This window comes from Budorcas taxicolor, chromosome 2, assembly GCF_023091745.1.
Source record: "Budorcas taxicolor isolate Tak-1 chromosome 2, Takin1.1, whole genome shotgun sequence".
NCBI classification, from domain to species: Eukaryota; Metazoa; Chordata; class Mammalia; order Artiodactyla; family Bovidae; genus Budorcas; species Budorcas taxicolor.
In genome coordinates, this window is record NC_068911.1 from 159,202,440 (window position 1) to 159,274,528 (window position 72,089).

The following is a 72,089-nucleotide window of genomic DNA, read 5'->3' on the forward strand; positions in this document are numbered from 1 at the left end:
CAGGTAAGATGAGGTCAGGAGTATCAAGGAAAAGAGATGAAAGAGTTGCATTTAAGTAGGGTGGTTCAGGTTACCTTAGGAAGATGAAATTTAAGTAAGACTTGAAAGATTAGCTAGAAAATCCAAGGAAGTGTACCCTAGGCAGGAGGAACAGCCAGTTTAAAAGCACTAAAGTTGAGCATGGCTTCTGTGTCCAAAGAAGCCAACGGTGGACTTCCTTGGCTGTCCAGTAGTTAAGAATCTGCCTGCCAATGCAGGGGACATGGGTCTGGTCTCTGGTCTGGAAAGATTCCGTATGCAGCCCATGTGCCACAACTACAGAGTCCGCATGCCAGAATTACTGAAGCCTTTATACCCTAGAGCCCATGCTCTGCCACAGAAGAAGACACCACAATGGGAAGCCTGTGCCTTGCAACTGGAAAAGGCTGTGCACAAAAATGAAAACCCAGTGCAGCCAAAAATAAATTTTAAAAATTAATTAATTAATTTCCCAAAAAGAAGAACCCAAGGATGCCACCATAGCCGGTACAAAAAGCAAGAAGGGGAGACTAGTGAAAAAGGAGTTCGGAGAGTAAAGAGGTCTGTGTAAATATACTTCACAGAACTCTTTTTTTCAGTGAAGAAAATTCTTGGTCAGAGGGAACTTCAGCAAGCTAGCAGAAGAAAGGAATAAACACACCACGAAGCAATCAAGTCTTTCATCTCACAGATCTGCTGCAGATGTTTAATAGAACTTCATTCCTTTTGTAACATTGCCTTGAAAAAATATGTTATTTCTATGGGGAAAACTTCTGGCATGAAATGATTGGAATGACTACAGGATTTTATGCCATCTTGAAAAAATAACTGAAACCAAGAGTATTTGGAAGTTAGCAATAATACCCAGTCGCCCTGAGGATATCTGTTTCCTTAATCTTCTACCTTCAAAAACGTGACCTTTGATGGTCTGCATTTTATATATGGGTGTGTGTTCCTTTGATATGAGTGTTTAATCAGATTCAGGGACGTATTTCAGTCAGAAGTCTGGAATTTTGCTCTCTTGATGCTTTTAGGAATTTTACTAAAAACTTTTCCAGAAGGTTTAGGCTTAGCAAAATATCATTACAATAATTTGGCAGTAAAATTTAAGCATTTCATAAAGGGAACTAATCTTTATTTTGTTAATGAGCAGAAATGTATGTACCACTTTTTTCTTAATGAATGAATTTGGAGACTCCTGAAGATTTCATTGGCTATAAATTATCTTTTTTGTTCTCAATATGTTAGCCCCAGGTCGAAGGTTAGATTTTTTTTTTTTAATTTCATTGGTTTTTGGTGTGTGTGTGTGTGTGTGTGTGTGTGTGTGCGCGTGTGTGTGTGTGCATGTGTAGAAAAAGTAAAGAATGAGAAAAGAAAAATAAAGTTAAAAAAGAAATGTTAGCTGCCAATAAGTCTTCCCTGGTAGCTCAGCTGGTAAAGAATCCTCCTGCAATACAGGAAACCCTGGTTCAATTCCTGGGTCAGGAAGATCCCCTGGATAAAGAATAGGCTATCAACTCCAGTATTCTTAGGCTTACTTGGTGGCTCAGATGGTAAAGAATCCACATACAATGTGGGAGACTTAAATTTGATTCCTGGTTGGGAAGATCCCCCAAAGGAGGGCATAGCAACACACTCCAGTATTCTTGCCTGGAGAATTCCCACAGACAGGGGAACCTGGTGGGCTATCGTCCGTGGGGTCACAAAGAGTCAGACACGACTGAGTGACTAAACACAGCACAGCATAGCAGCAAGCTGCCAATCAGAGTAGAATAATCATTCTCCTAAAAGTGGTACAGCAGGTTCTGAGCAAGGTTTCTATTCCTCTTTCAGCTGGATCCTGATGTCCACAGAACTTTGTTCCATCATTTTCCCTATTTCCTGCCTCTTCTTCCTCACAGGATCACTGACCTTGCCCTACCAGCTTCCTATTCTTTCTCTTTGCCATGACTTATGAATTAAATCTGTACCCAAACATTTGCATTTGGCCTAGAGACCCACATTCTCTTTAACAACTTTCCAAGAGGGACAGCTGTTTATTCATTCTTTGTTCAACAAAAAGTTTTTCAACCTCCAACTATGTGCCAGGCATTGCACTGAGTATTCTGTATCTGATGGTGAACAAAGCAGGCATGGTCCTCATTTTCACAGGATTTACATTGGAATAAATAAGAAAACTTTTCAGTAAAACAATACATTAGTAATTGCTTATGTATCAGTAGCTTCTATGAAGGAAAATAACAGGGTAAAGGAACAGAGGAAGGAAAGGTGACATAACAGAGAAAGACTAATTTATGTTGAGGATGAATGAGGGCCTTTCAGTTCAGTTCAGTTCAGTTCAGTCACTCAGTCATGTCCTACTCTTTGCGAGCCCATGAATTGCATCATGCCAGGCCTCCCTGTCCATCACCAACTCCCGGAGTTCACTCAAACTCATGTCCTTCGACTCAGTGATGCCATCCAGCCATCTCATCCTCTGTCGTCCCTTTCTCCTCCTGCCCCCAATCCCTCGCAGCATCAGAGTCTTTTCCAATGAGTCAACTCTTCACATGAGGTGGTCAAAGTACTGGAGCTTCAGCTTTAGCATCATTCCTTCCAAAGTAATCCCAAGGCTGATCTCCTTCAGAATGGACTGGTTGGATCTCCTTGCAGTTCAAGGGACCCTCAAGAGTCTTCTCCAACACCACAGTTCAAAAGCATCAATTCTTCGGCATTCAGCTTTCTTCACAGTCCAACTCTCACATCCATACATGACCACAGGAAAAACCATAGCCTTGACTAGACGGACCTTTGTTGGCAAAGTAATATCTCTGCTTTTCAATATGCTATCTAGGTTGTCATAATTTTCATTCCAAGGAGTAAGCTTTTTTTAATTTCATGGCTGCAGTCACCATCTGCAGTGATTTTGGAGCCCCAGGAAATAAAGTCTGACACTGTTTCCCCATCTATTTCCCATGAAGTGATGGGACCAGATGCCATGATCTTCATTTTCTGAATGTTGATCTTTAAGCCAACTTTGTCACTCTCCTCTTTCACTTTCATCAAGAGGCTTTTTATAGTTCCTCTTCACTTTCTGCCATAAGGGTAGTGTCATCTGCATATCTGAGATTATTGATATTTCTCCTGGCCATCTTGATTCCAGCTGTGCTTCTTCCAGCCCAGCGTTTCTCATGATGTACTCTGCATAGAAGTTAAATAAGCAGGGTGACAATATACAGCCTTGATGTACTCCTTTTCCTATTTGGAACCAGTCTGTTGTTCCATGTCCAGTTCTAACTGTTGCTTCCTGACCTGCATACAAATTTCTCAAGAGGCAGGTCAGGTGGTCTGGTATTCCCATCTCTTTCAGAATTTTCCACAGTTTATTGTGATCCACACAGTCAAAGGCTTTGGCATAGTCAATAAAGCAGAAATAGATGTTTTTCTGGAATTCTCTTTCTTTTTCCATGATCCAGCAGTTGGCAATTTGATCTCTGGTTCCTCTGCCTTTTCTAAAACCAGCTTGAACATCTGGACACTCACTGTTCACGTATTGCTGAAGCCGGGCTTGGAGAATTTTGAGCATTACTTTACTAGCGTGTGAGATGAGTACAATTGTGCGGTAGATTGAGCATTCTTTGGCATTGCCTTTCTTTGGGATTGGAATGAAAACTGACTTTTTCCCTATCAGAGGAGGTCAAACCTAAACTAAAATCTAAAAGATGAGGAAGAACCAGCCATGTTAAAAGTTAGCAGAGGTGAAGTCTGTACAAAGCCAAGAATTAGATGCTTGGGAATTAAAATAAAGTGCGTGGCTGGAGCAGCCAAAGAAAGAGTAGTCTAAGCTGAAGCTCTAGAACAAAGCTAGGAGTATAAAATAATCCAAAGAATAATAAGCTACAGAAGGAGTTTGAGCTTGCAAGTGCTATTTTCTAATTCATGTTTAAAGACTACTTATAATGTGGAGAATATTGTAAGAAGAGCTGGTTTATTTATGAACTCAGAATTTAGTGAAGTGGAGAGGATTTCTCTCCCTTCACTGTCTGTTCCTCATAGCCCAGTTAGTAAAGAATCCGCTTGCAATGCAGGAGACCCCTGTTCGATTCCTGGGTCAGGAAGATCCACTGGAGAAGGGATAGACTACCCACTCCAGTATTCTTGGGCTTCCCTTGTGGTTCATCTGGTAAAGAATGTGCCCACAATGTGGAAGACCTGGTTCAATCCCTGGGTTGGAAACATCCCCTGGAGAAAGGAAAAGTTATCCACTCCCATATTCTGGCCTGGAGAATTCCATTAACTGTATAGTCCATGGAGTTGCAAAGAGTCAAACACGACTGAGTGACCTTCACTTTCACAATCCCTCAGTGACTACCCATGCAAGAGGTGCCAGTATATCTTGTACAGTCAACATTAGCTAGACTCTTTTTCTCTATACTATCATTTGGTCATAAGACACTGCTCCTGAGATTGTAGTAGTACTTTGGGAGAGAAGTAGCAGTGTGAAATAAGCAGGTATTATAGGGATGTTAGTCAGCTGTACCATCAGGACATGCTTCCATTAGATGAGGGAGTGCCCGAAGGGACACTTGACTCCATGACTCAGTCCATCAGATGACTGTGAATTGATGATGGACAGCACCACAACCCTGTTTTTCATCTCTATGAGGTCCCAGTAACAAGCTAGGGTCTCCTTTTTTAAATTTAAAAAAATTAAAAAAAAAAAAAAAACATCACTTGCCGAGACATTTTGTCTTTGCTCCAAAACTCAATGGAGCTTGTCACAGGCTCAGTGCAACAAAGATACCCTGCACAGATACTGCATCACATAGGCAAGGTCATTCTTATAAATAATCTCCAGTTCTCATTTTATGACTCAGCTGGTAAAGAATCTGCCTGCAGATTCTGAGACCTGGGTTGGGAAGGTCTCCTGGAGAAGGGAAAGGCTACCCACTGCAGTATTCTGACCTGGAGAGTTCCATGGACTGTATAGTACATGGGGTCACAAAGAGTCAGAGAAGATAGAGTGATTTCCACTCACTGGGCTTCCCTGGTGGCTCAGATGATGAAGAATCCACCTGCAATGCAGGAGACCGGACTTCCATCCCTGGGTCGGGAAGATCCCCTCGAGGAGGACATGGCAACCCACTCCAGTATTCTTGCCTGGAGAATCCCCAGGGACGGAGGAGCCTGGTGGGCTCCAGTCCATGGGGTCGCAAGGAGTCGGACACAACTGAGCAGCCAAGCACACAAACACACTCTCACTTCTGTGTCTCGTTTCAGTGCTGGTCATTTGGGAGCAGTGAGGGAAGCAACCTTTACTCTAAGCTCCTCCCATCTTGTGATTCCCCAAGTCCTCAGAAATCTCCCCATTCATCAGACATTAGGGAAAGGAGCGTTTTAGAGGATTTTGTCAGATATGCCCATAAGTGATAAATACCATTTCCACTGATGCCATTTGGTAGAACTCGGTTACATGAGTTTGCTATGAATCAAGCCACAGGGAAGATTGAAAAATATGACCTAGATGTGAGACCAGGAGGAAGAGAACATGAACATGGATGAGTATTTAGTAGCTATTTGACAAGTATGTGGGCCCATTAGATCCCATGGATCATAAGGGTAAAGCTAAACTTCCAACCCTCCTTCTCTATAGGATGTTATCTCAGGTGGCTCAGGTGGTAAAGAATCCACCTGCCAATGCAAGAGATGCAAGCAGGAGATTCAGGTTTGGTTTCTGGGTGGGAAAGATCTCCTGGAAGAGGAAATGGCAACCGCTCCAGTATTCTTGCCTGGGAAATCCCATGGATAGAGAGCCTGGTGGGTTACAGTCCATGGGGTAGCAAAGAGTAGGACATGACTTAGAGACTGGGCACAGATAATTTTATATATAGGCAAAGGTTTACAAGCAAACATTTGTGCAATCTTTAAGATGTGCCAGGTGCTATTCTGAGTGCTTTATGTATATCAGCTCCTTTATCCCTCACAAGAAGACTGTGAGAAAGTGTAACTACTCTCCTTATTTTACAGATGAAGAAACTGAGGCACAAGATTGCTAAATGATGAGTCCAAAATTACTCATCCAACAGAGTTAGCATTGGAAATTTCTTCTATGTTTAAAAAAAAATTGACCCTTAATTCACATTTCCTTCTATTGCTTCTCTCTCCTCTTTCTTTTACAAAATAATAAATGTTTTCAAAATAAAAATCTATATTCATACTACCATAGCTCTTATTTATTAACATACTACTATTCACTTTTACCCTCCCACTCCAGTAAAACCAGCCCTGCTAAGGTCACTAATAACACCCATAGCATCAGATAATTGAAAAGACTGTCCTCTTCCTTGCTTTTTCTTTGGTAATTGGCACTGCTGACTGTGCCTTCCTTCTGAATTCTTTCCTGTCTAATGGTCTCTGTGTCACTTCTTCCAATCACTCCTATCATTTTATTAATATTTACTCTTTCTTGGTTGCCCTTGTGAATTCCTCTTTCTCCACTTGCATTTATGCTCATTTTCCACAGGGACCAGCTATTATCTTTCATCCCCTTCATTCAACAGTCTATCCTTCAGAAACTTCGACAGTTGCCACCTTCAAGAATTTGTCTGACCATTTGCTTAAAATTTTCTCAAAACTATAACTGTAGCTGTATCTTGCTCCTCTTGCATTAGCAAGTGGATTCTTTACCACTGAAGCACCAGGGAAGCCCAGGTCAGTCTTACAGAACTGCTAAATTGCTGTCTTGATTGTCAGCTTCCTTCATTTCATCCTCAAGGAATAATACAGCTGATATTAAATGCTCTAGAGAGATCAGAAATGTGATTCAAGGCAAATGTCTGCTGGAGGCTAACTGTTAAGAGAGACATATCTAGTGTTTCAGGGGACCTCTTCTCCTTGTCTAGCTGAAGGTTAATCAAACATGCCAGAAAATGGTCTCTAACTACTGTATCTAAATCCCAAAATACAACCTTGAATTCTAGACATAGACATCATCCAAATCTTCCTGAAGATGTCCACTTTTTACCTTGTGTGTCCCCTACCCTAATTAACGGTCCCACCATCCATTTCCAGCTATCTAGACTAGAAACAAAGGAAAATGAACCAGTCCAGACTATATCCTTTCAAAATCCTCCCCATCTTTAATCAAGCAGTCACCAAATCCTCTTTCACCTCTTTCCATCTTCCTCTCAAACTCTTACCGTAATTCACTTGGATTAGCATAGAAGAGTTCCCTCTATTCCTACCTCCAGAATGCCTGCTTTTCTTTTACTGGACCATCAGGGTGATATTCCCAAATTGAAAATGTGGTGCTATAACAGTTATAACTCCTTCTACTATCAATGAGAACAAAATCAACAAAGACAAGCACATTTTATGTGCAGCAGAAGCAGGATGAAAATGCCTTATGTTTGTGGTCATTTTTGTTTTCACAAAAATTTCTTTGCAGACTTAACCTTAAGTTAGTTTACTTAACCTTAAGTTAGTTTACGGAATCTTAAAAATCACCTGGCTAAAAGTATATCTTTATTCCTATTTTATAGATGAAGAAACAAAAGATATCAGACCCACACAAAGTGACATGACAGTCAAGTGTTTTATGTGTTCTTCTTCATGCCTTTCGCCTTCGTTTTTTTATTGATCATGATTCTATCATAATTTCCTGACATGCATTAGCTGTTCCTCAAATAAGCAGCTAACTTTAGCACAAACTGCAGAGAGCTGAGGCTGGAAGTTCCTCTCTAGGTATGTATCCTGGACCTTAACCACTGTGTGACCAGTTTCCTTAACTACTGAACAGGGATGAGCCTTAGTACCTTCCCCAAAGGACAGTTCGGATTATCAAATACATAGGTAAACATAAAACACTTAGAATGGCGCCTACACAAAGTAATTTAACTATCATCATGTGATATCAGAAATTAATGATTCTGTGGAATAACAACCCTTGAGATCAAGTTGCACCCCACAAAAATTGTGTTTACAGGATAATTTAAAATTTTTCTGACTAAACAATACCTGTTAATGTCAATGTCACTGTGTATCCCTAACAGACTCTCACTTAATCATGTTTAAATATAGATACAAATAGAGATTACACAAATCCCTCACCTAAATTTTATTGCTATCCATTAGTTTTAGAAGCATAAAGGCTTTTTAAAAACCTTTGTTTATGTTTTGAGAAAATTGTATCATTCCTTTTTTGTTTAAATGGGTAATTAATATGCTTGATGCACTCTGTCTCATATATTTTCATATATTTTAAGCATGTGTAAGAAAAGTGAAAATATAAATGTCTCATTTATGGAAATTAATGCTTATGGATTAACTATATCTTATGGATTATATATTAATTAATACTTATGGATTAGTTATTATATGACAATAATTATCATAATTTATGTTTAGATGTGACAAATATCATCAACTGAAAAATAAAATATTCTCTGCAATAGTGTTTTTATTCTTCTCATCATCTATGGATATGGATACACTTATGAGATATATGTAAAAACTAATATTCTATTTTATTACATATTTTTCACACAGTATAGCAATTTATAAAGACTAATCAATTCAAATTTAATATTATCATAACATAATAGAACATATTGTATCATCAAATAGAAACCATTGCTAATACTTCCACACAAAAAAATATTGGGTTGGCCAATCCAATACTTCTATTACAACCTTAAAACTCAAATAATTATACTTTTACTTAAAGCAAGAATAGTCCAATCTGGAATTGTTATTTAATTTTATAGCATATACAATATTGAGTAAATGATAAGGACGAAGAAAAATGAATAGGAAGAGAGCTTGGGCATGTCTTAACTCGTTGTGAGGAGACCAAAAGAAGGTGATGGGAAAAAGGTGAAGGCAGCAAAGAAAGGAGGCAAGAGGTCAAAAGGAGTCAAGGGAGCAAACAAACATCTGTTTCAAAAGAAAGTATGGCTGTCCTAACTGTACGAATATTTCTACCAAGCAACCGCTGAATTCCCATGAAGTCATGGCCAAAACACCCAGGAGGTAGAATGAAGAAAAGTGAGAGATATTAATCAAGACATTCCATCACCGGCAATAGGGAAACAGCAGCACTTTACCCACAAGAGGACCAATCATTATGAATAGCTATCCTGGAAATGCTTGCAGAACATTAGGCTATTTAACTGGCCAGTCAGTGAACACATTTCTTCCCCACAGTGATTTAAACAAATGATTCCCATTAAAAATACATCTCCCTGACACTCTGGTTTTAGTCATCTACATTTGGTCATTGGAGACTTTGTTCAGCTAGACGTGAAAAGCAGGTATATAATTGTTAAAAATAAAAGTAATATTAGCATTCAGGAAAATGACTTAACAAGCCTTCTTGTGAAACAGACTTAGACAATTTTTATTTGCTCTCTTTCATACTGACTGCTTTGAAAAGGCCATTTCCTTTTGTTCAATATGTTCCTTCCATGTTGTCTTGATGAAAAAATCCTCTTTATGCTTTAAAACGTGGTTTAAACATCACTCTCTGACAAAAGCTTTGTCTAAATTCTGCAGGGAGAGTTAACTAAATCCTTCTCTGCGCATTGTTCACATTTTTATTAGGACATTTGTCATACCACTGTAATTATTTCCAGGTTGCTCTGTCTAGAAGACAATGGGCCTCAGGAATGAATGAATGAATGAGAAATTGAACAGATAGGATGCTTTTCAGAAGGGAAAATGATCTTTTCCCTTTTGGCTCATTTAACTCCAAAAAATATCTTTCTGTAATCTGGAATTTCTCACACGTTGAGTTTACATTTTGAAAAATAGAATAATTGGTAACAACAGGTGGTTTCAGTTTAACTAACCTAAAATTCACTCTTCCCAGTCCATGTATTCATTTTTCTTTCTTGTTCTTGTCAATAGCATGCTTTGGATCAGTGACCCTTTCCTCTAAGAAGGAAAGGTCATTCAGATTTTTATTAAGTCCTGGCAATTTGCTATTTAGTTCTCTTTGTTGTTCGGCTTGCTAGAGTCTTATGAATAGCGGATGCCTGCTCTTCTGGGAAAAAAACACTTCACAGAGCTCCCCCACCCTGTTTGAAATGTTGAACAGCCCTTAATTTGATTTACTGGAAGAAAAAACTATTCTGCTCAACAATTTTTCCCTCCTGAGATTAATCTAGTTAAGTATGAGAAAGGGAAGGGGTGCATGGCACTCAGAAAGGTCAAATTATCTTGAAAAACATGAAATTTATTGAAAATGTAACTCATGTAAAAAAAAATCTTTTCCTCCTACTTCATTGTCTAGCAACAAAGAATACAGAAAATCTCTCTCTTCCTCCTTAATAAAGGTTTAAAAAATAGGAAGCATTTTGTATGAGATCACGAAACTATACACCCATGGAAGCTTAAAAAAAATACTGCTTTTTTCCTATTCATCAGAATCTCATAAGGTTGACTTTTTGCATGCAAATTAATTTGGATATCTTCTTATGGATTTTTTTCTCGATTCCCATTCCAAAGGAGAAATTGTAGTATTTAACACATACAGTATGCACTGAACAATGACAAAATTAAATTCCAAAATAGTGACGATTTTTTTAATGAAAAATCATACGTAAATATTGGTCCTGCTTCTCTGGTAATGAATGAAGTAAAAGGAAAAAAAAAACTGTCTAGAAATTATACATGTAAGTATTCACCTAATCATTCAACAAATATTTATTGTATTTCTACTATGTGACACACTATAAACACACAGGGAGCAAAATAGGCAGAAACAGAAAAATTTTCTCATGTGGAGCTTTCAATCTACTGAATTAAACCAAAATGAAGATAAATAAATAAAATGTATGTTTATCTTGATGTTAGATGGTGATAAATTTATAAGTACCATGGAGAAAATTAACATGAGAAAGAATTAAGAAGGATCAGATTCTTATCTTATTTTAAATAGGGTTATTAAAATATATTGTAAGAATATATGGTATGATCAAAATATAGGAGGTGAAAAAAGACCAGTTGTCATCTATTTGTCTTAGTTGCTTGAAATCTGGGCTTTGACTTATAGGGAAAAAAATGAAGATAGATATTAACAAGTCCTTTCAAAAACCACTGACCACTCAGAGTGAAATGGTGATTCAATACCATCTCTCAAGTCAACTCCTGACAAAGTCCAGCCAGAGATATGTGTCCTTTTAAATAGTGACTTTTTTTCTTTCATACGATGATGTCAAGTCAATATTAAAACAGAAAGGAAGTATCAGAAAACAGAAGTATTAAAACAGAAAGGCAGAATTTTTCCCTTCCTTTATAAATCATAAAAATAATGTATAATTGAGAAAAAGATAAATTTTAAAATTTATATTTTAAATATAAATCATAAAAATAATTTTATAAATATAAAAATATATTTACAAATATATTTTAATGTTTATAAATTATAAATATAACTTATATTTATAAATATAAATTGAGAAAATTTTAAATTTAAATTAAAAATTAAAATTAAAAATTTTCCCAGTTAAAAAAAATATAAATTGAGACAATTTCCTCTCAAAATCCAAGGAAAACCACAACTTTACCAAAACATAATTACAAATATCTGCTAATAGAGTAACTCAGTACAATAGGCCTTCTTGACATTAAACAATACCAATTAAGTGGAATTTTCAAAGTTAAAGCTATTGTATTTTTCAATCTTAAGGCAACCATTAAAATTATTTTATAAAGAAAGAAATAAGATGAATGGGGTTAAATAATGTACTCAAGATTATACACATAGTAAACTGTAGGGGAAAAATCTCTTGCTAACTCTACTTGATTTGTTGATTGAATTTATTCAATTGTTTATTGAGTATCTATTAATATGCTGAGTCCCAAACTAAGGATACAGCTGAAAACAAAAAAGGCAAGATGTCGGTCCTCACAGAGTTTTCCTCCTGCTAAAAGGATACAGACAATAAAAAAGGAAACAGGTAAGATGATTTCAGATATTGACATAAAATAAGGTAATGTGATAGAGAGTAATGGCAGGGGACCACTTAAGAAAGCATTAGAGCTTTAGAAATCATTTCCTACTTGAGGAAAGACATTTGATGTGAACTTTGAATGACAGGAAGGAACCTAGCAAGTAAAGATTTAAGGGCAAAGCATTCTGAGGGAAATTTATAAAAGAAGAGTGACAGTAACCTGTAACTTAAAGCAATACTTAGTATGCTAATTTTTTAACTACCCAGAGTATGAGATAATGAACTACTTATGGTCAGGATTTCAAGAAATAGCAATTTTTGAGTAGGTGACTCCAATTCAAAATGAAACCAAAAAGAGTTTGGAAAAAAAAGAGATGTCAAATGCCATAAATTTGAAGCTCACCTGTCTTCCAGTAACCCTTATATTAAACAATATTTCTGGGCTATATTACTTTTAAGAAAAATAATATGCATTACAGCATAACACTAAGATTTCCTAATAAGGAAACAGAAAGAATACAAAAAAATTCAAAAAACGTAAAGGTTAGCAGGTCTGTAGTCTTTGGTATTCACACATGATTTATGTTACAAACAAAAGCAGTAAGTCTGGGCCACAATACAGAAGTGAAACCCTGATGAACTCGGAGCATTGTAACTTGCCCCTATAAATCACAATTACCAAACACCAATGATAAATAGCTTGAATCTCAGAGTATTTACTAGCTCTCACCATTTGTTGGTTTGTTAACTGTTTGACTCTCCTCCAGAAATTGGTGTTCGGTAGCTCAACTTCAATGCATTAATATTTAATTGGGAACACTTGGAAACATTAGTTATGAAATGTCTAAAGAGCTTACTATTACAAACAAGACAAGAGTACTGGAGAAAATTCTTCTCCATGAATCTACCTTACATTCAAGAAGAAATAAAAGGCTCAATAAAAGCTTTAGATTCAAAAGAGAAGTTTAAAAATAGAAAGAATTTTTATGTACATAAACAAAAAAAATGGTTCAATTTTTCAGCAGAATATCTCCAAAAAGAGCTCCCAAGTAAACTACTAATGTATTAAAGGAACATAACCCAAAAGAAAAGGTAAAAATATGAGTTATCAATAAGCCCATTGAACAATATATTTTCATTAATACAAATAATTTTTCTAAAATGTTAATATTTCATTCTTGAAGAATGACTGCTATGACATTTCTTTTTTTCTTCATCTTATTGAGATATAATTGACAGACAAGTCTGTATAACTTTAGAGTATACAGCATTATTATTTGACTTACACACATCATGAAATGATTACTGCAATAAGTTTACTGAACACTCATCATCTCATATAGATACAAAATAAAAGAAGAAAATATATATTTTACTTATAAGAAGAACTCAGGATTATTCTTTGAACAACTTTAACACAACTGAGTTAATTATATTACTCAGGTTGTTCATTAAATCTGTATTCCTTATTTATCTTTTCACTATAAGTTAGTTCCTTTTGAACACTTTCATCCAATTCCCCCTCTCCCCACCCCTGCCTCTGGCAATCACAAATCTGATCTCCTTTACTATTTCTTGTTTCTTTTTGAAATATAATTGACCTACAACACTATGTTAGTTCAAACACAAAGCAAGCCAATATTTCTATGTATTTCAAAATGATCACCAGGATAAATTTAGTTACCCTTTATCACCATACAAAGATACTACATTATTATTGACTATATTCCCCACACTTTACATTTCATATCTGTTACTCATTTGTTTCTGAAAATGGTACTTCTTAATCTTTCACATCTATTTCTTAAGTTTTCTGTCTAGTATCCTCCTGAAGTAGCATCGATCTCCTCGTTTCTGAGGTGATAAGAACTGAGGCACTCAGATTGCAAAGAAGGAAAATAAAATGAGGAAATTCCAGAAACAGGATTAAGCCTAAGAATTTTTGTTTTTAACATTTTCTTTATAATTACTTAACTAAATTATCTCTTTGCACACTGTTAAAACATTTTGGTTGACCATAACTTAAAAGGATGTCCTTGACATGGTAACACCTGAATATAAATCTATTATCCCACAAGATTTCTAGATTCTCCAGAAGTTGAATCTAGAGTCAATGTTGCATCCATAACTTGAAAAAAAACAAGTCTTCAGTCATCCTGAATGGGATTTCCCTCACAGTAAGAACCTGCACACAATCACTCTAACATTGCTTTCCATTTTTGTCCCCACTGACCCCAGTGGAAGTTCCAAGCAGGAGAAAGGCTTTTAATAACCCATGGATTGGTATTGTAAGCTTCTCTGTGACTTAACAGAAAAATGTTTCGGGGAAAAGTAGTCCTGAGCACAACTTTGAAATGCAAGTGTTTCACTTCATCACCAACATCTCTGTCTCTTTTCTGGCTTGTTTTTCTGGATTTGGTGCAGTTAGGGAGTTAATTGTTGGTGTTTTAAAAAACAAAATGTTGCTGACATCAATTAGAAAAGACAAACAAACAAACAAATGCTTGCAAATAGGAAGAATTCTGTTGTTCAGTTACTCAGTCATCTCCTACTCTTTGTGACCCCATGGACTGCAGCAGGCCAGGCTTCCCTGTTCTTCACCATCTCCTGGAGCTTGCTCAAAGTTGTGTCCATTAAGTCAGTGAAACCATCCAACTATCTCATCCTCTGTCATCTCCTTCTCCTCCTGCCTTCAATCCTTCCCAGCATCAGGGTCTTTTCCAGTCAGTCAATTCTTTGCATCAGGTAGCCAAAGTATTGGAATTACAGCTTCAGCATCAGTCCTTCCAATGAATATTCAGGACTGATTTCCTTTAGGATTGACTGGATTGATCTCCTTGCAGTACAGGGGACTCTCAAGACACCACCGTTCAAAAGCATCAATTTTTTGGCACTCAACTTTCTTTATACTCCAAATCTCACATCCATACATAACTACTGGAAAAAACATGGCTTTAACTAGACGGATCTTTGCTGGCAAAGTAATGTCTCTGCTTTTTAATATGTTCTCTAGGTTGGCCATAGCTTTTCTTCCAAGGAGCAAGCATCTTCTAATTTCATGGCTGCAGTCACCATCTGCAGTGTTTTTGGAGTCCAAGAAAATAAAGTCTGTTACTCTTTCCATTATTTCCCCATCTATTTGCCATGAAGTGATGGGACCAGATGTCATGATCTTAGTTTTCTGAATGTTGAGTCTTAAGCCAACTTTTTCACTCTCCTGTTTCACTTTCATCAAGAGGCTCTTTAGTTCTTCTTCACTTTCTGTCAGAAGTGTGGTGTCATCTGCATATCTGAGTTTATTGATATTTCTCCCAGAAATCTTGATTCCAGCTTGTGCTTCATCCAGTCCAGCATTTTGCATGATGTATTCTGCATATTACTGACTTTCCCATACATGTTTTCCTAACATGTACATGCTATCCCTGGAGGGCATTTTCCATGGCCTGTTGTAAGCACTTTACTTGTATTACACACATTCTGATTAGGTTGAGAGTAGCTGGACTAGTGATGTTTGTCATATAATCCACAGAAGCTATGGTAAAAGATAAATAAGAGTCATGGATGAATTCATGGAAGATGGAGTTTCCAAGTTGGGAAAGCTGAGGAGAAAGGGAAATGAGAAGAATCTCAAATCTTCTGAGGCTGAGTCTCCAAGATGGCGGAGTAAAAGGATATGAGCTCATCTTCTCCTGTGAGAACTCCAAAATAACAACTCACTGCTGAACATGCATTGACAGGAGAATGTTGGATGCCACCCAAAAAAAGATACTCCACATCCAAGGGCAAATGAAAACCCACAGCAAGATGATAAGAGAGGCGAAATCATTTTTAGAATCAAACCCCATACCCACCAGAGACACTCAGACGACTCAAACAAACCCTGTGCACACCAGGACTCAGAGACCCTGCAGAGGCTGAGCCAGAACTGTGTATGAGTGTCTCCTGTGGAAGTACGAATCAGCAGTGGCCTGCCAGAGGGGCAGGGGCTCTGGGTGCAGCACACCTGGGTATGGCATAAGCCCTCTTGGAGGAAGTTGCCATTAGCCCCACCACAGAGACACCAGAACTCACACAGGACTGGGGAAACAGAATCTTGGAGGGCACAAACAAAACCTTCTGTGCACCAGGACACCGGAAAAAGGAGCAGTGACCCCACAAGAGACTGGCCCAGACTTGCCCATGAGTGTCCAGGAGTCTCTGGCATGGGTCGGTGGTGAGCAGCTACAGGGGGAATTGATGCAGCAGTGAGTGCACTTTTGAAAGAGGTTGCCATTATCTTCATTACCTCCACCATAGTTTGGCCTCAGGTCAAACAACAGGGAGGGAACATAGCCCCTCCCTTCAACAGAAAGTTAGATCAAAGATTTTTACTGAGCATTCCCTGCCCATTCAGAAGAAGACCCAGTTTCCACCTCAGGTCTCCCATCAGAGAGCTTCCATAAGTCTCTTATCCTTATCCATCAGAAGGCAGACAGAATGAAAACCACAATCACAGAAAACTAAGCAAACTGATCACATGGACCACAGCCTTGTTTAATTCAATGAAACTATGACTGGAATGCAAAAGTAGGAAGTCAAGAAACACCTGGAGTAACAGGCAAATTTGCCCTTGGAATGCGGAATGAAGCAGGGCAAAGACTAATAGAGTTTTGCCAAGAAATGCACTGGTCATAGCAAACACCCTCTTCCAACAACACAAGAGAAGACTCTACACATGGACATCACCAGATGGTCAACACCAAAATCAGATTGATTATATTCTATGCAGCCAAAGATGGAGAAGCTCTATACAGTCAACAAAAACAAGACCAGGAGCTGACTGTGGCTTAGATCATGAACTCCTTATTACCAAATTCAGACTGAAATTGAAGAAAATAGGGAAAACTGCTAGACCATTCAGGTATGACCTAAATCAAATCCCTTATGATTATACAGTGGAAGTGAGAAATAGAGTTAAGGGCCTAGATCTGATAGATACAGTGCCTGATGAACTATGGAATGAGGTTCGTGACATTGTACAGGAGACAGGGATCAAGACCATCCCCATGGAAAAGAAATGCAAAAAAGCAAAATGGCTGTCTGGGGAGGCCTTACAAATAGCTGTGAAAAGAAGAGAGGTGAAAAGCAAAGGAGAAAAGGAAAGATACAAGCATCTGAATGCAGAGTTCCAAAGAATAGCAGTAAGAGATAAGAAAGCCTTCTTCAGCGATCAGTGCAAAGAAATAGAGGAAAAGAACAGAATGGGAAAGACTAGAGATCTCTTCAAGAAAATTAGAGATACCAAGGGAACATTTCATGCAAAGATGGTCTCGATAAAGGACAGAAATGGTATGCACCTGACAGAAGCAGAAGATATTAAGAAGATGTGGCAAGAATACACGGAAGAACTGTACAAAAAAGATCTTCAAGACCCGGATAATCATGATGATGTGATCATTAATCTAGAGCCAGACATCTTGGAAAGTGAAGTAGGTGGGCCTTGAAAAGCATCACTACGAACAAAGCTAGTGGAGGTGATGGAATTCCAGTTGAACTATTTGAAATCCTGAAAGATGATGCTGTGAAAGTGCTGCACTCAATATGCCAGCAAATTTGGAAAACTCAGCAGTAGCCACAGGACTGGAAAAGGTCAGTTTTCATTCCAATCCCAAAGAAAGGCAATGCCAAAGAATGCTCAAACTCCCGCACAATTGCACTCATCTCACAGGCTAGTAAAGTAATGCTCAAAATTCTCCAAGCCAGGCATCAGCAATACATGAACCATGAACTCCCTGATTTTCAAGCTGGTTTTAGAAAAGGCAGAGGAACCAGAGATCAAATTGCCAACATCTGCTGGATCACGGAAAAAGCAAGAGAGTTGCAGAAAAACATCTATTTCTGCTTTATTGACTATGCCAAAGCCTAAGACTGTGTGGATCACAATAAAGTGTGGAAAATACTGAAAGAGATGGGAATACCAGACCACCTGACCTGCCTCTTGAGAAACGCTGGACTGGAAGAAACACAATCTGGAATCAAGATTGAGGGGAGAAATATCAATAACCTCAGATGGAGCAAAGCAAAAAAAAAAACAAAAAAACCCAGATGTGGATGTGTATGGTGATAAAAGAAAAGTCTGAGGCTGTAAAGAGCAATATAACAAAAGAACCTGGATTGTTAGGTCCATGAATCAAAGCAAACTCGATGTGGCCAACAGGATATGGCAAGAGTGAACATCAACATTTTAGGAATCAGTGAACTAAAACGGACTTCAATGGGTGAATTTAACTCAGATGACCCTTATATCTACTATTGTGGGCAAGAATCAGAAGAAATGGAGTAATCATCATAGTCAACAAAAAAAGTCTGAAATGTAGTTTTAGTTTAGTTCAGTCACTCAGTCATGTCTGACTCTTTGTGACCCCATGATTCGCAGCATGCTAGGCCTCCCTGTCCATCACCAACTCCCGGAGTTCACTCAGACTCACATCCATCAAGTCAGTGATCCCATCCAGCCATCTCATCCCCTGTCGTCCCCTTCTCCTCCTGCCCCCAATCCCTCCCAGCATCAGAGTCTTTACCATTGAGTCAACTCTTCGCATGAGGTGGCCAAAGTACTGGAGTTTCAGCTTTAGCATCAGCCCTTCCAAAGAAATCCCAGGGCTGATCTCCTTCAGAATGGACTGGTTGGATCTCCTTGCAGTCGAAGGGACTCTCAAGAGGCTTCTCCAACACCACAGTTCAAACAAATCAATTCTTTGGTACTCAGCTTTCTTCACAGTCCAACTCTCACATCCATACATGACCACTGGAAAAACCATAGCCTTGACTAGACGGACCTTAGTCAGCAGTGTAATGTCTCTGCTTTTGAATATGCTATCTAGGTTGCCCATAACTTTTCTTCCAAGGAGTAAGTGCCTTTTAATTTCATGGCTGCAGTCACTATCAACAGTGATTTTGGAGCCCAAAATGTAAAGTCTGCCACTGTTTCCACTGTTTCCCAATCTATTTCCCATGAAATGATGGGACCAGATGCCATGATCTTCGTTTTCTGAATGTTGAGCTTTAAGGCAACTTTTTCACTCTCCTCTTTCACTTTCATCAAGAGGCTTTTTAGTTCCTCTTCACTTTCTGCCATAAGGGTGGTGTCATCTGCTTATCTGAGGTTCTTGATATTTCTCCCGGCAATCTTGATTCCAGCTTGTGTTTCTTCCAGTCCAGCATTTCTCATGATGTACTCTGCATAGAAGTTAAATAAGCAGGGTGACAATATACAGCCTTGACGTACTCCTTTTCCTATTTGGAATCAGTCTGTTGTTCCACGTCCAGTTCTAACTGTTGCTTCCTGACCTGCATACAGATATCTCAAGAGGCAGGTCAGGTGGTCTGGTATTCCCATCTCTTTCAGAATTGTCCACAGTTTATTGTGATCCACACAGTCAAAGGCTTTGGCATAGTCAATAAAGCAGAAATAGATGTTTTTCTGGAATTCTGTTTCTTTTTCCATGATCCAGCAGATGTTGGCAATTTGATCTCTGGTTCCTCTGCCTTTTCTAAAACCAGCTTGAACATCAGGAAGTTCACGGTTCATGTATTGCTGAAGCCGGGCTTGGAGAATTTTGAGCATTACTTTACTAGCCTGTGAGATGAGTGCAATTGTGCGGGAGTTTGAGCATTCTTTGACATTGCCTTTCTTTGGGATTGGGATGAAAACTGACCTTTTCCAGTCCTGTGGCTACTGCTGAGTTTTCCAAATTTGCTGGCATATTGAGTGCAGCACTTTCACAGCATCATCTTTCAGGATTTCAAATAGTTCAACTGGAATTCCATCACCTCCACTAGCTTTGTTCATAGTGATGCTTTCTAAGGCCCACTTGACTTCACATTCCAGGATGTCTGGCTCTAGATGAGTGATCACAGCATCGGGATTATCCGGGTCATGAAGAACTTTTTTGTACAGTTTTTCTGTGTATTCTTGCTACCTCTTCTTAATATCTTCTGCTTCTGTCAGGTGCATACCATTTCTGTCCTTTATCGAGACCATCTTTGCATGAAATGTTCCCTTGGTATCTCTAATTTTCTTGAAGAGATCTCTAGTCTTTCCCATTCTGTTCTTTTCCTCTATTTCTTTGCACTGATCGCTGATGAAGGCTTTCTTATCTCTTACTGCTATTCTTTGGAACTCTGCATTCAGATGCTTGTATCTTTCCTTTTCCTCTTTGCTTTTCACCTCTCTTCTTTTCACAGCTATTTGTAAGGCCTCCCCAGACAGCCATTTTGCTTTTTTGCATTTCTTTTCCATGGGGATGGTCTTGATCCTTGTCTCCTGTACAATGTCATGAACCTCATTCCTCATTCCACTGTATAATCATAAGGGATTTGATTTAGGTCATACCTGAATGGTCTAGCGGTTTTCCCTACTTTCTTCAATTTCAGTCTCAATTTGGTAATAAGGAGTTCATGATCTGAGCCACAGTGAGCTCCTGGTCTTGTTTTTGTTGACTGTATAGAGCTTCTCCATCTTTGGCTGCAAAGAATATAATCAGTCTGATTTCGGTGTTGCCATCTGATGATGTCCATGTGTAGAGTCTTCTCTTGTGTTGTTGAAAGAGGGTGTTTGCTGTGACCAGTGCATTTTCTTGGCAAAACTCTATTAGTCTTTGCCCTGCTTCATTCCGCATTCCAAGGGCAAATTTGCCTGTTACTCCAGGTGTTTCTTGACTTCCTACTTTTGCATTCCAGTCCCCTATAATGAAAAGGACATCTTTTTTGGGTGTTCGTTCTAAAAGGTCTTGAAGGTCTTCATAAAACCGTTCTTCAGTGTTACTGGTTGGGGCTTAGACTTGGATTACCATGACATTGAATGGTTTGCCTTGGAGACAACAGAGATCATTCTGTCGTTTTTGATACTGCATCCAAGTACTGCATTTCAAACTCTTTTGTTGAACATTTTGGCTACTCCATTTCTTCTGAGGGATTCCTGCCTGCAGTAGTAGATATAATGGTCACCTGAGCTAAATTCACCCATTCATCCATTTTAGTTCACTGATACCTAGAATGTCGACATTCACCTTTGCCATCTCTTGATTGACCACTTCCAATTTGCCTTGATTAATGGACCTGACATTCCAGGTTCCTATGCAATATTGCTCTTTACAGCATTGGACCTTGCTTCTATTACCAGTTATAGCCACAGCTGGGTATTGTTTTTGCCTTGGCTCCCTCCCTTCATTCTTTCTGGAGTTCTTTCTCCACTGATCTCCAGTAGCATATTGGGCACCTACTGACCTGGGGAGTTCCTCTTTCAGTATCCTATCATTTTGCCTTTTCATACTGTTCATGGGTTTCTCAAGGCAAGAATACTAAAGTGGTTTGCCATTCCCTTCTCCAGTGGACCACATTCTGTCAGACCTCTCCAACACACCTGCCCGTCTTGGGTTGTCCCTTGGGCATGGCTTTGTTTCATTGAGTTAAACAAGTCTGTGGTCCTAGTGTGATTGGACTGACTTGGATGCAATCTCAAAAACAACAAAATGTCTCTGTTTGTTTCCAAGGTAAACCATTCAATATCACAGCAATCCAAGTCTATGCCGTAACAAGAAATGTTGAAGAAGCTGAAGTTGAACGGTTCTAAGCAGGCTTACAAGACCTTCTAGAGCTCACATTCATAAAAGATGTCTTTTTCTTTATAGGGGACTGGAATGCAAGAGTAAGAAGTCAAGAGATAATTGGAGTAACAGGAAAATTTGCCCTTGGAGTTCAAAACGAACAGAGCAAAGGCTAACAGAGTTTTGTGAAGAGAATGCACTGGTTATAGCCAAAACCCTCTTCCAATAGCACAAGAGAAAACTCTACACGTGGATATCATCAGATGGCCAATACCAAAATCAAATTGATTATATTCTTTGCAGCCGAAGATGGTGAAGCTCTATACCATCAGCAAAAACAAGTCCAGGAGCTGGCTGTGGTTACAATCATGAACACCTTACTGCCAAATTCAAACTTAAATTGAAGAAAGTAGGGAAAACCACTAAACCATTCTGGTATGACCTAAATCATATCCCTTACGATTATACAGTAAAAGTGACTAATAGATTCAAGGGTTTAGATCTGATAGAGTGCCTGAAGAACTATGGGTGGAAATTCATGACATGGTATAGGAGGCAGCAAACAAGACCTTTTCCAAGAAAAAGAAATGCAAATATGCAAAATGGCTGTCTGAGGAGGCCTTACCAATAGCTGAGGAAAGAAGAGAGGCAAAAGGCAAAGGAGAAAAGGAAAGATATACCTATTTGAATGCAGAGTTCCAAAGAATAGCAAGGAGAAATAAGAAAGCCTTCCTCAGTGATCAGTGCAAAGAAATAAAGGAAAACAATAGAATGGTAAAGACTAGAGATCTCTTTAAGAAAATTAGAGATACCAAGGGAACATTTCATGCAAAGATGTGCTCGATAAAGGACAGAAATGGTATGCACCTGACAGAAGCAGAAGATATTAAGAAGAAGTGGCAAGTATACACAGAAGAACTATACAAAAAAGAACTTCATGACCCAGATAAACACGATGGTGTGATCACTCACCTAGAGCTAGACATCCTGGAATGCCAAATCAAGTGTGCCTTAGAAAGCATCACTATGTATAAAGCTAGTGGAGGTAATGGAAGTCCAATTTAGCTATTTCAAATCCTAAAAGATGATGCCATTAAAGTGTTGCACTCAATATGCCAGCAAATTTGGAAAACTATAACCTTCATGGATCAACCTAGACAGCATATTAAAAAGCAGATAGATTACTTTGCCAGCAAAGGTCCATCTAGTCAAGGCTATAGTTTTTCCAGTAGTCACGTATGGATGTGAGAGTTGGATGATAAAGCAACCTGAGCACTGAAGAATTGATGCTTTTGAACTGTGGTTTGGAGAAGACTCTTGAGAATCCCTTGGACTGCAAGGAGATCCAACCAGTGTATCTTAAAGGAAATCAGTCCTGAATATTCATTGAAAGGACTGATGCTGAAGCTGAAACTCCTATACTTTGGCCACCTGATGCGAGGAGCTGACCCGTTGAAAAGACCCTGGTGCTGGGAAATATTGAAGAAGGGATGAAAACTGGATGAGAGATAATGAGATGGTTGAATAGCATCACTGACACTATGGACATGACTTTGAGTAAGCTCTGGGAGTTGGTGATGGAAAGGGAAGCCTGGCGTCCTGCAGTCAGTGGGGTCACAAAGAGTCGGACACGACTGAGAGACTGAACTGAACTGAACTCTGCATATAAGGTAAATAACCAAAGTTGACAATATACGGCTTGACATACTCCCTTCCCAAGTTGGAACCAGTCTATTGTTCCATGTCCAGTTCTAACTGTTGCTTCTTGACCTGCATACAGATTTTGCAGGAGGGAGGTAAGGTGTTCTGGTAATCCCATATCTTGAAGAATTTTCCACATTTTGTTGTGATCCACACAGCTAAGGGCTTTAGAATAGCTGACTGAAGCAGAAGTAGACGTTTTTCTGGAATTCTCTTACTTTTTCAATGATCCACCGGATGTTGTTGGCAATTTGATCTCTGGTTCCTCTGCCTTTTCTAAATCCAGCTTTAACATCTGGAAGTTCTCAGTTCATGTACTGTTGAAGCCTCATTTGGAGAATTTTAACATTACTTTGCTAACGTGTGAGATGAGTGCAATTGTGAGGTAGTTTGAACATTCTTTGACATTGCCTTTCTTTGGGATTGGAGTGAAAAACTGACCTTTTCCAGCCCTTTGGCCACTGCTGAGTTATCCAAACTTGCTGGCATATTTAGTGCAGCACTTTAATAGCATGATCTTTTAGGATTTGAAATAGCTCATCTGGAATTCCATCACCTCTACTAGCTTTGTTTGTAGTGATGCTTCTTAAGACTTCCTAAGTAGTGCTTCTTAAGTGATGCTTCTTGGCTTCACACTCCAAGATGTCTGGCTCTAGCTGAGTGTCACAGCATCGTGGTTATCTGGGTTTCTAGAGGCTGAGACAGAATTGCCTATGAGCATCCAGGAGTCTCCTGCAGAGGTGTGGGTCAACAGTCAAGAGCGCTCAGTACAAGAGTTCTGGGAGCCCTGATGTGCTGGCATAATTCCTTTCAAAGGTAGTCACTTATAGCCATTATCCCTACCACAGTTAAACCTCAGGCCAAACTAATAGGGAGGGAACACAGCTCCACCCATCAGCAGTAAATGGGATTAAAGATTACTGAACCTGACTCAGCCCACCCAAGCAAGACCCAGTTTACCCCACTGACAGTCCTTCCCTTCAGGAAGCTTCCACAGGCCTCTTATCCTCATACATCAGAGGGCAGACAGAATTAAAACCACAATCACAGAAAACTAACCAAACTGAAATCTGGATCACAGCCTTATCTAACTCAGTGAAACCATGAGCCATGCCGTGTAGGGCCACCCAAGATGGATGGGTCATGGTGGAGAGCTCTGACAAAACGTCTTCCATTGGAAAAGAGAACGCAAACCATTTCAGTATTCTTGCCTTGAGAACCCCACGAACAGTATAAAAAGGCTAAAAGTTAGGACGCTGACAGATGAATTCCCCAGGTCAGTAGGTGACAACTATGCTCCTGGATAAGAGTGGGGAAAACTTTCCAGAAGGAATGAAGAGGCTGAGCCGAAGTGGAAACAATGCCCAAGTGTGGATATGCCTGGTGGTGAAATTAAAGTGTGATGCTAGAAAGAAGAATATTGCATAGGAATCTGGAATGTTAGGTCCATGAATCAAAGTAAATCAGAAGTTGTCAAACAGGAGATGGCAAGAGTGAACATCGGCATTTTAAGAATCAGTCAGTCAGTTCATCAGTTCAGTCACTCAGTCGTGTCCAACTCTTTGCGACCCCATGGATCGCAGCACGCCAGCCCCCCCTGTCCATCACCAACTCCCGGAGTTCACTCAGATTCATGTACATCGAGTCAGTGATGCCATCCAGCCATCTCATCCTCTGTCGTCCCCTTCTCCTCCTGCCCCCAATCCCTCCCAGCATCAGAGTCTTTTCCAATGAGTCAACTCTTCACATGAGGTGGCCAAAGTACTGGAGTTTCAGCTTCAGCATCATTCCCTCCAAAGAAATCCCAGGGCTGATCTCCTTCAGAATGGACTGGTTGGATCTCCTTGCAGTCCAAGGGACTCTCAAGAGTCTTCTCCAACACCACAGTTCAAAAGCATCAATTCTTTGGTGCTCAGCTTTCTTCACAGTCCAAATCTCACATCCATACATGACCACTGGAAAAACCATAGCCTTGACTAGATGGACCTTTGTTAGCCAAGTAATGTCTCTGCTTTTCAATATGCTAAATGAACTAAAATATATCAAAGTGGGTGAATTTAATTCAGATGACCATTATAACTACTGCTGTGGGCAAGAACCCCTTTGAAGAAATGGAGTAGCCTTTATAGTCAACGAAAGAGTCTAAAATTCAGGACTTGGGTCCAGGAAAAGTTCTATCATCTATTGCCACATGGAATTTACTTCACAATTTCACATATTAATCATTTGTTCATCCCTTAGGTTTGCCTCTGATTTCTAACTATACTGCTGATAATACCAAGAAAGACTTAGAGATCCAAGAAGCCCTGAACATAAGTGATTTTGATTGACTTCTATTCTCCAAGGAAATTTGTCTTTAATCTGGACTCACATTTTTGTGAGTTAGTCTTTAACTTATACATTAAACACATAAAATTATGGATGATAAAGTTTTTTATGATTTTATTTATTTATTAATTTTAGCTGTGCTGGGTCTTTGCTGCTTGGAGGTCTTTTCTCTAGTTGCTTCTCTCTACTTGTAGTGCTTGGGCTTCTCATTGAGGTGGCTTCTCTTGTTGTGGACTGCAGGCTTCAGTAGTTGCAGCTCCCGGGCTCTAGGGCACAGGCTTAATAGTTATGGCTCATGGGCTTAGTTGCTCCTCAGCATGGAGGATCTTCCCACGTCAGGAATCAAACCTGCCTCTCCTGCATTGGCAGGTAGATTCTTTACCACTGAGCCAGGTAAATCCTAGTGATAAATATTAGCAACAACTTATTAAAACAGAAAATTTCTCTCCATGGTGTGAGGTGAGTGCCACCTCATTTCTACCCTTCCCCACACATATAACCCCAAGCAGCACTTAGTATGAGTTGAAGTCTTCTTTCCATTCCCTTTTTTTCTTTTTCTCAGTTCTCCATTACCTCTTACCAAGAAATAATTATTACATCCTTGTGGATCCTTCCAGAAGTTCTGAGATAAATTAGCTATATATAGCCATGCACCTTCTATTTTACTCAATTGTGAGCATACTATACCAAGCACTCTGTATTTCTTTTGTTTTATTCTGTGGGATCATGCTATACAGATATGTGAAGAGCTTACTCATTCTTTTATAAGGACTCAAGACAACCCATCTTGAGAAGTGACTCTTGTACTAGTAAGAACCCAGATGAAAACTCATTTATGAAAGCTTTTCTTCCTACTTCTACACTGGGTTCTTACAATTTTCTTCAGCCACCAACCAAAGTTTCAGCGCTACTATTACCCTTGCCTCTGTGGCTCAAATTGCCATCTTGGACATTGTGCATTCTTGCCTCTGATGAATGCACGTCTGCAGCTCTTGGGCCTTCCAATCTGTGTCTAGCATTGGTCCTCATTAACTATGTGCCTTTTGTGCTCCATCACTCAGTTGTGTCCAACTCTTAATGATCCCATTGTAGTCTGCCAGGCTCCTCTGTCCATGAGATTCTCCAGGCAAGAGTACTGGTGTGGGTTGCCATTTTCTTCTTCACTGATTAATTATAGTGTTCTCTTAAATTACATGATTTTTTAGCAAGTCACTGAATCTGAGTCCCTTTTCTGCCATAAGTTTTTCTCTTGTCTTACCAAATATTAGCCTTGAGTATCAATTACATTTCAGCACATCTTGTCTCAGTTGTCTATAGTTGTCTATCCTCACCCACCATCAGTTCCCTTTAGTAAGTCTAAGGCAAGTGCTCAGATATATATACATATATTTCTTTATGAGCCCAGAATCATCATCTTGCTGCTGCCCTTCTTTTTAAAATACCATTGTTGGCTTTAAAAAGGAGTTTCTTCTTTTCTTTCATATACCTAAACAACTCCAAAAGCAAAGATTCTGTTCAACTATGAAAACATTGCCTAGAGAATAACTTCTTTGACTGCCTTCTTTCTTATTTTTTTTTACATAATCCTTCCAAAAGCTTTCAGCATCTCTTAGATGTTTTCTGAGATCCTCTGAGACACAAAAAGCATGTCAAACAAGCAGCCATTTTTTCCAGGACCCTGAGCTTACTTGCCTCTTGAAGAAACCTACCTTCCTATTTCTTATTCTCTAGAAAAAGAGTAAAGGTAGTTTCATCCTTCCCTTTCTCTAAATATTGTAATATTAACTGTTAATTAACTTGTAGCCCTTCTTAGCCTTCAGGGTACAGCATTTATGTTCTAAGACTACAGTAAAATTGCAAAATAAGAGAAATATCATGACCTCTTCATTGCTTATTTCATTTAATGTAGTAACACCATCCTCTCAGTCACAAGAGATGGGAAAATGATCATCATCTTCAATGTATCTCTCATCCCAACATATGATCAGATTCTTCGATGTCTTTGAAATTAAACTCTTTTCTCATAGCATTGACCTCACTCAAACCTTCTGTCTCTAACAGCTCTCTATAAGCCATCTTTCAGGTAGGACTCTGAAAATATAAACATTTGCTTTCCCCTTAACCTTTTTTTTCCTCTAGGAGGAAGGACACATATTTAATGAGTCAGATTCTAGGCATGTGCCCAGGCTGCATTTACTAATGAGTAGCTCACTGTGGATTAATGATCACACCCGTTGCCATGGCACGTTCTTACACTTTCTCCTTTTATGGACCAGGAGAGGCAAAATAGCCCAGGACTTCTCCCACATAGAGGGGACTGAATCATCCAGTTGCCTTGATCATCAGTTCTCTTTCATATAAATTTCAGTCCACTAATCCCAAAAGTTTCTGTCCTCCCCTGAGATTGGCAAGAACACAGTTCCCAAGTTAGAGTCTAGGCTTAGGGAAAGCAAAGATGCTTCTTAGGATTCTGTTCTATATGCCATTTTCCAAGCCCATCTTACTGGAGTTCTTGAGAGTTGAGGACAAAAAGTCCAACTAATAATTTTTGGCCAATAACATGGGCAAACTTATGAGAGGAGTGGCTGTGGTCTTGTTAATATTGGATATATAATCACTATCCTAACATTCCTCAAAATCATAAAACGCATGGTCTTATAGTTCATATCCAATTACCAGATCCTTCTTGGAACTATCTGAGGTTCTGCTTGTCTCCATTGGTATCAAATAAAATTTTAAACTGTAGAATGTCATTCAAGATGATCTAATATCTCAGACTAAATCTGTCTTGATAATTGCTTTATCATTGACTGTCAAAACATGAATCCACTAGCACAGACTTCCTCAGTTCAGTTCAGTCACTAGGTCATGTCTGACTTTTTGTAACCCCATGGACTGCAGCAGGCCAGACTTCCCTGTCCATCACCAACACCCGGAGCTTACTTAAACTCATCTCCATAGAGCCAGTGATGCCATCCAAACTTCTCATCCTCTATTGTCCCCTTCTCCTCCTGCCTTCAATCTTTCCCAGCATCAGGGTCTTTTCCATTGAGTCAGTTCTTCACATCATGTGGCCAAAGCATTGGAGTTTCAGTTTCAGCATCATTCCTTCCAATGATTATTCAGGACTGATTTCCTTTAAGATGGACTGGTTGGATCTCCTTGCAGTCCAAAGGATTCTCAAGAGTCTTCTCTGAAACCACAGTTGGAAAGCATCAATTATTCAATGCCCAGCTTGCTTTATAGCCTAACTCTCACATCCATATATGACTACTGGAAAAACTATAGCTTTGACCAGATGGACCTTGGCTGACAAAGTAATGTCTCTGCTTTTTAGTATGCTCTCTAGGTTGGTCATAGCTTTTATTCCAAGGAGAAATTTTTAATCTTTTAATTTCATGCCTGCAGTGACCATCTGCAATAATTTTGGAGCCCATAAAAATGAAGTCTGTACTGTTTCCATTCTTTCCCCATCTATTTGCCATGAAGTGATGGGACCAGATGCCATGATCTTAGTTTTCCGAATGTTGAGTTTTAAGCCAACTTTGCGCTCTCCTCTTTCACTTTCACCAAGAGGCTCTTTAGTTCTTTAGTTTCTGCCATAAGGATGATGTCATCTGCATATCTGAGGTTATTGATATTTCTCCTGGCAATCTTGATTCCAGCTTGTGTTTCATCCAGTCCAGCATTTCACATGATGTACTCTGCATATAAGTTAAATAAACAGGGTGACAATATACAGCCTTCATAAGCTCCTTTCCCAATTTACAACCCATCTGTTGTTCCATGTCCAGTTCTAACAGTTGCTTCTTGACCTGCATACACATTTCTCAGGAGGCAGGTAAGGTGGTCTGGTATTCCCATGTCTTTCAGAATTTTCCACAGTCTGCTGAGATCCACAGAGTCAAAGCCTTTGGTGTGGTCACTAAAGCAGAAGTAGATGTTTTTCTGGAACTCTCTTGCTTTGTCCATGATCCAGCAGATGTTGGCAATTTGATCTCTGGTTCCTCTACCTTTTCTAAAACCAGCTTGAACATCTGCAAGTTCTCATTTCACGTACTGTTGAAGCCTGGCTTGGAGAATTTTGAGCATTACATTGCTAGCGTGTGAGATAAGTGCAGTTGTGAGGTAGTTTGAACATTCTTTGGCATTGCCTTTCTTTGGGATTGGAATGAAAACTGACCTTTTTCAGTCTTGTGGCAACTACTGAGTCTTCCAAATTTGTTGGCATATTGAGTACAGCAGTTTCACAGCATCATCTTTTAGGATTTGAAATAGCTCAACTGGAATTTCATCACTTCCACTAGCTTTGTTCATAGTGATGCTTCCTAAGGTCCACTTGACTAACCATCACGGTTATCTGGGTCATTAAGATATTTTTTGCATAGTTCTTCTGTGTATACTTGCCACCTCTTCTTAATATCTTCTGCTTCTATTAGGTGCATACCATTTCTATCCTTTATGAAGCCCATCTTTTATGAAATAGCCCCTTGATATCTCTAAATTTTTTGAAAAGATCTCTAGTCTTTCCCATTCTGTTGTTTTCCTCTATTTCTTTGTATTGATTGCTGAGGAAGGCTTTCTTATCTTTGCTTGCTATTCTTTGGAACTCTGCATCCAAATGGATATATATTTCCCTTTCTCCTTTGCCTTTAACTTCTCTTCTTTCTCAGCTCTTTGTAAGGCCTCCTCAGGCAGCCATTTTGCATGTTTGCTTTTCCTTTGCTTGGGGATGGTCTTTATCACTGCCTCCTGTACAATGTCACGAACCTCCATCCATAGTTCTTCAGGCATTCTATCAGATCTAATCCCTTGAATCTATTTGTCACTTTCCCTGTATAATCATACGAGATTTGATTTAGGTCATACTGAATGGTCTAGTGGTTTTCTCTACCTCTTAAATTTAAGTTTGAATTTGGCAATAAAGAGTTCATGATTTGAGCCACAGTCATCTCCCAGTCTTGTTTTTGCTGACTGTATAGAGCTTCTCTATCCCTGGCTGCGAAGAATATAATCAATCTGATTTTGGCACTGACCATCTGGTGATGTCCATGTGTGGAGTCTTCTCTTGTATTGTTGAAAGACGGTGCTTACTATGACCAGCATGTTCTCTTGGCAAAACTCTGTTAGCCTTTGACTTGCTTCATTTTTATACTCCAAGGCCAAATTTGCCTGTTACTCCAGGTATCTCTTGACTTGCTACTTTTGCATTCCAGTCACCTATAATGAAAAGGACATCTTTTTTGGCTGTTAGTTCTAGAACTTCCTAAATGGATCCTTTTCATACTTCTGTGGTTGGTTTATACTCTTTCCCCTCTAAAGAAGCTTTCCCCAAATCCTTGACTTCCACCTCCCATACTTAGTCACTCCACATATAGCCACTGATCACCTTCTATGTGATCAGTGAGCCACTGATCCAAATCCTGTGGAGATTCAAGGTAAATATAATATTCAAACCTTGCCGTACTTAGAGATATTATCAGATCCTTCCAGTTGTTAAGAATGTCTACTCCCTTTGTGCTCTAGTCTTACATTACTTATTGTGCCTTGGGCTATAGAAATGTGTATATATTCCATATCTCCACCACTGAATGACAAACCTCTTGCAGGCAAATACTACTTTTTATTCATTCATTCATTTTTCAGAAACTTAAAAAAGGCATATTTATAGAAAATTTTTCTAAAACTATTTATCTTGACACATGTTTGGAAGCCAACTTTGGCATCTCACATTGATAGCAAACTTGTGGTATTAAGCAACATTTTCACTCCACATATTCCAAACTCAGTTTTATCCAAACACCTTGCAGGTGTTAACTTCAGTTCAGTTCAGTTGCTCAGTCATGTCCGACTCTTTGTGACCCCATGAACTGCGGCACACCATGTCTCCCTGTCCATCGCCAACTCCCAGAGTTCACTCAGACTCATGTTCATCGAGTCAGTGATGCCATCCAGCCATCTCATCCTCTGTCGTCACCTTCTCCTCCTGCCCCCAATCCCTCCCAGCATCAGAGTCTTTACCAATGAGTCAGCTCTTCACATGAGGTGCCCAAAGTACTGGAGCTTCAGCTTTAACATCATTCCTTCCAAAGAAATCCCAGGGCTGATCTCCTTCAGAATGGACTGGTTGGATCTCCTTGTAGTCCAAGGAACTCTTAAGCGTCTTCTCCAACACCACAGTTCAAAAGCATCAATTCTTCAGCATTCAGCTTTCTTCACAGTCCAACTATCACATCTGTACATGACTACTGGAAAAGCCATAGCCTTGACTAGACAGATCTTAGTTGGCAAAGTAATGTCTCTGCTTTTGAATATGCTATCTAGGTTGGTCATAACTTTTCTTCCAAGGAGTAAGTGTCTTTTACTTTCATGGCTGAAGTCACCATCTGCAGTGATTTTGGAGCCCCCAAAAATAAAGTCTGACACTGTTTCCACTGTTTCCCCAGCTATTTTCCATGAAGTGATGGGCCAGATGCCATGGTCTTCATTTTCTGAATGTTGAGCTTTAAGCCAACTTTTTCACTCTCCTCTCTCACTTTCATCAAGAGGCTTTTAACTCCTCTTCACTTTCTTCCATAAGGGTGGTGTCATCTGCATATCAGAGGTTATTGAGATTTCTCCCAGCAATCTTGATTCCAGCTTGTGTTTCTTCCAGTCCAGCGTTTCTCATGATGTACTCTGCATAGAAGTTAAATAAGCAGGGTGACAATATACAGCCTTGATGTACTCTTTTTCCTATTTGGAATCAGTCTGTTGTCCATGTCCAGTTCTAACTGTTGCTTCCTGACCTGCATACAGATTTCTCAAGAGACAGGTCAGGTGAACAGTTATTGCCATCTCTCTCAGAATTTTCCACAGTTTATTGTGATCCACACAGTCAAAGTCTTTGGAATAGTCAATAAAGCAGAAACAGATGTTTTTCTGGAACTCTCTTGCTTTTTCCATGATCCAGCAGATGTTGGCAATTTGATCTCTGGTTCCTCTGCCTTTCCTAAAACCGGCTTGAACATCAGTACGTTCACAGTTCACGGATTGCTGAAGCCTGGCTTGGAGAATTTTGAGCATTACTTTACTAGCCTGTGAGATGAGTGCAACTGTGAGATAGTTTGAGCATTCTTTGGCATTGCCTTTCTTTGGAATTGGAATGAAAACTGACTTTTCCCAGTCCAGCAGCCACTGCTGAGTTTTCCAAATTTGCTGGCATATTGAGTGCAGCACTTTCACAGCATCATCTTTTAGGATTTGAAAGAGCTCAACTGGAATTCCATCACCTCCACTAGCTTTGTTCGTAGTGATGCTTTCTAAAGCCCACTTGACTTCACATTCCAGGATGTCTGGCTCTAGATTAGTGATCACATCATCATGATTATCCGGGTCTTGAAGATCTTTTTTGACAGATCTTCTATGTATTCTTGCCACCTCTTCTTAATATCTTCTGCTTCTGTTAGGTCCAGACCATTTCTGTCCTTTATCGAGCCCATCTTTGCATGAAATGTTCCCTTGGTATCTCTAATTTTCTTGATGAGATTTCTAGTCTTTCCCATTCTGTTCTTTTCCTCTATTTCTTTGCATTGATTGCTGAAGAAGGCTTTCTTATCTCTTCTTGCTGTTCTTTGGAACTCTGCATTCAGATGCTTTTATCTTTCCTTTTCTCCTTTGCTTTTCGCTTCTCTTGTTTTCATAGCTATTTTTAAGGCCTCCCCAGACAGCCATTTTGCTTTTTGGCATTTCTTTTCCATGGGGATGGTCTTGATCCCTGTCTCCTGTACAATGTCACAAATCTCATTCCATAGTTCATCAGGCACTCTATCTATCAGATCTAGGCCCTTAAGTCTATTTCTCACTTCCACTGTATAATCATAAGGGATTTGATTTAGGTCATACCTGAATGGTCTAGCAGTTTTCCCTACTTTCTTCAATTTAATTCTGAATTTGGCAATAAGGAGTTCATGATCTGAGCCACAGTCAGCTCCTGGTCTTGTTTTTGTTGACTGTATAGAGCTTCTCCATCTTTGGCTGCATAGAATATAATCAATCTGATTTTGGTGTTGACCATCTGGTGATGTCCATGTGTAGAGTCTTCTCTTGTGTTGTTGGAAGAGGGTGTTTGCTATGACCAGTGCATTTTCTTGGCAAAACTCTTTTAGTCTTTGCCCTGCTTCATTCTGCATTCCAAGACCAAATTTGCCCGTTACTCCAGGTGTTTCTTGACTTCCTACTTTTGCATTCCAGTCCCCTATAATGAAAAGGACATCTTTTTTGGGTGTTAGTTACTTAGTGTCCTTCAAAACAGACCTTTGAAATAGATGCTATTTTTGTTATTTCCATTTACACAGATGAGAAAACTGAGACATATATATACATATATATATTAAATAACTTGCCACAGAAGCAATGAGTGGAAAAATGAGGCTGTCAGTGCTTGTAGTAAAAGGATAAATAGGAATATTCTGCATCAGGAATGCTTTCTGGAAAGCTCCAATCTGAGAACTTTCCTTGCAGTTTCTTATAAGAGTGGTTATGCTGTGTCATACCAAAGAAATCAGCCACATTGTCACAAGGTGGAGCACCCTTTGAAGAAAATGATGAGTGCGTCAAAACTGCTGAAATATAATACCAGAGCCCTTAACTAGGATTGAAACTTAATTTTACCCTTGGCTTTGCTACTTACAAATAGATAATTTTGCACTGGTCACCCCATGATTCTCACTTTTCTTATCGGGGAATAGAGAAGATTATGCCTGCTTTGTAGGGTTGTTTGGAAAGATTAAATGAGACACTAAACAAGAAAGCATTCAATATCAGAAGGCTACTGTACGAATTGAAGGAACCACTGTTACTTCAGGCTTACTGCAGTCTTACTCACTCTGGTGTCAAGGTAACAGACAGAGAGTTTATTGAGAAGTTCAGTGAGAAAGTTGTGATGGTAGAGGCTTGGTACAAAGCCTGAAGTCACTTCTGTGATCTGAGAGGATTCACTTTTTGCTACATTGAGACAGAGACAGAGAGGGTGAACAGGTTCTATTTTAACGCTAGAAATTTTAAGTGGAAATTTTCCTCCTTACTTTCAGTATTGCTTGAGAACTTGTTTCAGTAAATACAATAATTTTCACCTAAGTTTAAAATCCAAGCTGATATTTTTGTTCTTTTTTTAACTTGCACAACTTGGAAATCAAGGCCAGCATTGACAACATTCCACATTCTGAATAAGAATCTTCATAGGGCATTCAAAAATCTCCCCAGAAACTTCTTTCACTTTCTTATATTGAACTTGACTCCCTCTAGCTACAATGCCTGTTCCTCTGGCTTATTTTAAGAGGGAACATCTGGCCTCCAACCTCCATATAATATCCATTCATGGATTTATTAAATTGTAATGCATATTAGCTGGGTTACATACTCTGAAAGTAGCAGGCTCTTAGCTTTACCAGCAGTCATATTTCAGTTCTGTGCAAAATATACCCCTGGGAGCTCTTAGCAGATGTTTGCTAAAATTATTGAAAGAAACAAGAACTAAGAATTTCCCTAGTTTTGAATCCACAGTGAGTAAACCATTTTAAAACAGCCACAAGGCATTTCCAAGTCTGAAAATTAGAATGGCACTCTTTTTATGAATATCCTTGTCCAAGTGAAGACTATGCCATCTTATATAAGAAAACATGTTCCTATCACAGCTGTTATGGCTTATGCATGTTAAAATAATGTTTTTTAAAAGATTTCATATAGTCTTACTTCAAAAGTGACAAGTGGGATCAGATTTGACGTAACAACCTAAATCAGGAAGCATAAAAAGAAAGAGCAAGAGGATAAGAGACTGAGAACAGGAGTGAGAATGAGAGCAAGTGAGAAGGGAGGGATGGATGCACAAAGGGAAAGCTGAAAGGAAAAAATATTCTTTCCTCTATTCCTAGAAAACATATGGTGATTTTACAGCATTTTATTTGTTTCCTTTGTTTTCTATATAATACTTTGTAAAATCAGTGCTGGGAGAAATTTTGGCAGGAGTAAATCCAAATTAAAGGGTGATATACCTAAATATATATAAAGCAGATATTAACAGACATAACAGGAGAAACTGACAATAATATGATGATAGTAGGGAATTTTAACACACCCTTACATTAAAGGACAGATCCTCTAGACAGAAAATCAACAAGGCAACAGTGGTCTAAAATGACACCATAAACTGGTTTGACTCAGTAGATATCTCAAGAACATTCCATCCAAAAACAGGAGAATACACATTCTTTTCAGGTGTGTATGGAGTTTTCTCAAGGATAGATCACATGCTAAGAAACAAAACAAACCTCAACAAATTTGAGAGGATAGAAACTACATCAACCTGTTTTTCTGACCTCAAGGACATGAGTTATAACTCAATCAGAAACAAAAATGGGAAAAAGACAAACACATGAGGGTTAAACATGCTGCTAGAAAACCAAAAGATCAATTAAGAAATCCAAGAGAAAATCAGAAAATACCTCAAGACAAATGAAAATGGAAACATAACTTAGCAAAACATATGGAATGCAGTAAAAGCAAAAGGAAGCTTATAGTAATATAGGTCTTCCTCAAGATTAGAAAAATCTCAAATAAAGGAACCATCTAGAAGAATTAGAGAAAGAAGAACAAAGAAATCCCCAAGTCAGCAGAAGAAAGGAAATAATATAGTTTAGAGAGAAAATAAATAAAGTAAGCCAAAAAGAAAAGAAGAAAAAGGAGAAAAGAAAAATAATAAAAACAAGATCTGGGTTTTTTAAAAGGTAAACCTTTAACCAGGCTTATCAAAAAGAAAAGAGAGAGGAACAAATAAACAAAATAAAAGATTAAAAAGGAGAAAAATTTTTAAATACCACAGAGACACAAAATATAAGAGAATACTACAAATAATTACATGACAACAAATAGGTTAACCTAGAATAAATGGAAAATTTTCTAGAAACATAAAACCTGGCAAGCCCAAATTAGACAGAAGCAGATAATCTGATCCAATTGATCACCCGTACTGAAATTGAAATTGTTATTGAAAAAACTTCCAACAAACAAAAATCCAGGACCAGACAGCATCACAGGGGAATTCTACTAAATATGTAAAGAATACCATTATGTAACCTTCTAAGTTCAGTTCAGTTCAGTTCAGCTCAGTTCAGTTCAGTTCATTCACTTAGTCATGTCTGACTCTTTGTGACCCCGTGGACTGCAGCATGCCAGGCCTCCCTGTCCATCACCAACTCCTGGAGCTTACTCACTCAAGTGAATTGAGTCAGTGATGCCATCCAACCATCTCATCCTCTGTCATCCCTTTCTTCTCCTGCCTTCAATCTTCCCCAGCATCAGGGTCTTTGCAAATGAGTCAGCTCTTTGCATCAGGTGGCTGAAGTATTGGAGTTTCAGCTTCAACATCAGTCCTTCCAATGAACACTCAAGACTGATCTTCCTTAGGATGGACTGGTTGGATATCCTTGCAGTCCAAGGGACTCTCAAGAGTAGTCTTCTCCAACACCGCAGTTCAAGAGCATCAATTCTTCGGTGCTCAGCTTGCTTTATAGTCCAACTCTCACATCCATACATGACCACTGGGAAAACCATAGCTTTGACTAGATGGACCTTTGTTGGCAAAGTAATGTTTCTGCTTTTTAATATGCTGTCGAGGTTGGTCATAAGTTTCCTTCCAAGGAGTAAGCGTTCTTTTAATTTCATGGCTGCAGTCACCATCAACAGTGATTTTGGAGCCCAAAATGTAAAGTCTGCCACTGTTTCCACTGTTTCCCCATCTATTTGCCATGAAATGATGGGACCAGATGCCATGATTTTCGTTTTCTGAATGTTGAGCTTTAAGCCAACTTTTTCACTCTCCTTTTTCACTTTCACCAACAGGCTCTTTAGTTCCTCTTCTCTTTCTGCCATAAGGGTGGTGTCATCTGCATATCTGAGGTTATTGATATTTCTCCTGGCAATCCTGATTCCAGCTTGTACTTCTTCCAGCCCAGCATTTCTCATGATGTACTCTGTGTATAAGTTAAATAAGCAGGGTGACAATATACAGCCTTGACATACACCTTTTCCTATTTGGAACCAGTCTGTTGTTCCATGTCCAGTTCTAACTGTTGCTTTCTGACCTGCATACAGATTTCTCAAGAGGCAGGTCAGGTGATCTGGTATTCCCATCTCTTTCAGAATTTTCCACAGTTTATTGTAATCCACACAGTCAAAGGCTTTGGCATAGTCAATAAAGCAGAAATAGATGTTTTTCTAGAACTCTCTAGCTTTTTCAATGATCCAACGGATATTGGCAATTTGATCTCTGGTTCCTCTGCCTTTTTTAAAACCAGCTTGAACATCTGGAAGTTCATGGTGTGCTGTTGAATCCTGGCTTGGAGAATTTTGAGCATTACTTTACTAGCATGTGAGATGAGTGCAATTGTGTGAGCATTCTTTGAGTAACCTTCTAAAACTATCCCCAAAAGTTAAAAGGAAAGAACACTCCTAAATTCATTCTTCAAGTCCAACATTACCCTGAAACCAAAACAAGACAAAGACACTACAATGAAAAAGAATTCTAGGCCAATATCTTTGATGAATATAGGCAGAAAAATCCTCAACAAAATAGCAGCAAATCTAATCCAGTGATACATGAAAGAAATCATACACTATAATCGAGTGGAATATATTCCAGGAAAACAAGGATGGTTCAATATTCACAAATCAATCAATGTGATACATCACACTAACAAAAGGAAAATTAGAAATTACATGATCATCTCAATAGATGCAAAGAAAGCATTTGAAAAAATTCAACATCTATTCATAATAAAAATTCTCATCAAAGTTGGTATAGAAGGAAGATATCTCAACACATCTGAAGCTAATATAATATCATAAATCAACTATACTTCAAATAAAAAATTAAAAGGTATATAAACCAGATAAAGAAAATAATTTCCTTGGAGGAAATATTAAACATTACAACCTTGCATTTCATTCATATCTGCATGAATTTCCATTGACAGTAAGTGATTTATGGGGTTGCAAAGAGTCGGACACAACTGAGTGACTGCACTGAACTGAACTGAACTGAACTGAATTCTTTTTCTAATTCAGCAGACACAGAAATCAAGAACTTTGTATTATTGTTTCTGGGGAAGTGGTCATTTTCTCTCTCTACTCCATGAGGTTCAAATCCCTTTTTCATAAGTATCCCCAGGAGTGTAAGTCAAAATCCATGCCACAGCAGTTGAGAAAAACCATGGTCCACAAAATTCTATGCTCTGCTTATAGATTAACATATTTGCTGTTTCTCAGAAGAGTAGGAAGTTTCCAAATCATGCATAGTTATGAATGAAGCACTTTAGCAAGTAATCATCAAGGAATAACAAAAGATCAATTCCCACTGTCACCTAAGAAAGAGATATTGAGTTTTAAAGGCTATACTCACAGTATGTACACACCAAAGAAACCCAGGGCTGAGACTTTGAAAGCAGGACAGAGACTTGTGGGGCACTTTGTGAAAATGATCCTCAGATATGTCCACCATCAAGTGTGCATTTGGAGTGCCTTCTTTCTTACCACATTAAGGCGACAACATCATCACTAGACAAATATCACTTATATAAAAATATTTCTATTGTTCCTTCATAACTGTAAGTAATAATTAGCCAATCCATAAATTTTTTCAAGTATAGAAATCACAAAGAAAAAATTAAAACTCCCCTTAATTCTACTATCTTATTATTCATAGCTTGGTTCATTTTCCTCTTGGAAATTTATTTCCTTGAACCACAGAAATTTATTGTCTCCTAGTTCTAAAAGCTAGAAATTCAAGAATAAAGTGTAGAGTTCATTTCTTCTGGAAATTTTTTTTTCTACCAAGAAAGGTTATTCCTTGCTTACAAAATTTGGATTATTCTATAAATTCAGTACTTTTCATTTAATATAATGTCATAAGCATCTTCTATGTCATTAAATATTGCTCAAAAATTAACTTGGTGTATCTTATACCATAGCATAATATGACAGTATTTGTTTGACCCTCTCTCTATTGCTAGACATTGTGTTTGTTCTAATTTTTCAGTGTTGTAAATATTCAGTGATCAGTTCAGTTCAGTCTCTCAGTCGTGTCCGACTCTTTGCGACCCCATGAATCGCAGCACCCTAGGCCTCCCTGTCCATCACCAATTCCCGGAGTTCACTCGGATTCACGTCCATCGAGTCAGTGATGCCATCCAGCCATCTCATCCTCGGTCATCCCCTTCTCCTCCTGCCCCTAATCCCTCCCAGCATCAAAGTCTTTTCTAGTGAGTCAACTTTTTGCATGAAGTGGCCAAAGTAGTCAATGAGCATACTCGTATATAAATTTTTGCTTTCTTTGGATAAGTTCCTGATTGTGAAATTGCTAAATCAAAGGAAAACAAGTATTTTGAAGCTCTTGTCCCAAATTATCAAGGTACTCTACTGAAGTGGAGTGTTAGTCACTCAGTCATGTCCAACTCTTTGTGACCCCATGGACTGTAGCTTGCCAGGCTCCTCTGTCTATGGAATCCTCCAGGCAAGAATACTGGAGTGGGTTGCCATTTCCTTCTCCAGGGGATCTTCTGGACCCAGGTATTGAACCTGGGTCTCCTGCATTGCAGGCAGATTCTTTGCTGTCTAAGCCACCTGGGAAAGAGTAAACCAATTTACAGTCCCAGCAGCTGAGTAAAAAGAGTCTATTTCCTGAACACATAGAAATGACCATTGTATTTATCTTTGACAATTTAAAAGTCATGAGGTTGTACATTGCTGTTAGTTTTATATGCATTTCCTTAACAATCACAGTTGAACACATTGCTGTCTATTGATTAAGTGTTTCCTTCTAGTGATAAAGCCAAAAGGTTTTTACCTCAAATCCCCTGGACATTTTCCTTACTCATCTCAAGAACATATGAAAGGAAAGAATAGAGTACTTGAATCCTGGAATTGGTTTGCTTCCTCTCCTTGGTAACCCTTTCATTCATAATACCAGTTTCATTCATGATATCTCCTTAGCTAACCAGGAAGTGAGATATTTACTTACAAGTGCTGACTAGAGTGAATCATTGAAGTGTGTGAACATTATAAATAGATTCTTGTGGGTACTAAGAAAGATGTTTATAAATTTCAAAATATAAGAGAAACCTAAGTCAGGCAGCTGTGAAAAGAGGCCTGCATATTCCTATCAGTGTGACAGGTATGATCAACAATGAATTTCAGAATCTAATGTCAACTTTATAATTCAAATTATGCATTTTATTATTTTGTGTCTGGCTATTGGCAACAATTTAAATAAGGAGAAGAACAACAGCACATATTTAATACCACATGCACAGAACACTAATTTAGATTCTAGATTTTTAAAAAAGAAGACATTGATATTGCTTTAACAGATTTATGAAGAGCAAGTAGATTTCAACTACAATGAAGTGCTAGAAGTAGCGAGACTCTATTTTTGAAAAATTATATGAGTCATTGTGAGGCCTTGAGAAGTGAACTCTTCAACCAACTAAGTTGCAATCTTCTCCTTGGACAGGGAGAGAAGGGAGCAGAAGAGACCTGCTCAGAAGAGAGTAGTGGATTGATCTTCATCATAGGAACTGACTGGCCTCCTGACTAAAATCAGAGCTTTTTTATTCTGTTTAGGTTATGGTCTTTCAACACAGAGGAAGGTGGGTGGTCTTCACCACTTTAGTTTCTGGTCTGACTGCAATGAATGAAGAAGATGTAGATGGTTGGAATAGAGAAAGGGTAAATGGTGACTGCATCCATGAATTTAAAAGATGCTTACTCCTTGGAAGGAAAGTTATGACCAAACTAGATAGCATATTGAAAAGCAGAGACAGTACTTTACCAACAAATGTCCGTCTAGTCAAGGCTATGGTTTTTCCAGTGGTCATGTATGGATGTGAAGTTTAGACTGTGAAGAAAGCTGAGCACTGAAGAATTGATGCTTTTGAACTGTGGTGTTGGAGAAGACTCTTGAGAGTCCCTTGAACTGCAAGGAGATCCAACCAGTCCATTCTAAAGGAGATCAGTCCTGGGTGTTCTTTGGAAGGACTGATGCTAAAGCTGAAACTCCAATACTTTGGCTACCTCATGCAAAGAGTTGACTCATTGGAAAAGACTCTGATGCTGGTAGGGATTGGGGGCAGGAGGAGAAGGGGACGACAGAGGATGAGATGGCTGGATGGCATCACTGACTCGATGGACATTAGTTTGGGTGAACTCCAAGAGTTGGTGATGGACAGGGAGGCCTAGCATGCTGCGATTCATGGGGTCGCAAAGAGTCGGACACGACTGAGCGACTGAACTGAACTGAACTGAAAAGATGGGGGACTGATGTTGAAGCTGAAACTCCAATACTTTGGCCACCTGATGCAAAGAGCTGACCCATTTGAAAAGACTCTAATGCTGGGAAAGATTGAGAGTAGGAGGAGAAGGGGCTGACAGAGGATGAGATGGTTGGATGGCATCACCAACTCAATGGACATGACTTCAGGAAACTCTGGGAGTTGGTGATGGACAGGGAGGCCTGGCATGCTATAGTTCATGGCGTTGCAGAGTCATACATGACTGAGCGACTGAACTGAACTGAAAAGATGGAGGGCAGAAGTAATACTCATGAATATCTATAAAATATCTGTTAATATGACTGAAAGGGGGTCCCCAAGATAAAAGCCATGGGCAAGTTCCACAGTGGAATCCAGCTGAGAGTTGTCAAGAGACAACACTCTCGGCAGCTGGGAGAATGGATGCTTCAGTCCTGAAAGGAGATCCTGAGCATTGACCCCAGGTCCATGTTAGCTGGTTAGGGCCTTCAACTCAAGTATAACTGCAATGAATGAGAAAGGCACAGAAAAAAACTAAACTGAGATTGTTATCCTGCTACTGTGGCAGGATGAAGACCCTAGAGAGAAAAATATTGATAACCATTTTATTGATAATAAATATTGAATAATATTGATAACCACCTTAACACCTTTAAATGTGGCAAAATACAAAAACAAAAGTACAAAATTCATTGACATTTTACAATTTTCTTTTTTAAATTGGGAGATAATTGCTTTACCATGTTGTTAGTTTCTGCTGTACAGCAAAGTAAATCAGCTCTATATATACATATATCCCCTCCCTCTTGGATCTCCCTCCCACTCCCCACCTCACCCTTCTAGGTCATCACAGAGCACTCAGCTGAGCTCCCTGTACTATAAATCAGGTTTCCACTATCTACTTGTTTTACACATAGCAGTGCGTATATGTCAATCCCACTCTTCCAATCCACTCCAACTCTCTCCCCACTTCCCCTATGTCCACAAGACCACCATCACAAAAATATGCAAACAATAAATGCTGGAGAGGGTGTGGAGAAAACGGAACCCTCTTGCACTGTTTGTGGAAAAGTACACTGATTCAGCCACTATGGAGAAGTATTGAGGTTCCTCAAAAAATTAATAAAACTACCATATGACTACATATGATAATCCCACTACTGGGCATACACCCAGAGAAAAACCATAACTCAAAACGACATGCACCCCAGTGTTCATTGCAGCTATTTACAATAGCCAGAACACGGAAGCAACCTAAATGTCCAAAATTCATTTACATTTATCAAGACCTTACTCATTGATTCAACAAAGCTACTGAATACCTGCCTCCAAGATAACTATAGCCCAAAATACAGAGATGAGTAACATTAAAAGCCTGACCTCATAGATGTTATTCTTACAAGGGTGAATTGGCAATGAGGAAAGATTGGATTACCTGATTCTCTAGCATGGAATATCTAGTTAGGACCATCTCATTGGACTATCCAGTCTGAATGATAGCAAGCCTGAGGTTGACCTATATGACACCTATGTTGGATCACTTTTTTCACCATCACAGAGTTGAAATGTAGTTTCTTTTATTAAAATTTAACATGCACAGTTTTCTACTGCATAAGGAATACGAAGTGAGGTGCATCTGACATACCCTTACACTGGGGTGCAATCATGCAGAAATATGAGACAAGGTTAGTTTTGATATCACCAGGTCTGCCATTTGTGAAAAATTATTACTGTGATTTACAAATCAAATCCTAAATTAATAAGATAGAATATTTGCTCTGTTACCCACTGATCTAAATTTCATGCCATTGTTTCACTTTTCACTTTCATGCATTGGAGAAGGAAATAGCAACCCACTCCAGTGTTCTTGCCTGGAGAATCCCAGGGACAGAGGAGCCTGGTGGGCTGCCGTCTATGGGGTCGCACAGAGTTGGACACGACTGAAGTGACTTAGCAGCAGCAGCAGTAGTAGTTGGACAATCCAGAAGTCAATAATCATGGCTATGGGATGACTCCTTCAATATTTGTTTTTGCCTTTAGAATAAGAATTAACTGCTAACTCATTCCATTATATTGCATCTGCATGGGCTAGCAAGATTCTCCAACTAGAATGACTACTCTCAGTATGTTTTCCCGACTGTGCCAGAAATTCTAGTTATATTGAAAATGAAATCTAAATGAAGAAAAGGGTACTTGTCTTCATTCATCACATAAGAGAAAAACTCCCTGCTATATTATCCAAGATCTCTTAGCCAGAGAGTAATAATGTACCACCTAGGCTGAGTTTCCTGCTTCTTTTGATATCACTGTGATAAGCTTATCAGGGGGGAAAAAAAGCAAAGCAGAAGCAGAGCATCAGCATTTCACATTAATGTGATATTCTTGTTACCTGCAAGACCAAGTGGGGTTGTGAGAGTTATAGTCACCCTCCCAGTTCCCTGGAGGATGACAGAATGCCAAGAGGATAACACACACATCTTGCAAAGGCACTAGCCCACTGCGGCAGATGCTTAGCACCTGGCTGCACTGAGCTGGCAGGAGAACTCACCATAGTCTGCACTGCAAAATCACAGGAAGAGCTGTTTATAAACCTGTGAAAGGAGGAAGCTTCATTCAAAGGAAAAGGCTTTAGAGGAAATCCAGCTGCCTAGCACATAATCTGTTTTCCCTGCCTTCATCCTCCTGGGTATTTTGCAGTAAGTAATGAAAAATTGACCATTACATAGGGTGAAAATAGTATAGAGAGAGAGAAAGAGAGAGAGAGAGAGGAGAAAGAGGGGAAAAGAGAAGAGGGGAGGGAGAAGTCTAAGAAGGCAAGGTAAGACAGCCAGTTTACCAGCAGCTTCATTTGGGGGGTGGTAGGTACACTTTTTTCTAACCTGCTAAATATTTAGACATGATGTGAAAGTGATCGGATGAATATCTTTAACCCTATTTCCTTTACAGTTCTTAGACACTCTGCAGGTAATTTCAGTGCTTAATAAAACATGCCAATAAGACAACAGAAAGATCTGTGTTAGATTTTCTAAGAAGCTTTAAGTCAAACATGTATTGCAAATTCAGACACATAATACAATCACTGTTCCAATCTACAGTCATCACATACCTTGTTCATTTCATGCAATTTACCAAGATGACTAAGATCTGACATATTACAGTGCAACTCTTCAGCACACAGAAAATCTAGTGAAACCACTGGGGAAATGATTCTTAATAGTAGTGCTTAACTATAAATCTTTCCATGGCTGGTCACAAATTCAACCTTCGACTAAACTCCAGTCTCAGTCTTTCTGTTGCCTTGCGTTACAAGGCTTAGGATGCTTCTGAATTATAACCAAAATAATCATGGTTTTAAATTAAAGTATATTCACACATGCATACCCACACATACACATAATTCATTTGACACAAACATCAGCAGTTAGATTTTATTCCTAGAAACCTGATACCTGATAGAGTGAAATATGAGATTAAAAGAAAAAAGAGAGAGAGAGATGAGAGAGAAAGCACAAAGAAGCACTCCTAGCATTTGGTGTTTAAATGTTTTCTCCCCATCCCTCTTTTCTAAATTGTTAAGGATATTTTTTGGAATGCTTTGGCAGAACTCCAAAGATTATTGACACCATATTTCAGCATCACACATAGAATTATAATCTCCATTCCAAGCTGAGTGCCAGTCTGAACCTTAAGAAATACTTTATCCTTGCGCCCTCGCCCTTTTACAGAAACTCCTAATGTGGATATAGTTGCAGGTTTGAAAGAATCAAACGCAATGCTGCACTGCTTTTCTCCTTTTAAATTTCACCCTAAGAGTCACCTCTAAGCCCACTGGTTTTTACCCACCTCAGCCTCCTTCAAATAGCTTAATCTCAACCTACAATATTGAACATTCCTGACTCTACATTCCACTCACCCCCTAATCCTTTAAATCTCTTCCCCATAGTCCTTTGACACATTCCTAGGATTTATCAATCTCTTGTAATTCAGGATTAGTTTGCATATTTACCTTGGGTCACTCTGGGATACACAAAACTATCCTGTTACTAAGCAAGTTTGCACACCCTGAAGAAGTCAGAGGTAAGTGACATATACATTCAGATACTGACACTGTTATGTACTCTAAATGCTGAATATAAGGAGCTAGACTTAGCAAATAAAAGTGGGGATATCCAATTAAATTTGCATTTCAGGTAGCCAATATATTTTGTATAAGTATGTCCTTTGCAATATCTGGGACATACTTATATAATAATGTATTTATTATTTATATGACATTCAGATTTATCTGAATATCCTATCTTTTATCTGCCATCCTTTGCTGAATTTGGACATGGTGAGGAGGAAGCCAAAGTTTAACGAATAATATTCCAGAAGCAGACCTCAACAAAAAGTCAGAGGACCCATGTCCAGCCTCAGAGTTTAGGAGAGAAGAGCCTGTAGCCAGACAGACATGAGAAGGCATACAGCTGCCGTTCCACTATTTGATGTCATGTCCAACATCCTTAACCAATCAAGACACCCCTTCTGGCTTCAACACAACCCTTCAGACATCCATTACAAATCAGTCAGATTTCTCTCATGAGATGAAACCTTCTAGCAATCCCTGGCCTAGACAAGGCTAAGTGTGCAATATGTGGAATTACTCAGGTTTAGTTCCCAAGCACATCTCAATGGGTTTTCCTTACTCTATGAACAACAGACAATAAAATAAAAAGAACAACAAAAATGACCTTAAAAATGACCTAATGAATGATTACCAAGTGGTAGTTCAGAAAATATGGATTACAATCCACATTTTACCTCATTGATAATGCACATTCTTTCTTTGGTTCTTACAAGTTAAAAGATACTTAATTCATATACTGTAACTACATACATTTAAAGATTACACATTGGCCACCTACTAAATGAATTAAAGTTATAAACGTGATATATTTACAAAATTAAACTCTAGCTTTAGTAAGGTTTCTTCTACTAAACTCAAAATTAGATGACTCTAAGAGGTCCTACGCTGCCACGTAATGCTGACAAGGTTGTGTAACTAACTGAGCACAACTTGCAGAGTGCCTGCACTTTTCAGGAAGCATGCTTGGTTATCAATGTGGTCTTAACTTGGTAATGGTTTCCAAGTGCCTTGTACTTATGAATTACTCTTGGCTTAGCTTTTTCATTTGCATTGGACTTTGTTGTGGCTCGTTTGGTTAACCCCAGAGTGTATAGCAATATATGCTTCCATCAACAGTTTTTGAGAACCATAATTTTGCAATCACCAGACTTTAAGTCATGTATACATTGTGATTCAAAGACGAGTCATCTCCACCACTCTGCTAAGGCAAACCACAAAAATTTGCTTATACAGTGACACGTTCCCTCTTATTACTATATTCCCTTCCCTCTCTAGAGTGGGAATGGATCGAATAAGTGGGCTGTGGGGTCTTTTCCTCTGCCAATCCGCACTACCATCAAAAATAGTTTGAGAAATACTCTTCTAGAACAATGACTCTCAACTGTAATCAGGTGGTATTAAATATCAGAACATGGAATGATATCATGTGGTCAGATCTTTTTCATATCAAGAAAAATATCCCAGCAAGAAACAATAATTTTAGGATACATAAAATCTCAACCGAAAACATATCACTAATGTTTTAAGTTATTAAACTAAACATGACTCTAACTTTTTTCCTACAAATATTTGTCTCCTCTTCCTTTATTCAGAGCACAAAACAAATATGTCACAAACTATTAGTGAATTATGAAATCAATGGAGTAGATGTTGAGTAGGTTTAGTGGGAGAGGAATTTTTTGTTTGTCTGTTTTCTTGTTTGTTTGTTTTTTGGATAGCACAGCAGAATATAGACCAGAATTTACCTCCTGAAAATTGTTTCTTTGGCTGCATGTGCGCACGGGTGCACATTTTCTAGGCCACAATGTAAAATGAATTTCTGGCTGAGTGAGAAGGTCTTGGTTAAAAATTTGAAAAACATTGCTCTAAACTAGTGCTTCTCAAATTTCATGGCATAAAAATTATCTGGAAATCTTGTTAAAATGCAATTTCTGATTTGGTATGTTCTGGTCAGGGCATTACATTTTGCGTTTCCATAAATCCAAAATTATTTTCATAATGCAGATCTACAGGATCAGTTTGGGTCATGGCAGCCTAGAGTGACAACGGCAACACACGTGCAGAGCAGACTAGTCCTCCCCAGGAATGCCAAGTGAAGGTTACATCCCTGTGCATCCTACTCAGGTTGCCCAAGTACCCTGGGGAGCCTGCAGCCGCAAACCCTGGCTAAATATAGTCTGTCCTCCACGTCTGAGGGTTCTACGGCCCACATTCAGTGGAACCATCAGATTTGGTCGAATTCCCAGATGCAGAACACACAGATAGGAAGGGTCAGTTTACTGAGGCATTTTATATAAGGGGCTTGAGCATTCCTAGCTTTTCATACCTATTGCAGGAAAGAACGGGGCTGGCAAGACTTAGAACCAAAGCCCTGCCAGTACCAGGGATGACTGTAGTTCCTTCTACCAGAGGTTGAGCCTTCTCTGCTGTCTGCTTTTCTTCCCTCCCCCTCCTCACATGTGTTATCAAAAAGTTGGGAAAGATTACTGGTCACAAGTCACTGACATGAAACAGGTCAAATTAGGTATAGGATTCAGAGATGCACTGTTGGTGAGAACTTGAGTAAAGTCACTCTAATAGCTATTTCAACCCTGCTATTCACAAAATTTATTTATAACATGAATCTGTGTCTTGTTCCTCCTGGAGTCTTCAGTTCCTTCTCCAGTTTTGTAGACTTAGGACAGAACCTAATTTGCCTTTTCAGTACATCTATTTGTTCACCCACTTTCCAGTGTGAAGTCTTTCTCCATCTGGTTAACTACTATTCATCTTCTAAGATGCCCATCTTAGAACTTCATTCTATTGATATAATTCCAAGGGAGCTATCACCACCTTCTGGGTGCCATCTTGGAAACTCTAAACCTAGGATTATATACCTTTCCTGGGTGCTCTTATAATATCTCTACCTCTTATTATGCCCTGTAAGTAATTGTCTACCTCCCTTCTCCAGATTGGGTGCAGATGACAGGAAGGGCTTGCTTTAGTGTCCCACAACCTTAGCACAGGTCCTGGTGTGTAAAAACAGGATGGAATATTGAATAGGGAACTTAACAAAAGAGTCAGCACTCTAAATCCTTCAGGGAATCAAAAACCTATTGACCACCATGGAACTCCCATAAAGCATAATGCGAAAATTCAGAACCCTAGCTTTCATTTTTGCCTTGTTCTATTGGAGCTAACATTGCTAGAAATATCCTTTGGATAAGCTTCTTCCCTAAATTAATGACTCTAGATAATGGAAACTTTCATTTTGTTGTTAGCCTTTCAAAAACACAGGGTGAGGTTTACAAGTTTCTTTCCTTTCCTGTGTATACCTTGATATTTTTAAGGTGGGGTGTTCTGATTCATGGAGAGGTGTGAATAGAAATGACCTCACCATGGGTGGGGTCAGTCTTAATTCTAAGACAGCCCATAGAGCCTGCCTTGAACCATCCGCTGATTCTCCTGCCAGGCAAAATGTCTTTCTCTCTTCCTCTCCCCTCTAAAAGTAAAGGAAGAGAAAAACACCAAAAAGCTCCCTTTTATCAAAAACTGCAATAACTGTGGGGCACTGGGCTGATCATGATGATGTTTATGAGACTTTCTCAATCTACACCTTCCACAGATGTAGAAAGTTATTTCAAATTCATCTGAAAACAATGAAAGGCATCCAGATAAGTTTCTTAGCATGACAGACGAGTCACTCCTAAAATTAATTTTTGTGTCTTGCTTTAAGGCAGAGATGATTTTTCTGGAAATTAATAGTTTAAATATTTGTATTGCTCTTTCCTCAAAGTGCTTAGAGATCACTAAATGCTAAGTAAATATTGTGAAGTGACCCGTAACTCAAGTTAACTGATTTATTTTATGACATTCCACCTGAAATCTACCTTCCAATAAAAGATGGGAGATGAGTACCCTTTCTCTTTTGCCTACTAACAAGCCTCCATTTTTTCCCTTGAATTCTTCTGAGTTTACCAACTGTAAAATATTTTGCCTTAGGACAAGATTAGTTGCCATGTAGATGCTCATTGTTTTTAAGTCAAAGCTATATTTAGTTAAGTGATGAAAATCCTATCCATCAGTTACCCTTCTTATTCTATAAATACATATGAGAGAGAGTTTGACTTTGTCAAATTCTCAGTAATCATAGCATAGGATTTGTCCTAAATGCCAAAAATGGCTTCAGAAAGATTCGTCAAACACCCACTAAATCCCTGTTGAGTGCTACTGAGTTCTTAATTTCACAACAAAAAGTTAGAAGAAATAAAAAATTGAATAGAAAGAAAAAAGCTTACAAAAAAATTAGAAACTTGTCAAGTTGTTCAATTAAGACATAGCAGGAATAGCACACACTGGAAGGACAGAGTTTTGTGTAGTTGGTTTTGCAGAATAAAACTTTAAGAACAGGTTTATTTATTATCAGGTTTGCGGCTGTTGCCATCCTTTCTAAAGTAATATTTCCATGTATACAGAAACAAGTAGCTTCCTGTATGAAAACTGCATTTTTTCCCACAGCCCAGAAGTTTCATTGCTTATATATAAATGTGAATTAATATAGCCCAGAATTGTTATTAATGCTTGATTTACATATCTACTCTGCCAAACTATGTAGCCCTATTCTTTCTAAACTCAGTTGCATGTTTGTCCTTATGTCACTTGGGAGAAATTCAAAAGGAACTTGGGACTTTTGCCAAATTCTCTAAATTCTTAAATTCAAACATTTTAAGCAAGATAAAGCAGGAAATCCAGAGGGCATCCTCTGAGCCAGATAACACCTCATAGTCAAAGGCAGGTAATAAGGCAAGCCCTCATTTCAGAGCACTTTGACTAGGCTGTAAGCAAGGTGGCATGCAGGATTGTTACAGAAAATTCCTTCACAAAGCAATCTGAGAGGACTTTGAATATCAGTTTCCATCACATGGCTCGGTAGGGACTTTAGCTGGTCCAGAGAGTAGAACTAAGATGACCTTCTACCAAAGGACCTAGGTCAGTGCTATTCAAAGTTTGTTCAGGCACTAATGCTGGCCTTTCAATTGTTATTACCTGTCCATAGTGACAGAAGTATAGAAATTAAAAGAAAGTATTGTAAAACTCTCTAGCTGTGTTTCCTCCATTTTATAAATCCCAACATTATCTTATTCAATCTGTCTCCCAGAGTAATGGAAATCAAAACAAAAATAAACAAGTGGGATTTAATTAAACTCAAAAGCTTTTCTACAGTGAAGGAAGCCATAAACAAAATGACAACCCACAGAATGGCAGAAAATATTTGCAGATGATGCAACCAGCAAGGGATTTGTCTCTGCAGTTTACAAACAGCTCATGCAGCTTAATATCATCAAAACAAATAACCCAATCAAAAAATGGACAGAAGACCTAAGTAGAGACCTCTGCAAAGAAGTCATACAGATAGCCTAGAGGCACATGAAAAGATATTCAACATCTAATTATTAGGGAAATACAAGTCAAAACTACCATGAGATATCACCTCACAGCAATCAGAATAGGTCTCATCAAAAAAAGTCCACAAACAGTAAATGGTAGAGTGTAGAGAGAAGGGAACCCATTTACATTGTTCATGGGAATGTAAACTGGGGAAGCCACTATGGAGAACAGTATGGAGGTTCCTTAAGAAACAAAAAATGAAGCTACCATATGATCCCACAACCCCACTCCTGGACATATATCCAGCAAAAAACATAATCGAAAGGGACACATGCTCCCCAGTGTCCATTGCAGTGCTATTTACAATAGCCAAGACATGGAGACAGTCTAAATACTCATCACAGAAGAGTGGATAAAGACGGTGTGGTGTATATATATATACTCAAAGGACTATTACTCAACCATTAAGAAGAAAGAGATAATACCATTTGCAGCAACAAGGCTGGACCTAGAGATTGTCATCCTGAGTGAAGTAAGTCAGGCAGAGAAGGAGAAATATCATATGATATTGCTTATATACGGAACCTAAAAAAAAAAAAGTGATGCAAATGAACTGATTTACACAGCAGAGAATAAACTTATGGTCACTACAGGAAGAGGTGGGCGGTGGGGTGATGATAGTTAAGGAGGGCTTCCCTCGTGGCTCACACAGTAAAGAATCCTCCTACAATGGAAGAGACCAGGGTTTGATCCCTGGGTGGGGAAGATCCCCTGGAGGAGGAAATGGTAACCCACTTCCGTATTCTTACCTGGAGAATCCCATGGACAGAGGAGCCTGGCAGGCTATAGCCCATGGGTCGCAAAGAGTCGGACATGACTAAGTGACTAACGCTTACTTTGGGATTGGCATGTTACACACTGCTATATTTAAAATGGATAACTAAAAGGGACCTACTATATAGCACAGGGATCTCTGCTCAATATTCTGTAACAACCTAATTGAACAAAGTGTTTGAGAAATAATAGATGCATGTGTATGTACAGCTGAGTCACTTTGCTGTATACCTGAAGTTAACACAATACGGTTAATCAACTGTGCTCTGCTGTTCTGTGCTCAGTTGCTTCAGTCATGCCCGATTTTTTGTGACTCTATGGGCTGTAACCTGCCAGGCTCCTCAGTCCACAGGATTCTCCAGTCAAGAATACTGGAGTGGCTTTATACTCCCTCCTGCAGGGGATCTTCCTGACCCAGGATGGAACCGGCGTCTCCTGTATTACAGGCAGATTCTCTACCGATGAGCTACCAGGAAAGCCCTAGTCAAATGTCAGTTCAGTTCAGTCGCTCAGTCGTGTCCGACTCTTTGCGACCCCGTGAATCGCAGCATGCCAGGCCTCCCTGTCCATCACCAACTCCCAGAGTTCACTCAGACTCGTGTCCATCGAGTCAGTGATGCCATCCAGCCATCTCATCCTCTGCTGGCCCCTTCTCCTCCTGCCCCCAACCCCTCCAGCATTAGAGTCTTTTCCAATGAGTCAACTCTTCGCATGAGGTGGCCAAAGTACTGGAGCTTCAGCTTTAGCATCATTCCTTCCAAAGAAATCCCAGGGTTGATCTCCTTCAGAATGGACTGGTTGGATCTCCTTGCAGTCCAAGGGACTCTCAAGAGTCTTCTCCAACATCACCAGTTCAAAAGCATCAATTCTTCAGTGCTCAGCCTTCTTCACAGTCCAAATCTCACATCCATACATGACTACTGGAAAAACCATAGCCTTGACTAGACGGACCTTTGTTGGTAAGGTAATGTCTTTGCTTTTGAATACGCTGTCTAGGTTGGTCATAACTTTTCTTCCAAGGAATAAGTGTCTTTTAATTTCATGGCTGAAGTCACCATCTGCAGTGATTTTGGAGACCCAAAAAATAAGGTCTGACACTCTTTCCACTCTTTCCCCATCTATTTCCCATGAAGTGATGGGACCGGATGCCATGATCTTCATTTTCTGAATGTTGAGCTTTAAGCCAACTTTTTCACTCTCCTCTTTCACTTTCATCAAGAGGCTTTTGAGTTCCTCTTCACTGTCTGCCATAAGGGTGGTGTCATCTGCATGTCTGAGGTTCTTGATATTTCTCTCGGCAATCTTGATTCCAGCTTGTGTTTCTTCCAGTCCAGCGTTTCTCATGATGTACTCTGCATATGAGTTAAATAAGCAGGGTGACAATCAACTGTAGTCCAATATAAAATAAAAAGGTTTAAAAAAAATTTTTTTTGACTGAACATGAATAAATAAAAACTTTTTAGTTAGTCCCTTTTCCTGATCAGACTTGTGTTTGCGCATCTTTTCTTTCTTTGGAAATAAAGACCTGGTCTTTCACATTAGATGCAGTTCGAGAAATGTTCCCTGAGGCTCTTGTAGATTGCAGCCATCCAGGGTGTCACCAGGGATGGGCATGTCTCTGGAAAAAAGCTACTCAGTCACAGAATAGACAGTTGTTGCATCGGGCGTCCCCACTGTTTGAAGTCTTCCTAAAGCAAGTCACCCATCAGGAAGGATGTTGCCACCACTGCTGCCTGGTAAGCATCAAAAGAATGTCAGAGACTTTTTACATTTCATCTTCATTTAAGACAGAGAGAGAGAAAATAATCATTCTTACTAGGAAGTGATATTAGACTGCCCCTCCCTGCCGACCACTGCAAATTAGACAGGGGCTCAAGATAATTTGAAGAACAAAAAGCTCTAAACTGGTATCTGGCCCTCAAAGTTTCTGCTGGAGAGAATGGCTTGGTAAAAGATGCTTCATTTTGCAGAATTACAAATAAGATCAAGAACATAGTGAGTGGAAGTATGTGTTATTTCAGCGAAAAGTTAGGTAAACTTAGACTATTAAAGAATTTTCACAGATAATCATCTTAGGTAGTGGATCTGGAGACTACTATTAAAGAGTTACTGCTTAAAGATGTTTCTTCAAAGTCCTATTCCCCTCTTAGAATAAGGAGAAATTCACAAAATAGAATATGTATGAGCTGGAAGAATTTAAACCCTCAAAAACATGTCAGCAGGGTCTAGACTGGCAACGTTGAGTCTGCTTGCTGAAAGCCAAGCCATTTTCAATGCTATAAGACATTGTCAAAGAAAGCTATGAAGGATTTCCATTTGGCCTCATAGAACATTTTTTTCTGTTTAGAATGACTCTCCAGATGACTTTAAGTATGTCTTAAATTCCATGTTATATCCATTAAAATACATCTTATACCAATTTATTTTGATTTTCAGAAATAATCAGTGCAGCTCAAAGAGGAGGATTAAGCTTGAGCTTCTCCATGATATCTTTGAGAATCTGAAAAGGAAAAGGATGCTGAATGTCATGTCTGCACAGATTTATTAGTTCTAATCGCCTGGAGATATCAAAACTAACCATAGAAGGAAATATCTAGAAGTCTACTGGGCAGACTTTCTAGTTCTCAAAGTGGAATATCCAGACAGGAACTGCAGTCTAATGATTTTATTAAATGGACATTTGAGACTTCTATGAGCATGTTGCTAGAGTCACTGAGGGAAGTATTGTGTATTCTGCAACTTCACACCCAGGTGGGACTCCGAAGATACTGTGCAACACCCTGGATTCACAATTCCCATTGGATCCTTAGTAAGTCATGATACGAAATTTGCCAGAAATGTGACTGAAAGCTTAGACTGTACAGTAATATGTGTTCTAGCATTAGCTGTGAATTGGGGGTTGGTGGAGCTCCTCCATGAGCCAGGAAGTGAAGGACATAAAATCCTACTTCGCTTTGTCTGTAAATCTAACCAATACTGAATAGAAACAGCCACATAATGAAATGCGGGCACATTATCCAGAATGTTAAAAAAAAAAAAAAAAAAAGACATTTGTTAACTTCATAAACTGGCCTCATTCATAAAAACTAAAATAGCAAAGAAGTGGAAATCTACTTCCCACTAAGTGATCGGAGAGAAACTCAAAGCCCCTGATAAACAATGTGCAATAAATTTTATCAACTGAGAAACTGTTAAGACAAGTAAACAAGAGATGTCTAGCTTTAATGATGGGTCAATAATTTGAGAATTAGTAAAAAAAAGAAGAAGAAAAAAAAAAACAATTCACCAGCAATAGGATAATTCCTTTTGTGTCAAATTCAAAAGCTCAGTGAAACACTGTAGTTCAGGGACATTGATGAAAAAGATATCCCTTTTGATTAGACTATACCACCAGTACTGGAGATACCCAGGTCAAAGCGAGCCACCCTCATTATCATGTTTATCTGTCATTCAAATACATAGATTAAAGCTGTATTCAAATTGCTAATGTGTTTTTTTATCCTAGGAAAAAAGTGTTGATGGAAAGAATAAACATTGTGATTTTCAGTTTTGACAGATGTGTTTTTCTTCAACAAGTATTTAGGGGAAAATTATATTTTTCCTTCCTCTTCTTATCCTTCTCCTCCTCCTCTTGTCTTCCTGTTCCATCTTAGAAAGATGTCAGCCCTAGAAGCTTCCTGGGTTTTGGGGAGAGAGAGTCTGTTGAAAATATTACTTTAAAAAATAAAAATGAGTATTCAGCATCAGTTGTGAACGCATCCCCCTCCAAAACCAAGCATGCAAAGTCTCTCTCTTGGGCCACTGTTGACTAGTTACCAAAGAAATCTTTGCACCTCCCTTCATTTCCATAACTTTATAGACAAACCTGGACAAGATTTTTCTCTTCTTTGCCTCTTGGTGCACTCTGTCCAGTAAACAAAATCTCCACCCATCAAAAAGAGGAAGAACATAGACAAATATTGTACTTAAATGATGTTTCCTTATATACCAGTAGATGATTTATAAATGTCAGAGAATGTCTTTGATTCCAGAGAAGGACAAAAGAGAGGGGGATGACAGAAAAGGAGTGAAGAATTGTTCTAACTGTGAATATCAGTTTCACAAAGCGCTCTGTTTCTGAACTTGAATAAGTTCATTTAAACTCCCTGCTTGCATTTTACCACCCAGAATGGAGGAACTAACTCAAAACAGAAATAATCTGAGAACCCTACTGAGGTTAGTGTTTCTAAAATGCTTCACACTGTAAAAAAGGGGAGCTGAGGTGACAAACACTATCACTGTCTACTCCTGCCATGTTTCAAAGTGACCTCTAACCTTTGATACAATGGAGTATGAAACCAGCTTTAAGATGTAGCTAATGACAAACTGGCTGCAGGGGAAAATAGAGAAAGTAAGGCTGAATGAGTTCAACTCTAGCATATCACAATTTCACAGTCGAACCAAAAGTAGTACAAACTCAAATTGTAGGGTGTAGAGAGCCTCAGCTTTGAAGTCAGTCTCCTGGCTAGTGGAAAGAGGAGCTTGTTTACATCTGCAAGTTAACTCTTAGGTAAGGCTTCCCTGGTGGCTCAGGGGCAAAAGAATCCACCTGCAATGCAGGAGATGCTGGAGCCCCAGTTTCAACCCTTGAGTCAGGAAGTTCCCCTGGGTTGGGTAAATCTCCTGGAGGAAGAAATGGCAACCCACTCCAGTATTCTTACCTGGGAGATCTCATGGATAGACGAGCCAGGCGGGCTATGGTCCATAGGGTTGCAAAGAGTCAGACATGGCTGAGCACACACACAGGACAAGACCAGGCAACAGTACTCCAGCTACTGATGTTGTTTAGGTGCTCAGTCATGTCTGACTCTTTGGCAACCCCACAGACTGTAGCCTGCCAGGGCTCCTGTGTCCACGAAATTCTCCAGGCAAGAATACTGGAGTGGGTTGCCATTTCCTTTTCCAGGGAATATTCCCTACCCAGTTATCAAACTCTCGCCTCCTGCATTGCAGGTGGATTCTCTTCCACTGAGCCACCAGGGAAGACCTCCAGCTACTGCTAAAAGTGTGCCTCTCCAGTTAATGAGTTCAACTAACCATAAAAATAATAATATGATAGAATTGCAGCTCACAACGATCCCAACGACGTGTCCTGATATGCGATAAGTGTTTGGTATGCACCACCTCACATTCATCTCCACTCTGCACAGTAAGAGAGGGTGTGTTTTTATTCCGATTTTATACAGAAGATATATAGATGCTAAACACAGTGCTTGGGGTCACTTGGAAGGGAATTAGGGAATGCAGGGACCAAACTCATGCCACCCGACCCCATGGAACAAAAACCAAGACAAAATATCTATTCTGGGGCCAAAAAGGCTTGGTTGGCAACCAGCAGATGCTCAGTTCAGATCCCGTGCTTCTTTTAAAATTTGTCTGGCTCTCTGAACTCATTGACCTTTCAACATTCTATGACTCCCAAAGCTGTAGCTTAAGGAGGTGGTTTTTTGTTTTTGTTTTTATAGAAACATACAGGTTGCAGATGAATATGCAGCACTCATTGCATCTTCTCTGCAAAGTTCTCACTTAAGTCTACCATACTCTCAGCCATACTTTCATACTGTTAAGGATTTCTTTAAGAATGTTATTGCCTCTGATGCCCCCCAGGCTATATTTCCACTGTCCTCCTTCATTTTTATTCTTGTCCTTCAGATTAAAGAAGAAGGAGGATTTTTTTTTTTTCTTTCCTGGAGAAGAAAGACTGGCTTCTAAACAACTTTGGTCAGTGAGACACAGCATCTCTCATTCTGCCCTGGTAGACACAGGGCTTAGTAGCCTCCCTCTGTGTCCCCAAACTGCCCCAAATACTGTTGACAGCTTTAAAAAGATTCCAAACAAGCATAACACTCCCCCTAAGCTTCTTTTTTTACTTTCGGCTGCTTTTTTCTGCCTCCCCATATCCTTCATTTCATTTTCCAAAAGATCCTGGAGAAAACTACTTCTAGGTAATTAGAAATTTGAGGAACATTTTCATCTAGAAGCCAAAAGTTTTTTTTTTTATTAAAAAATAATAATAACCTGTCAGCTTATAGGGAGGGCTTTTTCAAAACTAACTTAACTTTTATTTAATTTTTGGCTGTGCTCGGTCTTTGCTGCTGCACAGGTTTTTCTCTAGTTGTGGCGAGGGGGGGCTACTTTCTAGCTGCAGTGCACAGCTTTCTCATTGTGGGGCTCCTCGTATGGCAGAACACAGGCTTTGGGAAAGTAAGTTTCAGTAGTTGCAGCTCCCAGGTCTAGAGCACAGGCTTGATAGTTGTGGTGCTTGGGCTAAGTTATCCCTGGGTATGTGGGATCTTCCCGCACATACCCAGGAAATAAATCCCTGTATCCTGCGCTGGCAGGATTCTTTACCACTAAGCCACCAGGGAAGCCCAAGGGAGAGTTTTTTAATACAATGACTCACATTTCTGTGGACAAAATCTTCTTTCCTGATCATGAAAATCTCCCTATTCAGGGAATGGTATTTGAGATTTTATTCTTTATCACAACTCTGTTTTAGCTGCTGCAGACATAAAAACATGAGAGAGTGACTCCCTGTACTCCCAATTCCCTATGAAGTGTTGATGAGAAATTATTCATTGTGTGCTCTGTAAGAACTTGTCTTGTTTCTCCTATTAAAGCACCCTCATCTGCATTAACAACTCTTATTTACCACTGTCTGGTCAATGTTAAGGGAAATCAGCAAGGGAAAGACCAGAATAATGGCCCCCACCAATTAAGTGCATAACCTGAAGTGAAAGTGAAAGTCGCTCAGTTGTGTCCGAATCTTTGCAAGCCCATGGACTATACAGTCCATGGAATTCTCCAGGCCAGAATACTGGAGTGGGTAGCCTTTCCCTTCTCCAGGGGATCTTCCCAACCCAGAAATCAAACCCAGGTCTACGGCATTGCAGGCAGATTCTTTACTAGGTGAGCCAACCTAATCCTCAGTATTTATGAATATGTCATGTTAGGTGACAAGAAAAAAAATGAAACTTGCAGATGGAATTAGTTTTGCTAATCAGCTAACCTTGGGTTTATCCTGGATTATCTGGAAGAACTGGAAGTAAAAGTGCTGTTTGCTTAGTCACGTCTGATTCTTTATGATCCCATGGACTGTAGCCACCGGGATTCTCTGTCCATGTAATTCTCCAGGCGAGAATACTGGAGTGGATAACCATTCCCTTCTCCAGGAAATCCTCCTGACCCAAGGATCAAACTTGGGTTTCCTCCACTGGAGGCAGAATCTTTACACTCTGAGCCAGGTCCAGTGTAATCACAAGGGATTTTTAGAAGTGGAAGAAGAAGGCAAAAGATAAGTCAAAGTCAGAGAAAGAAATACAATGATGGAAGCTGAGGTGGCAGTGATAAAATGTGAAAAGGAGCCAACGCTATTACTTTGAAAATGGAAGAGAGCCATGAAGCAAAAAATGTCAACAGCCGGATAAAGCAAGGAAACAGATTTTGCCCTACAACCTCCAAAAAGAAACCCAGGCCTGCCTGCCAACACCTTCATTTTCACCTAGTAAGACCCACATCAGACTTCTGGTCTACAAAATTAAAACAAATTTATGTTGTCTTAAGCTACAAAACTGTGATAATTCATTAAGCTTCCATAGAAAACTAATAATCAGGAACTTCTAAAAGATACCAAATGGTGAGTAATATTCCATTTTACAAACGTATATGTACCACATCTTCCTTATACATTCATATGTTAATGGTCACTGGAGATGTTTCCAAACCCTAGCTACTATAAATTGTACTGGAATGAATAGTGGGTTTCAAGCGTCTTTTTGAATTATGGTTTTCTCAGGGTATATACCCAGTAGTGGGATTCCACCAACCAAGCATATATACACAGGGCAGAAAGGGTCTTCAATGCAAAGGGAATATCCCATATTGAAAAGAGGGGCTGCAATGGTGTTTTCCCACATGTCTAGTGTGACTAGGCCATAAACTCCCCTTTGGGTATAAGGAATGCTTTGCCACATACATATGTATACATGTATATTGCCATATTGTTGTTTTAGTTGCTAAATCATGTCTAAATCTTTTTGGACCCCATGGACTATGGCCTGTGGCTCATCAGGCTCCTCTGTCCATGGGATTTCACAGACCAGAATACTGGAGTGGGTTGCCAAATATATATATATAATGGTGAAAAGCCTAGGTTTAGAAGTCAGACCAAACTAGTTAACAAACACTGCTAACACGTAATTATCCTCTTTATTCTGGGGTGTGGATTGCTTGAGAAATAAAAATTTTCTAACCCCTTCTTCTTGTTCTCCACCTCTCAGGGTGGAGAAAGAAAAGGGGGATGGAGGATTTATTTTTCAATTCAGATGCTCACTCCTAAGCCTGACAAGAAACAAAGAGTTCTAGGTGGAAGATGGCATTGTTTACTGCTCCTGAAATTCACTCATTGCTTTGATCAAAGTGTCAGATAATCCAAACTCTTTAAACAGAGAAAAAACTCTTAATTTCCAGCCCTTATAGAAAAATATACATTAAATGCCACTTTTAGTATTAGTGAGTACTATTTCTCAAGCCCTGTGTAAAGAAAACAGATTTTCAAATATGGCATCCTCTCATTTGCCAGTTTTGCTAATGGAAAAGAAAGAGGAGGTGGAAAAAGTCATTCAAATTAGCTATGATGGAGCCCACTACTCTCTATATGCTTTCTACCTATGAGACAAAATCATTTAGAAGATATTTTTTCTAAGGGAATATCAATCAGTTCCGCAAAACAAAAGTTCTCTTTACTTCATATTGTTAAAATCTTTTCTTCCTTAGATACACAGCAAAAGAGATAGGAATATATTTCGTAAGAAAGTTAAGAAAGTAGTCGAAGGATATTCATAGAAAAGGAGGATCCAGGTGCCACGCAAGCTGCATAAGGCCCTTTTGTATCCCAGGGGTGTCTGGGAAAGCCACATGTGTATGTTGCAATGTCATTGCGTCATTGCTTCTCTGAATCTGAGGGGAGGGATTTTGCTCTACATAAATTGTGGTCACAGAGACTAACTGAGCTCACTTCTGTTACATTTGTGGCCAGGAAAAGAATTACACATAATTATGCATCTTTGTTGGCCATGCACGGAAACAAATCCTGGAAATAAAACCAACTTCTCTATCAAGTTCTCCAAGACACATCCATCAAATTTACGAGACCTCAAGAGTGTGAATGTGGAAATTCAGGCACGGTGCTTCCTCTGAAACGATTCCCCAAGGTGTGTGGGTCAACAGAGAATGGAATCCTTTGCTGCGTGACTCAGAGCCAGGAGAAAGAATCTGGGTAGAACGTCGTGAGTGAAGGACTGCCTCAGTCACTCTGTGCATCTGCAACAACTGTTCTGGCACCCGGCTATGTAGTCCACAAAGACCTAATTTAATGGTGTGAATACACAACATGGTGTGTGTATCTGTGTATGCTTTTAATGACCTCCACACAGGCTACTATTTTATCGTGGCTTCCAGCAGAGAGAGAGGGAAAAACAAGATTCAACTATAGAAGCTGACTATATTTAATATTTCTGTTAGTTTTCTGTCTGCCAGTCTGGCAGATTGGCCCAATTGGAAAAACAACATCTATGATTGCTGAAACAGTTCCTGGCTACATTTGGCACTCTTAATCACTGAATGACACAGAAATCCCTGTCTACAAATCTAAGGCAAAAGAGGCCAGCCTTTGTATATCACCAAGACTTATCTGTTTGTCTTTATTTCAAAGTCCAGATTCTAAGGTCATTACTCAATTCAATAGCATAGCCGTTCACAGCATTTCACAAACACAATGCAAACTCTATGCAAATCCTTGGGTTAACTGGATGTCATCAGTACCATGCCACTATAAAAAATGAATCTGTCTCCTGTTCTCTGTTTTGTTTTGTTTTTCTAGGTCAAGAAAAAAAAAAATCTCTTTCATTCAATCCACTCAAACTCTACTTTTAACATTAAAATAACTTTTCTATATGTTGATACACAGCAAATAAGAAAAATGAAATTAACATCATGTGCTTTTGATTACTATTTGGCCAACAAAATTTCTAAATGTGGTGAAGAAAAAAAAAATGTTTCAAAGTTCTGAACTTGAAATTGAAAGTGCCAAGTATGAAACTTAGTAGCTGGGTGAGATTTGACAGCTCACTCAGCCTTCTGAGTCACTCAGTCTTACATTATTGGAAAATCAAGTGGGATTCCATGTGAGGGAGCTGTTGGTAAATCACAGCTTGCTATTCAAATGTAACATATTATACTATAAACTGAAGAGTGGACACCTAATCTGTAGGAACTACTTAAATCAAAGTTGAACATTTGAACAAATCTATAATTCTTAACAACAACAACAACAAAACCTTTATCAGTGTCTATATAAGCTCCTGTTGAGTGAAGAAACTGTAATACTTGGTCCCACATCAAATTATGTCCTGAAAAATTCAGCAGAATGTGAATGGACGTTTTGTTTCTATGCAAGAAATCCTAGCAATTAGGACATCTTTTTTTCTCAGCACATCAACATTCCATACCACAAATTACTAGCATGGACTGCCTGCAGAATCAACTACCTCACCTTTAACGCTTTGGCTCCCAGTAATGGGGAATGGAGCTCCCCTGGTGGCTCAGTGGTGAAGAACCCACCTGCCAAAGTAGAAGATGCCAGAGATATGGGTTCAGTCCCTGGGTAGGGAACATCCCCTGGCAGCCCTCTCCAGTACTCTTGCCTGGGAAATCCCACAGACAGAGGAGCCTGGTAGGCTACAGTTCATGGGGCCCCAAAGACTTAAGCAACAACAGCTTTCCCACGGGGAATACACATTATCAGCAGAGATGGAGCACCGCAGGGGACAGCACTGGTAGAAGACTGATACCATCTCGAGTGAGGCCTCGAATTGGTTTCCAGAAGAAAGCATGACCTTTGAAGTCAGACCATAGTCATTCCAGTTTTGGTTACACTGTGTTCTTTTTCCATCTATAGAGTAGCATAATAATTACAAACAGGATAGTAGTATTATTGACAAGCATCATAAGATGAATTAAGAAGAGCGTGCCAATGTCCAGCACATAGAAGGGTATGTGTTAGTCCCTAAGCCCAGCCAGCCTCTTTTCAACTCCATGGACTGTAACTCGACAGGCTCCTCTGTCCATGGGATTCTCTAGGCAAGAATAATGGAATGGGTTGCCAGTACCTTCTCCAGGGAATCTTCCCAACCCAAGGATTGACCCAGGTCTCCCACATTGGAGGCAGATTCTTCACCATTTGAGCCACCAGATAAGGCAAAATGATTGACATTAATATTATCAACTGTGAGTTCATTTTTTGGAATGTCCTTATGTCTTTTCATCATAGGGAACTGGAAGGCAAATGTAGGACATCAAAAGATACCTGTAGTAACAGGCAAGTTGGCCTTGAAATACAAACTGAAGCAGGGAAAAGATTAACACAGTTTTGCCAAGAGAATGCACTGGTCATAGCAAACACTCTCTTCTAACAACACAAGGGATGGCTCTACACAAGGACATCACCAGATGGTCAATACTGAAACCAGATTGATTATATTCTTTGCAGCTAAAGATGGAGAAGCCATATACAGTCAGCAAAAACAAGAGTGGGAGATGACTGTGGCACAGATTATTAACTCCTTATTGTGGAATTTGTACAGGAGACAGGGAGTGAGACCATCCTCAAGAAAAAGAAATGCAAAAAAGCAAAATGGCTGTCTGAGAAGGCCTTACAAATAGCTGAGGAAAGAAGAGAAGCTATAGGCAAAGGAGAAAAGGAAAGATATACCTATTTGAATGCAGAGTTCCAAAGAACAGCAAGAAGAGATAAGAAAGCCTTCCTCAGTGATCAGTGCAAAGAAATAGAGGAAAACAAGAGAATGGGAAAGACTAGAGATCTCTTCAAGAAAATTAGAGATACCAAGGGAACTTTTCATGCAAAGATGGGCACAATAAAGCACAGGAATGGTATGGACCTAACAGAAGCAGAAGATATTAAGAAGAGGTGGCAAGAATACACAGAAGAACTGTACAAAAATGACCTTCAGATAATCATGATGGATCACTCACCTAGAGCCAGACATCCTGGAATGTGAAGTCAAGTGGGCCTTAGGAAGCATCACTATGAGCAAAGCTAGTGGAGGTGATGGAAATCCAGTTGAGCTATTTCCAATCCTGAAAGATGATGCTCCAAAAGTGCTGCACTCGATATGCCAGCAAATTTGGAAAACTCAGCAGTGGCCACAGGACTGGAAAAGATCAGTTTTCACTCCAATCTCAAAGAAAGGCAATGCCAAAGAATGCTCAAACTACTGCGCAATTTCACTCATCTCACACACTAGAAAAGTAATGCTCAAAATTCTCCAAGCCATGATTCAGTGGTATGTGAACTGATAACTTCCAGATGATCAAGCTGAATTTAGAAAAGGCAGAGGAACCAGAGATCATATTGCCAACATTCGTTGGGTTATCAAAAGAACAAGAGAGTTCCAGAAAAATGTCTACTTCTGCTTTATTGACTATGTCAAAGCCTTTGACTGTGTGGATCCAAACAAACTGCGGAAAATACTTAAAGAGATGGGAATGCCAGACCACCTGACCTGCCTCCTGAGAAATCTGTATGCAGGTCAAGAAGCAACAATTAGAACTGGACATGGAACAATGGACTGGTTCCAAATCAGGAAAGAAGTAGGTCAAGGCTGTATATTGTCACCCTGTTTATTCAACTTATATGCAGGGTACATCATGAGAAACACTGGGCTGGATGAAGCACAGGCTGGAATCAAGACTGCCAGGAGAAACATCAACAACCTCAGATACGGAGATGAGACCACATTTACGGCAGAAAGCAAAGAAGTACTAAAGAGTCTCTTGATGAAAGTAAAAGAGGGGAGTGAAAGAACTGGCTTAAAATTTAACATTCAGAAAACTAAGATCATGGCACCTGGTTCCATCATTTCATGGCAAATAGATGAGGAAACAATGGAAACAGTAACAGACTTTATTTTCTTGTGCTCCAATATCAATGCATATGGTGACTGCAACTGTGAAATTAAAAGACGCTTGCTCCTTGGAAGAAAAGCTATGACCAACCTAAATAGCATATTACAAAACAGAGATATTACTTTGCCCACAAATGTCCATCCAGTCAAAGCTATGGTTTTTCCAGTAGTCATGTACGTATGTGAGATTTGGAGTATAAAAAAAAGCTCAGTGCCAAAGAATTAATGCTTTGAACTGTGGTGTCTTGAGAGTCCCTTGAACTGCAAGGAGATTGAACCAGTAAATCCTAAAGGAAATCAGTCCTAAATATTTATTGGAAGGACTGATGCTGAAGCTGAAACTCCAATACTTTGGCTACCTGATGTGAAAACTGACTCATTGGAAAAGTACCTGATGCTGGGAAAGAGTGAGGGCAGGAAGAGAAGGGGATGACAGAGGATGAGATGGTTGGATATCATCATCAACTTGATAGACATGAGTTTGAGCAAGCTCTGGGAGTAGGTGATGGACAGGGAAGCCTGGTGTGCTACAGTCCATGGGTTCACAAAGAGTTGGACATGACTGAGTGACTGAACTGACTAACTGACTGACATGTATCTAATCAGTCTTCTAAGGAGCCATCCCACGTTGAAGGTCAGGAAGGGCGGTGGTGAGGATATACCCCTCATCCAAGGTAAGAAGCAGCGGCTGCACTTTGCTGGAGCAGCCTTGAAGAGATACCCCAAGCCCAAGGTAAGAGAAACCCAAGTAAGATAGTAGGTGTTGCAAGAGGGCATCAGAGGGCAGACACACTGAAACCATACTCACAGAAGACTAGTCAATCTAATCACACTAGGACCACAGCCTTGTCTAACTCAATGAAACTAAGCCATGCCCGCGGGGCACCCAAGATGGGTAGGTCATGGTGGAGAGGTCTGACAGAATGTGGTCCACTGGAGAAGGGAATGGCAAACCACTTCAGCATTCTTGCCTTGAGAACCCCATGAACAGTATGAAAAGGCAAAATGATAGGATACTGAAAGAGGAACTCCCCAGGTCATTAGGTGCCCAATATCCTACTGGAGATCAGTGGAGAAATAACTCCAGAAAGAATGAAGGGATGGAGCCAAAGCAAAAACAATACCCAGCTGTGGATGTAACTGGTGATTGAAGCAAGGTCCAATGCTATAAAGAGAAATATTGCATAGGAACCTGGAATGTCAGGTCCATGAATCAAGGCAAATTGGAAGTGGTCAAACAAGAGATGGCAAGAGTGAAGGTCGACATTCTAGGAATCACTGAACTAAAATGGACAGGAATGGGTGAATTTAACTCAGAAGACCATTATATCTACTACGGGCAGGAATCCCTCAGAAGAAATGGAGGGTCATGGTCAACAAAAGAGTCTGAAATGCAGTACTTGGATGCAGTATCAAAAATGACAGAATGATCTCTGTTCGTCTCCAAGGCAAACCATTCAATATTACGGTAATCCAAGCCTATGCCCCAGCCAGTAACACTGAAGAAGCTGAAGTTGAACAGTTCTATGAAGACCTCCAAGACCTTTTAGAACTAACACCCAAAAAAGATATCCTTTTCATTATAGGGGACTGGAATGCAAACGTAGGAAGTCAAGAAACACCTGGAGTAACAGGCAAATTTGGCCTTGGAATGCAGAATGAAGCAGGGAAAAGACTAAAAGAGTTTTTCCAAGAAAATGCGCTGGTCATAGCAAACTCCCTCTTCCAACAACACAAGAGAAGACTCTACACATGGACATCACCAGATGTTCAACACCAAAATCAGATTGATTATATTCTTTGCAGCCAAAGATGGAGAAGCTATACACAGTCAACAAAAACAAGACCAGGAGCTGACTGTGGCTCAGATCATGAACTCTTTATTGCCAAACTCACCTCAAATTGAAGAAAGTAGGGATAACTGCTAGACCATTCAGGTATGACCTAAATCAAATCCTTTATGATTATACAGTGGAAGTGAGAAATAGATTTAAGGGCCTAGATCTGATAGATAGAGTGCCTGATGAACTATGGAATGAGATTCGTGACATTGTACAGGAGACAAGGATCAAGACCATCCCCATGGAAAAGAAATGCAAAAAAGCAAAATGGCTGTCTGGGGAGACCTTACAATAGCTGTGAAAAGAAGAGGAGCGAAAAACAAAGGAGAAAAGGAAAGATATAAGCATCTGAATGCAGAGTTCCAAAGAATAGCAAGAAGAGATAAGAAAGCCTTCTTCAGCAATCAATACAAAGAAATAGAGGAAAAGAACAGAATGGGAAAGACTAGAGATCTCTTCAAGAAAATTAGAGATACCAAGGGAACATTTCATGCAAAGATGGGCTCGATAAAGGACAGAAATGGTCTGGACCTAACAGAAGCAGAAGATATTAAGAAGAGGTGGTAAGAATACACAGAACTGTACAAAAAAGATCTTCATGACCCGAATAATCATGATGGTGTGATCACTCATCTAGAGCCAGACATCCTGGAAAGTGAAGTCAAGTGGGCCTTAGTAAAGCATCACTATGAACAAAGCTAGTGGAGGTGATGGAATTCCAGATGAGCTATTTCAAATCCTGAAAGATGTTGCTATGAAAGTGCTGCACTCAATATACCAGCACATTTGGAAAACTCAGCAGTGGCCACAGGACTGGAAAAGGTCAGTTTCATTCCAATTCCAAAGAAAGGCAATGCCAAAGAATGCTCAAACTACTGCACAATTGCACTCATCTCACATGCTAGTAAAGTAATGCTCAAAATTCTCCAAGCCAGGCTTCAGCAACACGTGAACCGTGAACTTCCTGATGTTCAAACTGGTTTTAGAAAAGGCAGAGGAACCAGAGATCAAATTGCCAACATCTGCTGGATCATGGAAAAAGCAAGAGAGTTGCAGAAAAACATCTATTTCTGCTTTATTGAAAATGCCAAAGCCTTTGACTGTGTGGATCACAATAAACTGTGGAAGATTCTTCAAGAGATGGGAATACCAGACCACTTGACCTGCCTCTCGAAGAACTTATATACAGGTCAGGAAGCAACAGTTAGAAGTGGACATGGAACAACAGACTGGTTCCAAATAGGAAAAGGAGTACATCAAGGCTGTATATTGTCACCCTGCTTATTTAAGTTATATGCAGAGTACATCATGAGAAACGCTGGACTGGAAGAAACACAAGCTGGAATCAAGATTGCTGGGAGAAATATCAATAACCTCAGATATGCAGATGACACCACCCTTATGGCAGAAAGTGAAGAGGAACTAAAGAGCTTCTTGATGAAAGTGAAAGAGGAGAGTGAAAAAGTTGGCTTAAAGCTCAACATTCAGAAAACGAAGATCATGGCATCTGGTCCCATCACTTCATGGGAAATAGATGGGGAAACAGTGGAAACAGTGTCAAACTTTATTTTGGGGGGCTCCAAAATCACTGACTCGATGCTTGGAGGGATTGGGGGCAGGAGGAGAAGGGGACGACAGAGGATGTGATGGCTGGATGGCATCACTGACCCGATGGAGGTGAATCTGAGTGAACTCTGGGAGTTGGTGATGAACACAGAGGCCTGGCCGTGCTGCAATTCATGGGGTCGCAAAGAGTCGGACACAACTGAGCGACCGAACTGAACTGAAAATCATTGCAGATGGTGACTGCAGCCATGAAATTAAAAGATGCTTACTCTTTGGAAGAAAAGTTATGATCAACCTAGATAGCATATTCAAAAGCAGAGACATTACTTTGGCAACAAAGGTCCGTCTAGTCAAGGCTATGGTTTTTCCAATAGTCATGTATGGATGTGAGATTTGGACTGTGAAGAAGGCTGAGCACTGAAGAATTGATGCTTTTGAACTGTGGTGTTGGAGAAGACTCTTGAGAGTGCCTTGGACTGCAAGGAGATCCAATCAGTCCATTCTGAAGGAGATCCACCCTGGGATTTCTTTGGAGGGAATGATGCTAAAGCTGAAACTCCAGTACTTTGGCCACCTCATGCGAAGAGTTGACTCATTGGAAAAGACTTTGATGTTGGGAGGGATTGAGGGCAGGAGGAGAAGGGGACGACAGAGGATGAGATGGCTGGATGGCATCACTGACTCGATGTACATGAATCTGAGTGAACTCCGGGAGTTGGTGATGGACAGGGAGGCCTGGCGTGCTGCGATTCATGGGGTCGCAAAGAGTCGGACACAACTGAGCGATTGAACTGAACTGATCTGAATCCTGTCAGTGTAATCTCCAAAGTCCTCCCTCAGAGTCCAGTTCCTTCTCTTGTCCTTCCTCTGCTCTGCCAGGACCTCGTCACTGCTCTTTTCCACAGCTTCCTGGTCTCTACTTCCATCCCCACATGTGCTACACTCTCACTCCTTACCCAGATCAGAGCAGTGACCCAGTCCATGGGTGCCATGACCAAAGTATCTCATTCACCTAAAAGTGTAATATCTTACTGTTAAATACAGTTCACTTGGCAGACTGACTCAGGTAACCTTTCAGTCTCACAGTCAGGGTGTCCCTCTGAATGGCCATTTTGCACCTAAGACTTCACTTTCACTTTTCCTTTCATGCATTGGAGAAGAAAATGGCAACCCACTCCAGTGTTCTTGCCTGGAGAATCTTAGGGACAGGGGAGCCTGGTGGGCTGCTGTCTATGGGGTCGCACAGAGTCGGACACAACTGAAGTGACTTAGCAGCAGCAGCATACTCATTCATGCATGCTAAGTCACTTCAGTTGTGTCTGACTCTTTGCAACTCTATGGACCATAGCCTACCAGGCTCCTCTGTCTATGGGACTCTCCAGGCAAGAATACTGGAGTGGGTTGCCATGCCCTCTTCCAGGGGATCTTCCATTCCAGGAATGAACCCACAGCTCTTTTATCTCCTGCCTTGGCAGGCAGATTCTTTACCACTAGCGCCACCTGGAAAGCCCTAAGTATACACAGAAGTATACACAGAAGTTCAGTGGAAACCTCATCCCTTCCACAGACACAAGATGACAGAGAGGGTGTGTGGCTAATCCAGGCAAGCAGACAGAAGCAAAGGAAATAGCCAACCATACATACACACACACACACACACACACACACACACACACACACAAAACTGAGTCACTTTGCTGTACAACTGAAACAAATACAACATTGTAAATCAACTATATCACAAAATAAATTTTTAATTAAAAAAAAAAAACTACCCTGAGCTTCTTAAAACACTTCCCCCACACTGAGTAGATAAAAATGGGCCCAAGTGTGGAGAAAGGGGATTTTGTAGGATGCCTATACTGGAGAGGGTTGCTGTCATGTAGAGTCTTACCCCTACCTTTTGAGAGAGGGGTTTAAGGATCCTACCTTCTAAACTACCCCATCAGGGAAGGACTTGTCACAGGTTCAGGGGGAGGCTCATGGCACACTGCTCTCAGCTGTCAACCCTGTAGGGAATCCCTCAGGTGCAGAGAATAACCTTTCTCAAGATCACTGCCCTGTCAAGATGGCCCATATCCAGTGAAGGATCCAATGACAGATAAGGCCAAGCTATTTCAGCCTATCCAGTCAACTCCAATGGACCTTTTAGTGCCAGAGCTTATTGTGCAATCAGCTGAGGTTCTCCCTCTTAGCTCAACAACTCCTTCTGCCCAAGCCTACATAATCTCCTTCTCTTCAACAGGTGTTGATTCCAGGGACCTTTCCCATAAACATTTTACATATTAAACTTCACTTCAGAACCAGCTTTGAGGGAATCAATAGTGTGTTCTAGTGATTTATTTTCAGATATAACCGCCTTCCAGGCTGCAAGTCACTTGAGGGCAGAAGTGGATCTTTTTTGCTTTTTTGAAGTATAGTTGATTTACAATGTCATGTTAGTTTCAGGTGTACAGCATAGTGATTCTTTCCCCTTATAGGTTATTGCAGAATATTGAGCAGAGTTCCCTGTGCTATGCAGCATGTCCTTGTTGATTATCTATTTTACATATATGACTTCACTTTCACTTTTCACTTTCATGCACTGGAGAAGGAAATGGCAACCCACTCCAGTGTTCTTGCCTGGAGAATCCCAGGGACAGGGGAGCCTGGTGGGCTGCCATTTCTGGGGTCGCGCAGAGTCGGACATGACTGAAGCGACTTAGCAGCAGCAGCAGCAGTGTTTATATGTTAATTCCATCCTCCTAACTTATCACTTCACCATCTCCCCTTGCTAACCATATGCTTGTTTTCTATGTTCATGAGTCTATTTCTGTCTTGTAAATATGTTCATTTATAAGTTTTTCCTCACATTCTACATATAAGTGATATCATATGATATCTTTCTTTTTCTGTCTTATTTCACTTAGTATGGTAATCTCTAGTTCGATCCATGTTGCAGCTAATGGAATCATTCATTCTTTTCGATGGCTGAGTAATATTCCCGTGTGTGTGTGTATATGTAGTGAAAGTAAAAATGTTAATCTCTCAGTCATGTCTGACTCTTTGTGACCCCATGGACTATAGCCTGCTAGGCTCCTCTGTCCATGAAATTCTCCAGGCAAGAATACTATAGTGGATAGCCATTCCCTTCTCCAGGGAATCTTCCAGACCCAGAGGTCAAATCTGGGTCTCCTGCATTGCAGGTGGATTCTTTACTGTCTGAGCTACCAGGGAAGCCCATATATATGCATATGTATATGTGTGTGTGTATATATATACACACACATATATATCTCACATCTTAAGAGATAGATCATAAGGTATCTTTACATTACTGAGACCTGACTCCTGGGGAAACAGTGGAAACAGTACCAGACTTTATTTTGGGGGGCTCCAAAATCACTGTAGATGGTAACTACAGCCATGAAATTAAAAGATGCTTAC